Source organism: Mixophyes fleayi, chromosome 4, assembly GCF_038048845.1.
Source record: "Mixophyes fleayi isolate aMixFle1 chromosome 4, aMixFle1.hap1, whole genome shotgun sequence".
Classification (NCBI taxonomy): domain Eukaryota; kingdom Metazoa; phylum Chordata; class Amphibia; order Anura; family Limnodynastidae; genus Mixophyes; species Mixophyes fleayi.
In genome coordinates this window covers 23,149,479-23,221,567 of record NC_134405.1, presented here as the reverse complement: position 1 = coordinate 23,221,567, position 72,089 = coordinate 23,149,479, and the positions used below count along the sequence as shown (strand labels likewise).

Below are 72,089 nucleotides of genomic sequence, written 5' to 3'. Positions count from 1 at the left end.
TATGTTGATTCGTTAAAAAAAAAAATCAATAAATTCATAGAGTGTATCAAAGTATTTCATTTTGGTTAATGTAATTGATGAAAGAAATCTTCAATACAGCATTTGCCCTATACGCATATCCTAGAAATTAAGATTATGAGGTTGTAGATTTATTAATAAATAATAAATACTTTTTAATAAAATAATTTATTTTTTGTTGTCTACATAAATGTGCTTCATTGTAAATATATAAACAACATCAAATGAAATAGTTTCCATAGCACAGGAATTGCCCAATATTACCAAGTACATATTTATTGCTGCATCTCTTACATGCTGATGAGCAAGACTTAACTACAGTGAATGGTGCGCCATGGCACGGAATATTTTTTAACAACAGCCTCAAATAATGACAAATATTTTTAGCAAAATTACAGGTATATCAAAACACAGCAATCATTCTGCACATGTCTGTCAGCAAGGCTTCAATGCTGATTGAAATAAGGGTGGTGAGGATCCTACTCCTGAGACCATATAATCTATTGGGAATTGGGCACAGTTGAAGAGGAAGTGTGACTCAGGGTGGAGTGTTTAGGACAATCTGGTATCTGTGCCTGGTGGGAAGGGTGCGGAGATAGTTGGTTAGTTTTTGGTGAATGAGATGACTCATATATGGAAGTCAGAAGTGTTTTTTTTTAGAGAGGAGTAGCGTAGGTCAGAAGCATATCAGAGAGGGGTAGATGGAGAACATTTGGAGATGAGGCATATTATATAGGAAGGGGAGGTGTTTGAGGTGGTGTTCAGTGCTTTATAGGTCAGGGTGAAGATTTTTAATTGGATTCTGAAGAGTTTGCAGGGCAAGTGGGCCTGATTTATTAAGGATCTTAACTTGAGAAACTTCTTATTTCAGTCACCTGGACAAAACCATGTTACAATGCAAGGGGTGCAAATTAGTATTCTGTTTTGCACATAAGTTAAATACTGTCTGTTTTTTCATGTAGCACACAAATGTCAACTTTAAACTTCAGTGTACAAATAAGCTATCAAGTATTTGTGTGCTACATGAAAAAACAGTCAGTATTTAACTTATGTGCAAAACAGAATGCTAATTTGCACCCTTGCATTGTAACATGGTTTTGTCCAGGAGACTGAAATAAGAAGTTCTCAAGTTAAGATCCTTAATGAATCAGGCCCAGTGTTCAGATTTACACAATGGAGCAGCGGATCTACCAAATGGGAAGACCAACTAGAAGCGGTTGCAGTAGTTGAGGTGTGAGATTACATGGAAGGGGATTAGAATGTTAGATGCATCATGAGCAACATAATCAACTCTAACATTACATTTCAATAACTTGATTTGAGACTTTTATGGTAAAAAATATTTATAATGATGATAAACCAACCAATGTTTTGAGTTATAAACTAAAATGACAAGCAAATCAGAAATGCTTACTAAAATTTTCAGGACAAATTGGAAAAGCGGAAGACATCCTGTAACAAAGAGTCTGACTAGTCTTTCACACAGCCATTTAAACCATTTATACAGATGGGCTAATGGAAAATCAACGATACCTGTGTCTGGTCTTCAGATACAGTGTAAAAAGAGTGCTGAAATAAAAGATGGGCACCTCCAATAGATAAAGCTGTTTCATAAAGAAAAATGATCCTGTTGTGAATTTACAATGTCATTTATCAAAGCATGAAAAATCTCTGCTTTTCCACAGTAGGAAAAACTTGTCGGTCCGCTGGTATGAGACTGAAGGAATATAGGATGCAGTCTCTTATCAATGGAATATTAGGATTATTAAAATAAATCAGTAAATCAGTAAATAATAAACAGTTAATCAGTAAAATAAACACTTACAATTTTGGTAGTAAAATACAACAATCAATATTCACAACTGTCCATAATGAGCTTTAGCTGGTCAGCCCGGCTGTAGTGTTCCTTTCATGCTTGTCTGATGTTAATGTCATGATACCTCAAACAATGAAACACTGTGGGTAAAATTCAGTTACAATCTAAGTGACCTGGACATTCTTTTACAGTACGAAATGAAGGGGAACATGAGAATGAGTGATTTAAGCAAATTTTAACACAATCATTGCTGCAGTGACTCTGAATAGCTTTTTCACGCACTAACCATAATTCATGCACATGTCATTGAATCACCCCCTATAACTGAAATTAAATGAAGAAGGTTTTAATCCAAAGGGCAATTAGTGTGTGCAGAAATGGAAGTTGCTCTATCTGAGCTGTGGGGGAGTGCTGGCGCTGTATTGCTATTTCAAGGCTTCTGGTGTACCTCTTGGTAAGTTAGCTCTCAATTTAAAAACACATATATGTATGGCCCAAATATATGGGACTCTCACTGTTTAGAGTTAGGACCACCCTATTAGCGAAAGCGCCATGGAGTGGCGGGTGGCAACCAACAAATACTCACTCCTATACCAAAATAGGGAATGGGTGGGTGGGTAAATTCTCCAGACTGTAAGAGGAAGTTGAAACCTTTTCCTATATGTTATAAGCCTCTCTGAAAGGCTAAGCCCTCCCCTTCCGTCCTTCCCGATTGGATGACTCAGTTCCACTACTACCCATATAAGTTAGCTCCTACTATGCCTGAACTTTTTCATCTGCCTGCCCCCGCAGCGTTTATATCACCTAGGGCTAATTCCATCCCTCTGTTATATTTATAATAAAAAATCTGCTCTATCAATATATATTAACTAGCTAAAGTACCCGGTGCTGCCTGTGTTTAAATCTTCAAATTATTCAGCTATTAATGAGTTGGATGTAACTGTCAACATTATAAAAATAATTAGCAGCTTAGTAGCTCTTCCAACACACCCATTAGATGGCTGCTCAGTGTTGTTTTTGTTTTTATATTTAAAGTTATCCACATCCATTCAGTGGAAGGCCCAGAACAGACTCCCTGGGTCAAAGATCTGGCCAGTTTACACCAACAGGAGGTCTGACCAGGACCCTAGCCCCTTTAAATCCTGGCCAGGAACCATCTGGATCACCTTGCGTTGGATTCATCCCAATTGCTGCAGGTGTGTTGGAGATTACAAAGAAATAAATAAATACACAAACAAACAAACAACTTTCTTCTTTTTTATATATATAAAGAGATATTATATATAGATATGTATGTTAGATCCATCATGTGCACCTTGAATTGTTGTCTTGGCTTTAGGTCTCCAGTGGATTTGTAAAGTTGAATCATGGCAAAAGTCAATTTGATTAAGCTTTTTGATTTGCTCCTAGATCTAGAACAATAGTGTGTCACTTCGGGCACAGATAACATAACTCTGTCTCATATTTAAAGAGTTAGATCTATATTTACATCCCCCCTTCAAAAGAGTACACATTCCTATGGCCATTGTGAGGATACCACCCTTAGCTGTGTTGGCAGTTACCCACTGTGGGATTCAACTCACTTGGATAGACCAGAGTATATAAAAAATAAGGCTTTGTTACAATAGCACAACACCACAAGACATTCTTTAGATACATGGTAAATGGTAGCATGTATCCTCCAGCAGCCTTTTGCTATCAGCACTCCAAAATATTAATCTCAGGGCTAGATTTACTAAGCTGCGGGTTTGAAAAAGTGGGGATGTTGCCTATAGCAACCAATAAGATTCTAGCTGTCATTTTGTATAAGGTACTAAATAAATGAAAGCTAGAATCTGATTGGTTGCTATAGGCAACATCCCCACTTTTTCAAACCCGCAGCTTAGTAAATCTAGCCCTCAGTCTCTTTCAGAGTCTATTCCTAGCACAATATTTCCACTACTGATTAGCTAGACAGTTACCATGTTGCCCAGCCTGGGTTACTGGCTCACACAGTCCATGTCCTGATAGAGTTTCCTTCAGCGGCACTACAATGCCTGCCCAGAGTCCTTTTCGCTGATGTCTTGTACACCAGGATCCTCCAAGCTAGAATGCCTCTCTTGGCATTCTGCTTTCCCTTTATTCTTGGCTGTATACACAGGGAGTAGAGTCAAATGTCTTAATTCTCCCCATTACAGTAGTAGTCTATCAGTGGATACTTTAACTATTAGACATACTGTCTCCGTTACCTTGATTATACAATGGAATGGCTTGACTCAATTAGCTATTTGGCTGAATACACTAAACAAAGGGTCACAATAGAACATCAAGGAATGACACTTCACGCTTGCGTGAAACAACAAGGCATTTGACACATTGTATCTGCAGCATTACACAATCTGAATCTGTGATACATTTTGATACAATAACATTTATATTGATACATGTTAATACATTTCCCAAAGCTATTTCAGTCAGTATATTACTGTGGATTCACACTGCATACCATCTAGAAGGTCTAACCTAATTACCTCTCAGATTATCTGTTGGCCTAGCTAATTAATTTGGGCTGCCAGCTAGTTAACTCAGACATTGTTCTGATTGCAAACCAAATCTAAGATGTACCTCATGACAATGGTTATTTGAGACAACTAGTAATTACATTATGTAACACAAGCAAAATTACTTCTGCTGTCCTGTTATTTTCACACAATATGGCAATATTCTTAATATTTCTAATACATATAATATTGCAGGTAATAGCAAGGCCAAAATTTACCTAATAACATGAAATAATAATACACCGATGCTCTGGTGTATATACTTAGATTGGGCCAATGATTAAAAAGTACATTAAACCGTGAGAAACGGGTGATGAATAAATAGTTCTCAGTCCAGTAGCTCCCCGTTTCTTGACAGCCATGAAGACCAATAGGATTACCAGAATGAGGTCTAGTGCTAACCAGAGCCGTGGAATTCCTCTCATCTTTCTCTACTAAAGTTAACAGCCCTGATTGAACTACTTTTCCAAAACTTGACAAAAAAATTAACACTTTAACTGCCCAAGTTGCTTTATACAGTGGAAAGCAGGCAGACGGAAAATGGGAGGGTCACCACCTTACAGATATAAAATGGAACTAGAGTGAGGGAGTAAAAAAAAAGGATGGGAAAGGAGAATATCTAAAATAGTACACCATTCGTGGGAGCTAATCTGTCAAATAGGGATGAGACCGGGATATAAAACAAAAAACAATAAAACATAACAAAAATAGCAGTGTTATGGAACACCTTGGAGCACCTATATCATGTTTTCATTCTATCCAATTCATTTCCTCCCCTGTGCAAACCGCCTTCTCTGACTCAGATGAGGTCAACTTCATCTGTGAATCTATTCTATGGTGGAGATCTAAGTCTACTCTTACAAACTGTGGTGTGTGGTGAGTCCAAAGCTAATTTTGCTCTGAAAGGCAGACATTTTGCTCTTTGAAAATTATCTCCTCTGTGTGTTGTCATTGGTTAGAGTAGTAAAGACTCTCTGTTACTGTACACAGTGATGGCATCCAGTTTGTGTTAGACTATAACTTCAAGATAGCTACTCAGCTCACAAGTATGTGGGTACAGTAGTTATACATTGTGTATGCCAGCAGTAAGTACAGGTTAATGGTATGAGGTAAGTAGACTGTTAACATAATAATTTCATGGAATTGCTCATTTAAGATTTGAAATAGTTTATGTAGATGGTGACAGAGACTCAGGTCATCCCTACAGCCTGGGTGCTCTTTTTTACTGGTAGACGGGTCACACATTTAGTTTTCAATATTACATGAGAACTGTAAGTAGTATATGATCTATTTTTATAATAATTGTGAGTCTTTTGATTTTTATTTTATTAAATGTAATAATAAAAATTTATGTGTAGTCATAATGATTCCACCCACAGCTGGGAAGTCACATCTGCACAATTATGTAATTTTTTTCCCTAAACTATAACGTCCACAAATCTCATTTGTAACCAGACCGCTGAGAATGCTCCACAATTAACTCATTGTGATAAGGGAATGTTACTATGAATACCCAGAGCAAACAGCAATCTATTTATTAACTCAGATCATTACATATAATTATAGTTATCTCTATAAAGTTGGGTGATAGCAGTGAGTAAGAATATAGAGAGACTTGAGGTGATGTAAGTATATGACACCTATTATATTCATCTATACACACATCACTGTTACTATACATCCATCACACATATCATCTATACACACATCACTGTCACTATATATCCATCACACATATCATCTATACACACATCACTTTCACTATACATCCATCACACATATCATCTATACACACCTCACTGTTACTATACATCCATCACACATATCATCTATACACACATCACTGTCACTATATATCCATCACACATATCATCTATACACACATCACTTTCACTATACATCCATCACACATATCATCTATACACACCTCACTGTCACTATACATCCAACACACATATCATCTATACACACATCAATTTCACTATACATCCATCACACATATCATCTATACACACATCACTGTCACTATACATCCATCACACATATCATCTATACACATCACTGTCACTATACATCCATCACACATATCATCTATACACACATCACTGTCACTATATATCCATCACACATATCATCTATACACACATCACCGTCACTATACATCCATCACACATATCATCTATACACATCACTGTCACTATACATCCATCACACATATCATCTATACACACATCACTGTCACTATATATCCATCACACATATCATCTATACACACATCACTGTCACTATACATCCATCACACATATCATCTATACACACATCACTGTCACTATATATCCATCACACATATCATCTATACACATCACTGTCACTATACATCCATCACACATATCATCTATACACACATCACTGTTACTATACATCCATCACACATATCATCTAAACACACATCACTGTCACTATACATCTATCACACATATCATCTATACACACATCACTGTCACTATATATCCATCACACATATCATCTATACACATCACTGTCACTATATATCCATCACACATATCATCTATACACACATCACTGTCACTATACATCCATCAGAGATATCATCTATACACATCACTGTCACTATACATCCATCACACATATCATCTATACACACATCAATGTCACTATACATCCATCACACATATCATCTATACACACATCACTGCCACTATATATCCATCACACATATCATCTATACACATCACTGTCACTATACATCCATCACACACACACATATCATCTATACACACATCACTGTCACTATACATCTATCACACATATTATCTATATACACACATCACTGTCACTATACATCCATCACACATATCATCTATATACACATTACTGTCACTATATATCCATCACACATATCATCTATATACACATCACTGTCATTATACATCCATCACACATATCATCTATACACACATCACTGTCACTATACATCCATCACACATATCATCTATACACATCACTGTCACTATATATCCATCACACATATCATCTATACACACATCACTGTCACTATACATCTATCACACATATTATCTATACACACACATCACTGTCACTATACATCCATCACACGTATCATCTATATACACATCACTGTCACTATACATCCATCACACATATCATCTATATACACATCACTGTCACTATACATCCATCACACATATCATCTATACACATCACTGTTACTATACATCCGTCACACATATCATCTATATACACATCACTGTCACTATACATCCATCACACATATCATCTATATACACATCACTGTCACTATACATCCATCACACATATCATCTATACACATCACTGTCACTATACATCCATCACACATATCATCTATACACATCACTGTCACTATACATCCATCACACATATCATCTATACACATCACTGTCACTATATATCCATCACACAGATCATCTATACACACATCACTGTCACTATACATCCATCACACATATCATCTATACACACATCACTGTCACTATACATCCATCACACATATCATCTATATACACATCACTGTCACTATACATCCATCACACATATCATCTATATACACATCACTGTCACTATACATCCATCACACATATCATCTATATACACATCACTGTCACTATACATCCATCACACATATCATCTATACACATCACTGTATCTATACATCCATCACACATATCATCTATACACACATCACTGTCACTATACATTCATCACACATATCATCTATACACACATCACTCTCACTATACATCCATCACACATATCATCTATACACACATCACTGTCACTATATATCCATCACACATATCATTTATACACACATCACTGTCACTATACATCCATCACACATATCATCTATACACATCACTGTCACTATATATCCATCACACATATCATCTATACACACATCACTGTCACTATATATCCATCACACATATCATCTATACACACATCACTGTCACTATACATCTATCACACATATCATCTATACACACATCACTGTCACTATACATCTATCACACATATCATCTATACACATCACTGTCACTATACATCCATCACACATATCATCTATACACCTCACTGTTACTATACATCCATCACACATATCATCTAAACACCTCACTGTTACTATACATCCATCACACATATCATCTATACACCTCACTGTCACTATACATCCATCACACATATCATCTATACACACATCACTGTCACTATATATCCATTACACATATCATCTATACACACATCACTGTCACTATGCATCTATCACACATATCATCTATACACACATCACTGTCACTATATATCCATCACACATATCATCTATACACACATCACTGTCACTATACATCTATCACACATATCATCTATACACATCACTGTCACTATACATCCATCACACATATCATCTATACACACATCACTGTCACTATACATCCATCACACATATCATCTATACACATCACTGTCACTATACATCCATCACACATATCATCTATACACATCACTGTCACTATATATCCATCACACATATCATCTATACACACATCACTGTCACTATACATCTATCACACATATTATCTATACACACACATCACTGTCACTATACATCCATCACACGTATCATCTATATACACATCACTGTCACTATACATCCATCACACATATCATCTATATACACATCACTGTCACTATACATCCATCACACATATCATCTATACACATCACTGTTACTATACATCCGTCACACATATCATCTATATACACATCACTGTCACTATACATCCATCACACATATCATCTATATACACATCACTGTCACTATACATCCATCACACATATCATCTATACACATCACTGTCACTATACATCCATCACACATATCATCTATACACATCACTGTCACTATACATCCATCACACATATCATCTATACACATCACTGTCACTATATATCCATCACACAGATCATCTATACACACATCACTGTCACTATACATCCATCACACATATCATCTATACACACATCACTGTCACTATACATCCATCACACATATCATCTATATACACATCACTGTCACTATACATCCATCACACATATCATCTATATACACATCACTGTCACTATACATCCATCACACATATCATCTATATACACATCACTGTCACTATACATCCATCACACATATCATCTATACACATCACTGTATCTATACATCCATCACACATATCATCTATACACACATCACTGTCACTATACATTCATCACACATATCATCTATACACACATCACTGTCACTATACATCCATCACACATATCATCTATATACACATCACTGTCACTATATATCCATCACACATATCATCTATACACACATCACTGTCACTATACATCCATCACACATATCATCTATACACACATCACTGTCACTATACATCCATCACACATATCATCTATACACACATCACTGTCACTATACATCCATCACACATATCATCTATACACACATCACTGTCACTATATATCCATCACACATATCATCTATACACATCACTGTCACTATACATCCATCACACATATCATCTATACACACATCACTGTTACTATACATCCATCACACATATCATCTAAACACACATCACTGTCACTATACATCTATCACACATATCATCTATACACACATCACTGTCACTATATATCCATCACACATATCATCTATACACATCACTGTCACTATATATCCATCACACATATCATCTATACACACATCACTGTCACTATACATCCATCAGAGATATCATCTATACACATCACTGTCACTATACATCCATCACACATATCATCTATACACACATCACTGTCACTATACATCCATCACACATATCATCTATACACACATCACTGCCACTATATATCCATCACACATATCATCTATACACATCACTGTCACTATACATCCATCACACACACACATATCATCTATACACACATCACTGTCACTATACATCTATCACACATATTATCTATATACACACATCACTGTCACTATACATCCATCACACATATCATCTATATACACATTACTGTCACTATATATCCATCACACATATCATCTATATACACATCACTGTCATTATACATCCATCACACATATCATCTATACACACATCACTGTCACTATACATCCATCACACATATCATCTATACACATCACTGTCACTATATATCCATCACACATATCATCTATACACACATCACTGTCACTATACATCTATCACACATATTATCTATACACACACATCACTGTCACTATACATCCATCACACGTATCATCTATATACACATCACTGTCACTATACATCCATCACACATATCATCTATATACACATCACTGTCACTATACATCCATCACACATATCATCTATACACATCACTGTTACTATACATCCGTCACACATATCATCTATATACACATCACTGTCACTATACATCCATCACACATATCATCTATATACACATCACTGTCACTATACATCCATCACACATATCATCTATACACATCACTGTCACTATACATCCATCACACATATCATCTATACACATCACTGTCACTATACATCCATCACACATATCATCTATACACATCACTGTCACTATATATCCATCACACAGATCATCTATACACACATCACTGTCACTATACATCCATCACACATATCATCTATACACACATCACTGTCACTATACATCCATCACACATATCATCTATATACACATTACTGTCACTATATATCCATCACACATATCATCTATATACACATCACTGTCATTATACATCCATCACACATATCATCTATACACACATCACTGTCACTATACATCCATCACACATATCATCTATACACACATCACTGTCACTATATATCCATCACACATATCATCTATACACACATCACTGTCACTATACATCTATCACACATATTATCTATACACACACATAACTGTCACTATACATCCATCACACGTATCATCTATATACACATCACTGTCACTATACATCCATCACACATATCATCTATATACACATCACTGTCACTATACATCCATCACACATATCATCTATACACATCACTGTCACTATACATCCATCACACATATCATCTATACACATCACTGTCACTATACATCCATCACACATATCATCTATACACATCACTGTCACTATATATCCATCACACAGATCATCTATACACACATCACTGTCACTATACATCCATCACACATATCATCTATACACACATCACTGTCACTATACATCCATCACACATATCATCTATATACACATCACTGTCACTATACATCCATCACACATATCATCTATATACACATCACTGTCACTATACATCCATCACACATATCATCTATATACACATCACTGTCACTATACATCCATCACACATATCATCTATACACATCACTGTATCTATACATCCATCACACATATCATCTATACACACATCACTGTCACTATACATTCATCACACATATCATCTATACACACATCACTCTCACTATACATCCATCACACATATCATCTATACACACATCACTGTCACTATATATCCATCACACATATCATTTATACACACATCACTGTCACTATACATCCATCACACATATCATCTATACACATCACTGTCACTATATATCCATCACACATATCATCTATACACACATCACTGTCACTATATATCCATCACACATATCATCTATACACACATCACTGTCACTATACATCTATCACACATATCATCTATACACACATCACTGTCACTATACATCTATCACACATATCATCTATACACATCACTGTCACTATACATCCATCACACATATCATCTATACACCTCACTGTTACTATACATCCATCACACATATCATCTATACACCTCACTGTTACTATACATCCATCACACATATCATCTATACACCTCACTGTCACTATACATCCATCACACATATCATCTATACACACATCACTGTCACTATATATCCATTACACATATCATCTATACACACATCACTGTCACTATGCATCTATCACACATATCATCTATACACACATCACTGTCACTATATATCCATCACACATATCATCTATACACACATCACTGTCACTATACATCTATCACACATATCATCTATACACATCACTGTCACTATACATCCATCACACATATCATCTATACACACATCACTGTCACTATACATCCATCACACATATCATCTATACACATCACTGTCACTATACATCCATCACACATATCATCTATACACATCACTGTCACTATATATCCATCACACATATCATCTATACACACATCACTGTCACTATACATCTATCACACATATTATCTATACACACACATCACTGTCACTATACATCCATCACACGTATCATCTATATACACATCACTGTCACTGTACATCCATCACACATATCATCTATATACACATCACTGTCACTATACATCCATCACACATATCATCTATACACATCACTGTTACTATACATCCGTCACACATATCATCTATATACACATCACTGTCACTATACATCCATCACACATATCATCTATATACACATCACTGTCACTATACATCCATCACACATATCATCTATACACATCACTGTCACTATACATCCATCACACATATCATCTATACACATCACTGTCACTATACATCCATCACACATATCATCTATACACATCACTGTCACTATATATCCATCACACAGATCATCTATACACACATCACTGTCACTATACATCCATCACACATATCATCTATACACACATCACTGTCACTATACATCCATCACACATATCATCTATATACACATCACTGTCACTATACATCCATCACACATATCATCTATATACACATCACTGTCACTATACATCCATCACACATATCATCTATATACACATCACTGTCACTATACATCCATCACACATATCATCTATACACATCACTGTATCTATACATCCATCACACATATCATCTATACACACATCACTGTCACTATACATTCATCACACATATCATCTATACACACATCACTGTCACTATACATCCATCACACATATCATCTATATACACATCACTGTCACTATATATCCATCACACATATCATCTATACACACATCACTGTCACTATACATCCATCACACATATCATCTATACACACATCACTGTCACTATACATCCATCACACATATCATCTATACACACATCACTGTCACTATACATCCATCACACATATCATCTATACACACATCACTGTCACTATATATCCATCACACATATCATCTATACACACATCACTGTCACTATACATCCATCACACATATCATCTATACACACATCACTGTCACTATATATCCATCACACATATCATCTATACACATCACTGTCACTATACATCCATCACACATATCATCTATACACACATCACTGTTACTATACATCCATCACACATATCATCTAAACACACATCACTGTCACTATACATCTATCACACATATCATCTATACACACATCACTGTCACTATATATCCATCACACATATCATCTATACACATCACTGTCACTATATATCCATCACACATATCATCTATACACACATCACTGTCACTATACATCCATCACAGATATCATCTATACACATCACTGTCACTATACATCCATCACACATATCATCTATACACACATCACTGTCACTATACATCCATCACACATATCATCTATACACACATCACTGCCACTATATATCCATCACACATATCATCTATACACATCACTGTCACTATACATCCATCACACACACACATATCATCTATACACACATCACTGTCACTATACATCTATCACACATATTATCTATATACACACATCACTGTCACTATACATCCATCACACATATCATCTATATACACATTACTGTCACTATATATCCATCACACATATCATCTATATACACATCACTGTCATTATACATCCATCACACATATCATCTATACACACATCACTGTCACTATACATCCATCACACATATCATCTATACACATCACTGTCACTATATATCCATCACACATATCATCTATACACACATCACTGTCACTATACATCTATCACACATATTATCTATACACACACATCACTGTCACTATACATCCATCACACATATCATCTATATACACATCACTGTCACTATACATCCATCACACATATCATCTATATACACATCACTGTCACTATACATCCATCACACATATCATCTATACACATCACTGTCACTATACATCCATCACACATATCATCTATACACATCACTGTCACTATACATCCATCACACATATCATCTATACACATCACTGTCACTATATATCCATCACACAGATCATCTATACACACATCACTGTCACTATACATCCATCACACATATCATCTATACACACATCACTGTCACTATACATCCATCACACATATCATCTATATACACATCACTGTCACTATACATCCATCACACATATCATCTATATACACATCACTGTCACTATACATCCATCACACATATCATCTATATACACATCACTGTCACTATACATCCATCACACATATCATCTATACACATCACTGTATCTATACATCCATCACACATATCATCTATACACACATCACTGTCACTATACATTCATCACACATATCATCTATACACACATCACTGTCACTATACATCCATCACACATATCATCTATATACACATCACTGTCACTATATATCCATCACACATATCATCTATACACACATCACTGTCACTATACATCCATCACACATATCATCTATACACACATCACTGTCACTATACATCCATCACACATATCATCTATACACACATCACTGTCACTATACATCCATCACACATATCATCTATACACACATCACTCTCACTATACATCCATCACACATATCATCTATACACACATCACTGTCACTATATATCCATCACACATATCATTTATACACACATCACTGTCACTATACATCCATCACACATATCATCTATACACATCACTGTCACTATATATCCATCACACATATCATCTATACACACATCACTGTCACTATATATCCATCACACATATCATCTATACACACATCACTGTCACTATACATCTATCACACATATCATCTATACACACATCACTGTCACTATACATCTATCACACATATCATCTATACACATCACTGTCACTATACATCCATCACACATATCATCTATACACCTCACTGTTACTATACATCCATCACACATATCATCTATAAACCTCACTGTTACTATACATCCATCACACATATCATCTATACACCTCACTGTCACTATACATCCATCACACATATCATCTATACACACATCACTGTCACTATATATCCATTACACATATCATCTATACACACATCACTGTCACTATGCATCTATCACACATATCATCTATACACACATCACTGTCACTATATATCCATCACACATATCATCTATACACACATCACTGTCACTATACATCTATCACACATATCATCTATACACATCACTGTCACTATACATCCATCACACATATCATCTATACACACATCACTGTCACTATACATCCATCACACATATCATCTATACACATCACTGTCACTATACATCCATCACACATATCATCTATACACATCACTGTCACTATATATCCATCACACATATCATCTATACACACATCACTGTCACTATATATCCATCACACATATCATTTATACACACATCACTGTCACTATACATCCATCACACATATCATCTATACACATCACTGTCACTATATATCCATCACACATATCATCTATACACACATCACTGTCACTATATATCCATCACACATATCATCTATACACACATCACTGTCACTATACATCTATCACACATATCATCTATACACACATCACTGTCACTATACATCTATCACACATATCATCTATACACATCACTGTCACTATACATCCATCACACATATCATCTATACACCTCACTGTTACTATACATCCATCACACATATCATCTATACACCTCACTGTTACTATACATCCATCACACATATCATCTATACACCTCACTGTCACTATACATCCATCACACATATCATCTATACACACATCACTGTCACTATATATCCATTACACATATCATCTATACACACATCACTGTCACTATGCATCTATCACACATATCATCTATACACACATCACTGTCACTATATATCCATCACACATATCATCTATACACACATCACTGTCACTATACATCTATCACACATATCATCTATACACATCACTGTCACTATACATCCATCACACATATCATCTATACACACATCACTGTCACTATACATCCATCACACATATCATCTATACACATCACTGTCACTATACATCCATCACACATATCATCTATACACATCACTGTCACTATATATCCATCACACATATCATCTATACACACATCACTGTCACTATACATCTATCACACATATTATCTATACACACACATCACTGTCACTATACATCCATCACACGTATCATCTATATACACATCACTGTCACTATACATCCATCACACATATCATCTATATACACATCACTGTCACTATACATCCATCACACATATCATCTATACACATCACTGTTACTATACATCCGTCACACATATCATCTATATACACATCACTGTCACTATACATCCATCACACATATCATCTATATACACATCACTGTCACTATACATCCATCACACATATCATCTATACACATCACTGTCACTATACATCCATCACACATATCATCTATACACATCACTGTCACTATACATCCATCACACATATCATCTATACACATCACTGTCACTATATATCCATCACACAGATCATCTATACACACATCACTGTCACTATACATCCATCACACATATCATCTATACACACATCACTGTCACTATACATCCATCACACATATCATCTATATACACATCACTGTCACTATACATCCATCACACATATCATCTATATACACATCACTGTCACTATACATCCATCACACATATCATCTATATACACATCACTGTCACTATACATCCATCACACATATCATCTATACACATCACTGTATCTAAACATCCATCACACATATCATCTATACACACATCACTGTCACTATACATTCATCACACATATCATCTATACACACATCACTGTCACTATACATCCATCACACATATCATCTATATACACATCACTGTCACTATATATCCATCACACATATCATCTATACACACATCACTGTCACTATACATCCATCACACATATCATCTATACACACATCACTGTCACTATACATCCATCACACATATCATCTATACACACATCACTGTCACTATACATCCATCACACATATCATCTATACACACATCACTCTCACTATACATCCATCACACATATCATCTATACACACATCACTGTCACTATATATCCATCACACATATCATTTATACACACATCACTGTCACTATACATCCATCACACATATCATCTATACACATCACTGTCACTATATATCCATCACACATATCATCTATACACACATCACTGTCACTATATATCCATCACACATATCATCTATACACACATCACTGTCACTATACATCTATCACACATATCATCTATACACACATCACTGTCACTATACATCTATCACACATATCATCTATACACATCACTGTCACTATACATCCATCACACATATCATCTATACACCTCACTGTTACTATACATCCATCACACATATCATCTATACACCTCACTGTTACTGTACATCCATCACACATATCATCTATACACACATCACTGTCACTATACATCCATCACACATATCATCTATACACACATCACTGTCCCTATACATCCATCACACATATCATCTATATACACCTCGCCATCACTATACATCCATCACACATATCATCTATATACATATCACTGTCACTATACATCCATCACACATATCATCTATACACACATCATTGTCACTATACATCCATCACACATATCATCTATACACATCACTGTCACTATACATCCATCACACATATCATCTATACACACATCACTGTCACTATACATCCATCACACATATCATCTATACACATCACTGTCACTATATATCCATCACACATATCATCAATACACCTCACTGTCACTATACATCCATTACACATATCTTCTATACACACATCACTGTCACTATACATCCAACACACATATCATCTATACACATCACTGTCACTATACATCCATCACACATATCATCTATATACACATCACTGTCACTATACATCCAACACACATATCATCTATACACATCACTGTCACTATATATCCATCACACATATCATCTATACACACCTCACTGTCACTATACATCCATCACACATATCATCTATATACACATCACTGTCACTATACATCCAACACACATATCATCTATACACATCACTGTCAGTATACATCCATCACACATATCATCTATACACACATCACTGTCACTATACATCCATCACACATATCATCTATACACATCACTGTCACTATATATCCATCACACATATCATCAATACACCTCACTGTCACTATACATCCATTACACATATCTTCTATACACACATCACTGTCACTATACATCCATCACACATATCATCTATACACACTTCACTGTCACTATACATCCATCACACATATCTTCTATACACACATCACTGTCACTATACATCCATCACACATATCATCTATACACACATCACTGTTACTATACATCCATCACACATATCATCTATACACACATCACTGTTACTATACATCCATCACACATATCATCTATACACACATCACTGTCACTATACATCCATCACACATATCATCTATACACACATCACTGTTACTATACATCCATCACACAAATCATCTATACACACATCACTGTTACTATACATCCATCACACATATCATCTATACACACATCACTGTCACTATACATCCAACACACATATCATCTATACACATCACTGTCACTATACATCCATCACACATATCATCTTTATACACATCACTGTCACTATACATCCAACACACATATCATCTATACACACATCACTGTCACTATATATCCATCTCACATATCATCTAAATACACCTCGCCATCACTATACATCCATCACACATATCATCTATATACACATCACTGTCACTATACATCCATCACACATATCATCTATACACACATCACTGTCACTATACATCCATCACACATATCATCTATATACACATCACTGTCACTATATATCCATCACACATATCATCTATATACACCTCGCCATCACTATACATCCATCACACATATCATCTATACACACATCACTGTCACTATATATCCATCACACATATCATCTATATACATCACTCTCACTATACATCCATCACACATATCATCTATATACACCTCACTGTCACTATACATCCATCACACATATCATGTATATACACATCACTGTCACTATACATCCATCACACATATCATCTATACACACATCACTGTCACTATACATCCATCACACATATCATCTATACACACATCACTGTCCCTATACATCCATCACACATATCATCTATACACACCTCACTGTCACTATACATCCATCACACATATCATCTATACACACATCACTGTCACTATACATCCATCACACATATCATCTATACACACATCACTGTCACTATACATCCATCACACATATCATCAATACACCTTTCACCGTCACTATACATCCCATCACTATACATACTATTCCGACACAACCGCTTCACCCCCCAAAACCCCCCAAAAGTTTTAAAAAGTGATGCTTATATTTATAGACTTACCTTTAAAGCGACTCTGCAGATCACCGATGGACCCGAGTGCTGACCGCAAGTCATTTCGCTTGTAGAAGTGTCCGGCAATGCAGTTTCCTATCAGCGCGACTTGTATTCATCTGAATTTAAAGTGGCAATGACGGGTTAAGTATTTGAACACTTATCCTGCGGAGGCCCTGCATTGCCACTTTAAATTTAAATGAATACATGTTGCGTTTACAGTAAACTGTGCAGTGAGTGTCGGATTTTTCGAAACTGAAAAACCGTACCCAACCCATCTATCCATTACACACCCTCTTCCGCACACATCACAGTCATTCCACCTCCATTATACTCCTCTCTCTCTCTCGTTCATTGCCATCCATACACACATTATTGTAAATAAACCTCTTTCATTTACCTTATGCTCGTCTATAAACACATCACTGTCACTGCTTACCTTTCTGAGGAAAGTGCCTTGATGTACAGTAACACGGTAAGGTGTTTGGTGTGTGCATTAAACGTCAAAGAACTGATACGTGAGTAAGATACATTCATTTGTCTATCTATTTAACATCAAGCCACATATGTGGTAATTTGGAGACATTACTGATATAATTATTGCATTGTCCTCTCTGAGTGTAAAGCTAATTCAGAAACAGAACTGAACTTTTATATAATCTATTTGTCTCAGTCTTTTAAGTCTCGGTCTTAGAGAGATCATTTCTAAAGTGATTATAATATATCATATGTTATATGTTTGTGGTTACAAACAATATATATTTTAAGTTGTATCAATAAATGTGTATTGTATAATTGTAAAGGAGTTGCGAACACTGCATTTTATTCAGAGTATCAGTACATATTCGCAGCTCTTTAGCGCAGTCCTCCTATCATTTTATTTTATTTAGCGTCACATTTTTTATGTGTGAGGTTTAGCACAAAACTCTGAGGACAGAAGCTTAGTATCTGTTAGTATTGACTCATATTTATATGGGAGAACTAGCGCCTCAGGGAGTTTTCTAACACCCACTTTTTGGCATTGCAGTTAATCTGATGTTGATGCTGTTACACCATAGATGGGTCTATTTATTAATCATTATTTTACTGTACATTCCCCGCAACTCTAAGTATCCTTCAAATCTATTAATAGTGCATAGTAGCAGATATCTGCTGCTTTGCATTTTTCTTTTGAAATACAGAGCAGTGACCAGAGATGTCTATGGGGACTGCTCTGTACCGCTATTTAAGAAGTAACGAAAACCCTTTTACACATACGGTAATGTACGCCAGCTCAGGACGGTGTACATTACCGTATGTGTCATTTTTTAGGTCTGCTCTATGTGGAGAACATTGCAGTAGAGGGATCTACGGATCCCTCATCGCATGTTACTGCTCTCCCCTCCGGTCAATATCGCACAGGTGGCTACCTTGCGATGGTGACCATAGAAAACATAGGAGACAGGTCTTGGCAGGTTCAGCAGGCTTTCATGACTGCTTTTCCTGTTGAAGTTTTTTTAATAAATGCACATGATCTTTCAATCCTTATCTTTGCGATAAGAATTGAAAGGGTTCATGATAATATTGCTATCATTAATAAATAGGGGCCAGAATAAGGTGGCTAGTTTCTTTTATCTTCCTTCTATCACTGTCACTGCACCTCCATCAAACACTCTCTACACTCTCTACACTCCTACACATCTCTATACCACTACACCTCCAGCATACATCCCCATCCCTACACATCTCTACACAACTACACCTCCAGCACACATCCCCATCCCTACACATCTCTATACCACTACACCTCCAGCACACATCCCCATCCCTACACATCTCTATATTACTACACCTCCAGCACACATCCCCATCCCTACATATCTCTATACCACTACACCTCGAGCACACATCCCCATCCCTACACATCTCTATACCACTACACCTCGAGAACACATACCCATCCCTACACATCTCTATACCACTACACCTCCAGCACACATCCCCATCCCTACACATCTCTATACTACTACACCTCCAGCACACATCCCCATCCCTACACATCTCTATACTACTACATCTCCAGCACACATCCCCATCCCTACACATCTCTATACCACTACACCTCGAGCACACATCCCCATCCCTACACATCTCTATACCACTACACCTCGAGCACACATCCCCATCCCTACACATCTCTATACCACTACACCTCCAGCACACATCCCCATCCCTACACATCTCTATACCACTACACCTCCAGCACACATCCCCATCCCTACACATCTCTATACCACTACACCTCCAGCACACATCCCCATCCCTACACATCTCTATACCACTACACCTCCAGCACACATCCCCATCCACATATAGAACATGAACAGTGATGCATATTTTCTGTTTACAGATTATCTACTGGCTAATTCCCACAACATGAACTATAGAAATACCGGGTGTTTCAATGTCATCATGTTTCACCTCATTTTAATTGTCTGCTCCATGGATCAGAGATGCAGACTGTCACCTCTGTCAGTGCTGGAGGGGATAACACAACCTGGAGACATCATGATAGGAGTCTTATTAGGAATTCATGTTGACAAAATCTACCAAAAACTGACATTCAATGTGAGACCACCCAAGACCCTGTGTACAATGTAAGTAAATCTTATGATATAACTGATGTTCTTTTAGTGTCTGATATATATCTGACACTGTATATAAGCTGTAGTTCAGTTACTTAGTCCTGTACTAATACAAATGGCATCTGTAAGCAGTAGGTGCTCTCCTACACTTACCTTTCACTAAAATACAGTAATACTCCTGCATCCAGATATATCAGTGTTTCTGGTCATATGAATTATGTAGCTGATCTTCTGCTTCTACAGCACTTTGAATTTAGCTGTTTAAATACCACATTATCCTAACAAGGGTTAATATCACTACACCCACAACATTATATTTCAATGTCTGTTCATCATGGATTCGTGAAAAGTGAAGCTTCACTCTGTGCGCTCCAGTCTATAAGTCTTCCTGACTGATCTACATACACAGTGCTACGTACACACTGATCTCTCTAGGTGCACAGATTTGTCTGTTTACACAGACCTCTTTCACCTTTTATAGTTTAACAACTTAGCAGGTAATTGAAAGGTATATTGTAGTGTAATACCTTAGTTTTTAATTTGCATTTTTTCAAATTGTGACAGTTTTGTCATTAAGTTCAGGAAGACATTCAAACACCTTTAATTCAGCATTGTGGCTTAGTGGTTAGCACATCTGCCTCATAGCACTGGGGTAATGAGTTTGATTACTGACCATGGCCTTATCTGTGTGGAGTTTCTATGTTCTCCCTGTGTTTGCGTGGGTTTCCGCCCACAATCCAAAAACATTCTAGTAGGTTAATTGGCTGCTATTAAATTGACCCTAGTCTCTGTCGGTGTGTAAGTTAGGGAATTTAGACTGTAAGCTCCGATGGGGCAGGGACTGATGTGAGTGAGCTCTCTGTACAGCGCTGCGGAAATAGTGGCGCTATATAAATAAATGATGATGATACAAAGATAATTGGTTCAAATTATAGTGCAATGTCTTATACCAAATGCATCTGTTAGTAAACTCTTAAACATTATTTTTGCATTTAAACAAATATTGCAATATATGGTTGTAATATGTTCTAAATAAATAATAAATAATAATAAAAATTAAGTAAAACATTTTCCAGTCTATTTTTTCAGTTTAATAAATACTGCTATAGGAGGTATAGAATTACAGATATTATGGTTATATTTGCTGAAAAGCTTGAAAATCAAATTTTAAAGAGAGTCACTTATCTCGATTCTCTTTCTCTCTCCACAATATTAGCTACTATTAGTTTTGATTTCATAATTTGACCATGTGAATTGTACTCTCTTATACAGTGTTGAGGACAACTTCAAGATCTAGTATTGTGCTACCTTCATTGGATTACTATGATATGGAGGGATTGGATGGCTATAGCAAAAATATGACATTTTACCAAATCATACATATTGCCTTGGGACCCTCAGATCCTGGTCTATCTGAAGAAAAAAATGTCTTTTAGAACATCATTGGCAGATTTAAAAAAATTTCTTCAAGGCCATAACCTTTCCAATGTTTTGGAATCTTATACATAATAACAAGAGAGGAGAAGGCTATGTCAACAAATTAATGGTGCAGACTGAATTGAGAAAAGATTAATCCATAACCACTAGGTATTTTTAGGGGTACATGGTAATTTAGTTGTACACAGTTGTCGAAGTGGAAATTTAAAAGTGGTGGTAAGGAAATTTAGTAGTGACGGTATGACAAATGTAAAGGAATGTAAGTGAATGGAATTTAATAGTCTTACAATGAAGGCAGTAGGAGAAGTTGTGGTATGGCATACCACCGTATACACCCCAACGTCGACCCCTGGATGTACATCTACAGCACTCAGATTCTCTTAAATGTCATAAAAATAATATACTTAGGAAGTAATTTGGCTGATGGTATCCAAACTTTATAGCATACCCGAAAGTCAAAAGTGCCTTGATGTTCTTCTCTGATTCGTTACATGATGTACACTTAATTTTTTGTGTACACACTGAGAAAGCCAAACACTTATTCTTCACCCCATACAGCTTACATTGCAGAATATAGACTGGACAGAACAAATTCAAGGTTACATCACTCTTGGGACCACTTTTTACTCCTCTACAGCGTCGGACTGGTCTACCGGTGGAACTGGGCGATATTACGGTAGGCCCCAACGCTGGTTAGCCACGCCCCCGCACGGGTCCGTTGTTCGGGTGGCAGCCAGGTCAGGTGACACTGTCATTGAAGTGCAGAGAGCACAGATGCGACTGCGGCTCTCTGCACATGCGTCGTACAGACAGTCATTGGTAGATGAGTCGCATGATTCATCGTGGAAGAAGACCCGCCCACGTTGGAGATGTCCTGCTGCCCAGAGGAGCTACACGAAGAATGCAGGAGCAGCAGGAGCCATTGCTGATAAGGTTAGTAAAATGCGCAGCATTGCAGCAGCGAGCAGCCTGTCATTTTGGGGGAGATGGCTATGAGAGATGAGGGGCAATAAGGGCATGAGAGAGGGGCAATAAGGGCATGAGAGAGGTGCAATAAGGCCATGAGACATGAGGCATAAGAGCATGTGAACTGCCATGGCAGAGTGTGAAGGGGGGCCAGGTCAGCATGGCAAAGTGTGATGAGGGCCAGGTCAGCATGGCAGAGTGTGATGGGGGGCCAGGTCAGCATGGCAAAGTGTGATGAGGGCCAGGTCAGCATGGCAGAGTGTGATGGGGGGCCAGGTCAGCATGGCAGAGTGTGATCGGGGGCCAGGTCAGCATGGCAGAGTGTGATTGGGGGCCAGGTCAGCATGGCACAGTGTGAAGGGGGGCCAGGTCAGCATGGCACAGTGTGAAGGGGGGCCAGGTCAGCATGGCACAGTGTGATGGGGGGCCAGGGCAGCATGGCACAGTGTGAAGGGGGGCCAAAGCAGCATGGCACAGGGTGATGAAAGGGGGCAAGGAGAAGGGGGTAGCAAAAGCAGCATGGTAGGCGCAGTGTGATCATAAGGATGCACAGCATGGTGATTAAGGGGCACAGTAGTGTGTGTAACGGCACAGCGGTCTTGTGGCAATGTAATGTGTGTGTGGTAGGTGGTGGCTAAGTATTAATTGTGGGCCCTATTGATTTAACACTGGGGCTGGTTGAAATTTTCTAAATGCACCCATTATTTTTTCCAAATAGGTAACATTCCAGGATCCAGACAAGCCGCAACTAAAGAAACCAGCAGCCGCAGTCTAGTGCAGGCTTGGCTAACCTGTGGCACTCCAAGTGTTGTGAAACTACAAGTCCCAGCATACCCTTCCAGCAATAAGCTGCTATATATTGGCAAAGCATGCTAGGCCTTGTAGTTTCACAACACCTGGAGTGCCACAGGTTAGCTAAGCCTGGTCTAGTGGGACAATCCCGATTTTTGGTGACTGTTCTGCCCAATCTAAGGGGCAGGTCAATACTGTGTACCATTTATACACACACTGCATTCTTTATATACTACACTATGGTGCTAGCTGTCCTTTGTGGACTGACCACGCCCCCTCTAATGTCTGGTTTCGCCTCTATTATGGCTGGCCACACCCTTTCTGGTGGGCCCCTAGCGTTGCAGTCCCCCGGTGAGCCCTTCATGCCCCAGTCCGACAATGCTCCTCTAGATAATGTATTTGTATTTGTATAATGTATTTGCACCAAAATTCTTTAAAAAAGGGTTTCAAACATATAGGTACTGATTCATCTTCAAATGCAACCTGCACGCAAGTTAAGTTTTTAAAGCACGGAACTTGAATGTACGTGTGCCTGTATGCAAATTCAAGTGAATGTCAAAATATGTTTTCATTTGACTCTGGGTATAAGCACACTCTGCATAAACAGTACTTGTCGTATTTTAACAGACAGGACAGACTGCAGGATATGCACAGGGGTGGGCAGGCCCGGGCCGCTCGGTCAGACCGCTATTAGGGCCAGGGGTAGGCCGGCCAGCCGCCCACCGGGGTGTAATATAGCACATTTTCACCGGCTGATGACATCAGATGCGGCCGCGCCAGCGCACAGGCGGCCGCATCACATGACAGGCGATGCGGCCGCATCATCAATGACGCGGCCGCATCCCGTTTCATGCGATGTGGCCGCCTGTGTGCCCCCCGGGCTTCCCTCTCCCAGCCCGCACCTGGATATGCACATGCATATGTGCAATATCAAGTTCCGTCAGCACGCATGCAAAACAAATACGTTATTTATTTATTTATTGAACACATAAATCAGGATGTTCTTAATGCTTACTGTGCATAGAATCTGTTTTTATATTTACATATACTTTAGAAGCACATAACTTTAATCAGCAGCATCTGCATTGGCACACCTGTGGCACGCCCTTAATGTACTAATGTGGGATTATTTAAATGACCTGGTGCAGAGGGCACATTAAGGTAGGCATTGCATCCTTTACCTATGGAGACACAGCATTTTTCTCCCTGCAATAGGACCTGATTATTCCTTTTGTTTAGAGGTGGTGTTAATCAAACCTTGTCCATGGGATGTATTTTGCACCTTTCAGTTGCACTTTGGCAGATTTTTAGGTGCACTTTGGTCAACATAATAAACACATTCAAAAACATAATTAAACATAATAAACATGCTAAATGTAATAAAGACATCCTGATATCTGCTCACTCTCATGAATAAGTAAAGCCATAAATAAGGATAAGATGAGCTAAAATTAAAGAAAAAATAGAAAACTTGGAAATTATTAGCTGGATTGTCCAAAATTAAAAGTAGGATAGACTTTATGGTGACAATTTTACTGTGTGAAAACTGCACATTTTATAGGGAATCGAAAACCCATCAAAAATACTGTAGATGTTTTCAAGGACTAGGAGGTCAAACTATTTAATGTAATACAAGTGAAAATTAAGGTACAAAAGAAAATGCCTCATTTAATCTTTTTATCTATCCTAAAGGTTCAGTTTGGTCTACTACCTACAGCTTCAGACCCTGATACACACCCTTGAAGAGATCAACAAGGATCCCAATATTCTCTCAAATATAACATTAGGGTTCCAGATGTACGACACATGTAATATGCCACATTATGAACTACAAGGAGCTTTACAATTCCTAACTGAGACCACCACATTCAGCTCCAACAGCTGGTGTAATACTAGACCATCTTTCAGTGCAGTTATTGGATCCACAGTTTCTGCAAACTCAATCATCTTGGCTCATGTTTTGGGGGTTCTCAGATACCCACAGGTAAAAAGTTAATTATTTTTAGTAACCATCAGATGATCTCTATTGTCATAAATATATCATGAATAACCATATACACAACAAGTAAATAAGCTCACTAGTATACAGAAATATTTTCCGTGCAGTGAAATTATACTTGTGTTTGAGAGACACTTTATAAATGAATCAATAGTTTTGCGCTCTTGTGCTATATTAACCTTCTAAGTTGCAAAGCTAAAAGGAGCAGCATACAAAAACAATAGAGGACATTTAAGGTGCGCTCACCTTGTTTCATATAAAATAATAACGTAATACTTGGTTATTAAAATCTCTGGCCTTTCTTTCTGGACATCTTTATAGATGTGATTTTGAATTGTAGTCAATAATTTTATGGACAGATGGTCATTCTCATCTCATAGCTATTGGTATCCAAAGCTGCTCCACTTAAAAAATATTCATAAAGGGCAATTGCATCAAGAACTGAAAATTAAATTTTGGATGAAAAAACTTAAGAGCAACTTGGTGCTAAGAGGTACACACCTGCTGTAGCAACATACACGTCTTCACTTCTTCTACATACAAACTGATGTAAGATCTGAAGATACTGGGTTTATCTGGCCCAATTCTACCCACTTCACGCTGGCTGGCCACACAAGAGTACCTTACTATGCCAGGGAAGCTTACAAAGTATCTTCTAGGGTTCTCATAGTCACTCAGGCAAATGCATTTAGAAAAGTACAGCAATACATTTATTGTAATACACACAATCGCTAGAATATTATATACAAACAGTAAATAAATGCCAGGCATTTTTACCACATTATGTGTCCCTTACCCTACTAGCTTAAGGAGGTACGTTACCTGGCTGTCCTGAATTGCAGAATCCAAAACCAATGGATCTCTCTCAGCTGCATATGCAGTCCACTGGTAGAGAATGGCAGCTCAACACCAGTCACCTTGCACCTTCCAAGAATTAATCCACAGAATGAACATTCCCTCCTCCCCTTGAGTGGTTCCTTAATTCCAAGGTGTCAAAGTTGAATAATTGGATGAAATAAACTATATTGATTGATAATTGTTATGACGCAATCGCACGATAGATAACGCACACATACACTTACACAATTATTTGTAAATAGTTCACCTTAAAATAGTTGCAACACAGTTGTTTATAATCAAATGTAATAGAGTTTACAGTTAAATATAATAATGATAAAAGCACTTTAAAAGTATCTAAGGCTCAGGATTTAGCAAATATATCATGTTTAATGTCATTTTAATCTGCACATTACTATCTCTCATCCTATAATTTCGGCTTTGCGATCGCTTCCTGTAATCAATAGTTATAAAAGATAAAAGATTGAATGATCAAAATGGCATTGTGTTTTATGTTGTTTAGAACTGGCTTGGGTCAGTTTCCTTGAGCAGCACATGTTTTCAGCTGTTGGGGAAGGTGATCCCCTCTTCCCAGAGAAATCCTTTAAACTGACCTAAGACCTGATTTACATTAGACTGTCCTGAACCCTGAACCAATGGAAACATGTTCTAAACTGAAACCGGATACTATCAAGCTTTTTTTTATCAGCCAAAGCTCTCTCTTTCGCTCTCTGTCTCTGAACGTGGCTACATGTGAGCATGGCTGTGTTCCATTGTCCTCAGGGGAGCTCTATAAGGAAAATGTGATGTATTCAGTGTTTTATACTTTCCTGATTTAATGTTACATCTTTGATAGGTATCATGTATCGGCTATATTATACTGTATTGTACTTATTTATTGAACTGCTAAACAAATTGCTTTTGCTAAATAAATTGCTTGTGCTTTGGAAACACAATACAATCGCTTGGGCAATGCTTATTTGAAAATTATAGAATTACTTTAATAAAGGTCAGATTTCCACAGTGATTTCCTCTCCCTGGGCAAAACCTTATCCCTCTCCCTCTTGAACATTAGTGGGCGCTGGATCAGGGAGTTAGAGGGGGAGTGGAGATAAGCTGTCCTTCCACAGTTGCTCTCCTGCTGTGCCCCTTGACCGAATGTGTTGGTCAGTCCTGTGGAGGACAATGGATTCTAATTAGCCTTCCCCACCTCTAGATATAGGATAGCAATCAGCCACTCACATGTGTCCTGGAACTTGATCCTTACCGATAACCTACCTGGCTTCACTTTAAGAACATTGAATAACAGCTTCACTGCAATATGAACAATGAACAATAAACATCATTCATATTTACAATGAATTTCAATGTCCCCTTATCCACATGTAATTAGGCAATGCATATGTACTCTGGTGAGCTGAGGAACAAAAACAGGGCTGTAGAAAGTACATGTTCTTATATTCCACATTTTGTGATAAATGAGTCACAAAAGATATATTGTGATTTAATGTTCCCTAAATACTGCAGGCTCCTCTTCAATGTTTAAATAGTATAAATTGGTAAAAGCTTTGAGGAACAAGCAAAAACGAAATAAAACCACTATATATACATATATATATATATATATATATATATATATATATATATATATATACAGTATTGTGCATGGGATTTAGGAAGAGAATGCTGCACATTAAGAATGCTTTCAAAAATAGAGTTGTTAATAGTATTTCTTTTATCAATTAACAAGATGCAAAGTGAGAGGACAGAAGAGAACTCTTAGCCAAGAGAGCAGTACAATAATGAGTGTCTGCAGGCAACAGAGGTGAAGCATGGTGGAGGTTACTTGCAAGTTTTGGGACTGCAGTTCAACAAATGGAGTTGGGGATTTGGTCAGGATTAATGGTTACCTCAATGGTGAGACATACAGGCAGGTTCTTATCCATCTTGCAATACTATCAGGGAGGCGTGTCATTTGCTCCAACTTTATTCTGCAGCAGGACAACAACCTCAAAACTTACAGCCAATGTCAAGAATTATCTCCGGCATAAAGAAGAACAATGAGTCCTGGAAGTGATGATATGGCCCCCACAGAGCCCTAATCTCAACATTATCGAATCTCTCTGGGATTACATGAAGAGACAGAAGGATTTGATCAAGCCTACATCCACGGAAGATCTTTGGTTAGTTCTCCAAGATGTTTGGAACAACCTCCCTGCCAAATTCCTTAAAAAACTGTGTGCAATTGTACTTTGAAGAGTTGATGCATTGATGCTGTTTTGAAGGCAAACTGTGGTCATAGCAAATATTGATGTTATTTAAATGTTCATTTGTTCATTCACTTTGCATTTTGCGAATGGATAAAAATAAGCCATTATCTTTTTTAAAGCATTCTCACTAATAGAATATTAAGAGAAATTTAAGTGTTCACATCATAAGTTTATTGTCATTGAATGAATTATTTAATATCACTGTTCTTACTTTCAGATCAGTCCAGTTTCAAGTGTTTCTTTACTAAGTAACCAGAAAATGTTTCCATCATTCTTCAGGACTGTTTTAAGTGATAAATTTCAATCTTTGGGACTGGCTCAGCTTGTTTTGAGCTTTGGCTGGACCTGGATTGGTCTCGTGGCTACAGACAATGATTATGGTCTTCTAGGAATTCAGCCAATAAAAGAAGAGATAATCAAGGCTGGAGCATGTGTAGCTTTTACTGAATACATTCGTCTGGGTCAACCAAATCGCAATGCTCCACAGATAGTCAATGCTATTAAGGAATCATCAGCTAAGGTTGTTGTTGTATTCTGCTTTGAAACTGATTTTTACCCTATTGCGAATGAAATGTTAAAACAAAATATCACAGGGAGGATATTTATTGCAAATGCAGGTTGGTCCAGGTCCATTTTATTATCGACAAGAAAATATTTTCAAATCTTATTTGGTACTCTTGGTTTAGCTAGTGAAGATTATGTGGTCCCAGGATTAAGTCAGTTCCTCAGCAAGATACATCCCTCTGAGTCTATGGGGGAGAACTGGTTGAACTTGTATTGGGAGAAAGTTTTCAGTTGCAAATTTCTTTATGGCAAAAACCTTACTGGTTCTTTGGAGACCCCAGTAAAAGAATGCACAGGAGAAGAAAGTTTAGATGATGTTAGGAGCAGCTCCACCTACATCAGCAGCTTAAAATATTGTTATTTTATATATTTGTCTGTAAATGCTTTGGCTAAAGCTTTGGAAGACCTGAAAAGCTGCAAGGAGGGTGAAGGGCCATTTTCTCATGGAACCTGTGCAGACATTTGGAAATTCAAACCATGGCAGGTAATATAATGGCAAAATTTAGGAGTAGAAAATGATTACGGGTCTTATTTAAGAAGATCTAAGCCATAGGGAAAGTATTGTTTCTGCAAAGATTAGGTATTTTTAAGTAAAACAGTAATTTAAGACAAGTCTAAAGCAGGAGAAAACAAAGACATCTCCTGCATTAGGCAAAGTAATGCACAATAGAGCAGTCCCCATAATACTCAATAGGGACTGCATTATGGGCAATTTTATTATGCTTCGACCATGACCCCAATGGCTAATGCCATCTGAAGATCCTATGGAAAGAGATTCAAAGGAAAGGGATCTTCACGCCCCTCTCAGGCAACACTGCTGTTTTCCCCTGTGCTGATTAACCAAATGGAAACTACGCATGAAAAGAGTCATCACCAGGACAGCCCACTATCAGATGCTCTGTCCCAACATGACTTTGTAGTAAATTGTCCCTAAAAAGTCATCTGTCATCATTGCAATGACACATTATACATAACGGGGCAAAAATATTAAAATTCTTAAATAGGCCCTAAGTCTTATATAAATACTGTATGTACATGTACTATTTATGTTTGTCAGGTGCATAGTTTTATAAAAATGAAACAGATTGAGCTAATTTAATTCTATCAAATGTTCTTAAAAAAGAAATCCTTGTGCATCATTTACTTGAAACAAAGAAAATGTGAAACCCCTCGTGCCTTTGTTTCTATGGCAATGTGTTTGTGCACTTTATGTTGACTTCTTGTTTTGATTACTATTACTATCAACAAAATGATCTTCTTCTTCTCTCCCTCTTCACAGCTCACACACTATGTTAGGAAAGCCATATTCACAATTACAGCCTATAGTATTGTGAACTGGCAACTGAGTCCGGAAGGGACTGTTAAGCAAATTTGCATCGGCAATTATAGTACTATAGCAACTCCTGATCAAGCTATGAACATCAACTCAAGTCTGTTGCTGTGGCCTATGGGAGGTCAACAGGTGAGACGTCAAATGAAACTCCTATCCATGTTTCCAAAATAATTCTTCATTACAAGTTGATCTATTAATATTCTTTGTGAATGGCTCTGAATGTAAGCAACTTAAGCAGAAAAAGGTAAAGGGGCATAGTTTGAAGATAATGGCTTTGTTACATATATATATATATATATATATATATATATATAGAACAGAAGAGGTTTGTTTGTTTGCTTGCTGTAGGTGAACATCTTCGACACCCATTCACCGATTCGGATTAAATAAACGTGAGGTGGTCCAGTTGGATCCTGGCCAGATTTTAAGGGATTTAGGGATCCAGTTGGGTATCTTGCTGGTCAGAAATTTGACCACGGAGCTTGTTCTGCACCTCCAGTGGATAAATTTGGATGAAAATTTCAAAAGACTTTTAACATTGAATCCCAGAAGATATATTAGGGGATGTAGGTCTCAGTTAAACATCTCATTGGTGTGTGCTGGCCAAATATTTGACCTGGTGAGCCTGTTCTGGGCCCTCCACTGGATAGATTTAGTTTGTTTGCACTCAGACACCCTTGCACTGATTGGGATGAAGCCAACACGAGGTGGTCTAGTTGGATGCTGGTCAGGTTTTAAGTGGGTTAGGTACTGGTTGGACCTCCTGTTGGTATATGCTGGGCAGAATTTTGACCTAGAAACCTGTTCTGAGTCAACTCCTGGATGGATTTGGCCCAGAACAGGGTCCCCGAGTCAAAGTTCTGCATAGGACCCTAACCCCCTCAAAAACCTGCCCAGGATCCAACTAAACTACCTCACATTGGTTTCATCCCAATCTGTGCACGGGTGACTGAATGTATAACCGGACAGAAAAACAAACCAAATCTATCAAGTGGAAGGCCGAGAACAGGCACTCCGGGTCAAAGTTTTGGCCCCTCATACACCAATGGGAGATCCGACCGGAACCTTAAACCCCTAGTATGTCTTCTGGGATCCAATGTTACCAGTCTGTGAAATTTTTGTCAAAATTCCTACATTGGAAGGCTCAGAACAGGTTCCCAGGGTCAAAGTTCTGCAGAGCATACAACAACGGGAAGTCTGCGGGACCCTAAACCACCTAAAACCTGGTCAAGATCTAACTGGAACAGCTCACATTGGTTTCATCCCAATCAATGCAAGGGAGTCCGAATGCATAACAGGACAGACAAACAAACCAAATCCATCCAGTTGAACACACAGAACAGACTCCCCAGGTCAAAGTTCTGGCCAGCATACACCAACAGGAGGTTTGACTGAGACCTAACCTCCTGGTATGTCTTCTGGAATTCAATGTTACCACTCTGTGAAGTTTTCGCCCAATTCCATCCAGTGAAAGGCTCAGAAAAGGCTCCCTGGGTCAACATTCTGCCAAACATACTTCAATGGGAGGTCCGACTAGGATACTTAACCCCCTTAAAAACCGCATAAACGGACAGACAAAACAACAAAATCCATCCAGTAGAAGGCCCAGAACAGGCTCCATGGATCAAAGTTCTGCCCAGTGACCACCGACAGGAGGTCTGACTGAGACCTCCTAGTATGTCTTCTGGGGTCCAATGTTAAAAGTCATTTGACATTTTTGGCCAAATCAATCTAGTGAATGGCTCAGAACAGGCTCTCACGTTGGTTTCATTCAAATCGGTGCAAGGGTTTCAAGGATATTCGCCTGCAAACAAGCAAACTTCTTCTTTTCTATATATATATCGATATATATATATTTGCGTGTATATATATATATATATATATATATATATATATATATATTTGTGTATATATATATATATATATATATATAGCTTTTTTGTTTGTTTGTTAGTGAATATCTTCGACAACCCTGAAACCAAGGTGGTCCTGTTGGATACTGTCCAGGTTTTAAGGGGGTTAAAGGTTACGGTTAGTGTACACTGGGAAGAACTTTGACCCAGGAAGCCTGTTCTGGGCCTTCCACTGGAAGGATTTGGATGACATCTTATATTTAAAATTCATTGATCGGTTTGTTTGTTTATTTCTCCAGCTATGCAATCGAACACCCCTGTACTGATTTGGATGAATTCTATGCAAGTTGGTCAAGTTGAGTTCTGGCCAGCTTTTAGGGGGTTAGGGTCCCAGATGGACCTCTCATTGGTGTATCCTGGGCAGAAATTTGTCCCGGGGAGCCTGTTCTGAGCCTTCCACTGGATCGATTTGAATGAAAACTTCACAGACTAGTAACATTAGATCCCAGAAGATATACTAGGGGGCTGAGGTCCCGATTAGACCTCCCATTGGTGTACGCTGGCCAGAATTTTACCCGGGAAGCCTGTTTTTGTGCTTTTCACTGGATGGATTTTATTTGTTGCTCAGAGGGGTTATGCATTCGGACACCGCTGCACCGACTGGACTGAAGCCAATGTGAGCTGGTCCAGTTGGATCCTGACCAGGTTTTAGGGAGGTTATGTTCTCGGTCAGACCTCCCGCTAGGAGCCTGTTCTGAGCCTTCCACTGGATGACACGAGGCAGCCACCTCAATGGTGTGTTGGAAGAGCTGCTAAATTTTTTTTAAATGTTGACAGTTACATTCAACACAACTTTGGGTAGTTCAACTAGTAAATTTATACAAAGATAAATGTTTTATAATTTAAGCTATAATAATGTCTGAGAAATCAATATGCACATATAAGATAACAGTTATATCATGAATAATCTGTACATGTCAAATCTGTGAAAGACCAATATATTTCAGTTCTTTTCTGTGATATTATCATTACAAGAAGTTTGTTACATATCAAACTTGCATTTACAAAATCCTCTAATATATGTCATATGAGTGACACTTATCATATAGTTTTCACTCTGTTCAGATATTTCCCAGTTTTCCCTCCTATATTAGGTAATTTGCACTAGATGTTATATAAAAGAGGGAACAATACCTCAGCCATCAGGCAGCTGATAATGATCTCATTGTAATATACTAACTCCAATTTATTGTCTTGTGACTTTTTGAATGAAAGAGTCACAGCTGTTTTTGGGATAATTAACCATCACTCCTTACAGAGAAATAAAGGAATAGTAAAAGACGTTTGTATAGATGAAAGTGTAGTGTTAGCAATTGTTAGTCCTTGATCATAGTAATAAATAATGCAAAAAAATCACCTCTAAAAATGAGAATACAATTGACACTCCTTAAATAAGATTGTTTGATTGAAAAGTTTAACTGTGGGGAGGGAAATACTAGAGAAGTCTTATTGTTATCAATGATATAGTGTGAATAGTAAAATCATAACCCCAAAAAGTATGACTCAATTCAAAAGTCAGTATATAAACAAAGGCTAATAAATATGAGCCAAATATATAATGAAATAATAACAAATTTTAAATAAATAAAAATCTAGCACCAACATTGATGACAGCATAGTAATGTGAAATAACATTAGGGAAATATAAAAACATGTATACATTTAATGTTACGAAATAAATTGTGATACAATTGTTGTATTCTTAGTTTATAAGTGAATGAGTCACAATAATAGTATAGGAACGAGGCTGGAGTTCCTCTAGCCAGTCAGAGAACTCAGGTCTATTTACATGGAGTAAAAGGTTGTTCCCTACCTGTAAAATGGGGAACACTTCCGTAAATATCTTCTCCACTCCCACACATATCATTTTGAAAAACTCTAGCAGTGAATCACACTTGAATGTAGTGAAGTAGAGAAACACATATTGAGGTGCAAAACGCAGATATCCAAATACACAGTATATGGAATCTCATACAGATGTATACAGCACATACAGAGGTACATATATAGATATGAGACCTATTGCAGATACACATATACTGTGTATAGTATCACTGCCATACAGATATACACATATTAATAAACCATCTTAATTCATATAAATATACATTAGCTCAGAAAATCGATGTACATGAAAAGGGAGTCAGGGACAGTGAGACATAAAACCATCTTTCAATACTCTTTATACAATCATTGAGTTCGCTGCTCTATTAGGAGACATGTGGGTGTGAAAGGGTTGATTAAAGCAAAACCACTTGATCTTTCAAAAATAACAAATATCTACAGAATTATATCTCACATTCACTACTACCAAGGTTAAATTCGGTAAACATTATCCACAATCAGACGTAGTCAGTACACATTGAGGCAATATATAATAAGCAAGGGTCCAAGGGTTAATCTAATAAGCATAGTTCACAATACGCCTGGGTCAGGACACAGAGAGGCATTATATCATAAGCAAGCTTCCAAGGGTTAATCTAATAAGTGTAGTCATATAGTCAAAGATGGTTAGTACACAGGTCATCAGAAGCAAGCATTTTAACTGGGAGCAAAGAGAAAGGAACTGGAAAAAACAATTACCTAGCAAATGCTTTAGTGAGGAGGAGTCCCCTTTATATTACCGGCCAGTTGCTGCTTGTCAGAGGGCTGTTAGAGAAGTACAGCAGTCTATACATGCACAGAATGCCAGCAGCACTCTATTTCTCTTGAATGTCAGAAAACAGCTGCAAAGCACCAAGAACAGGACATATGGGCAAGCTGTGAGAATAGGCTTGACTGAACAAGAAAGCTATGACATGCCCAGGAATATGGAGGGCATACCTCTTTCACTGTTACTGTCACTGGTGACACATAGGAAACATGATTATGTTATATTGATTTCTTGGAAAGATACATTATCACTACAACTTACTAGTATCTATTAATGACATATCTCAAAGTATTGTTAGAATTTATTTCTGGCTCCAACTAATCTACTTTTTAGCCAAAGCATCTGTGGTTTGTGCAATTAAATTTAGATGACTGGTAATCTGTGACCTTAGGTATCCAGAAATAAACAATCTAAGCTAGATACAAAAATAGGCATCTGAAGCACAGTTCAATAACTTAAACAATTGTTTAAATATGCTCAGTAAATTGCCTTATTATCTATAGCAACTCATATCTTTTGGAGGGATCAGGCCCATTAATATATAATTTTCCTAATTATCCTGTTTATTATGGAATAATTAAATTTTTTTATGCTTGATAGTAAATGTAGTGTATTGTTGTATCTGTCTATTGCATAGTACACATGCCAGCCCTGATGGACCAATTCAATCCATTGGGTCCTGTGTGCAATCTTGTCTGCTAGGATATTATGTCCATCTCTGTCTCATTTAATACAAATATACAGTTCTTGGGTGATTCAAGTAGAGTGTGGTGGATGCTCTTAAAATGCACAGCAATATTAAGAGACCACATATAATCCTCAAATGTTATTATTATATAAAATGTTGTTGTGTTACTCTGGTGCATAAATGAATGAGAATATAACTAGAATGTTTAGTGATATCATCACTATCATTAATAGTGATAACATTAGAATAAATATATAACATATTATCCCCAGGTCCCTCGCTCGGTCTGCAGTGAGAGTTGTCCTCCAGGATTTAGAAAGGCTGCTAGACAAGGACAACCTGTCTGCTGCTTTGACTGTGTCCAATGTCTACAAGGAGAGATATCTAACCAGACAGGCAAGTCATCCATTGAAAGTGGTCGAAGTGGGGGTTTATATGGTACTATGCCCTACTACCACTTCACATTCTACCTTCATTGTAAAACTATCAATATCTCTTCACTTACAATTCCATAGAATTTGTCATACCGCCACTTCTAAATTCCCATACCGCCAATTCCCACTTCAACCGCTGCCCTGAGGTAGTCAAGACATTGGAAGTGAAATGTAAATCTGGAGGTAACAGAGGAAGATCTATGTTAAAAATTATGTAAATGTTTTTATCAAAATTGTATTAGCTACACAAGGATCCCCTCCAGAGTCCTTGTACAACATTCCAAATAATGTGAAACACAATTAATCACAAATTTGTGACCATGTTCTAGTTTGTATCATGACTTCCATACAACCTAATAATATCAGGGCTTATAGACCCCTCAGCCCTGCAGCTGATTACCATTTGTACACTGCAAATTTGAGGATTGCTTATGTATCTGGGAGTACGGCATTAGATATAAGCAGTATCCTAAAATTACTATGACGATCCTTAGAATATGACATTTTAAATAGATTGTTTTGATATTTTGGTGTTAACTTTACATTATGATGCACACATAAATATTGACTATTTTACCAGCAAAAGACATAAGCAGGCAAACAATGTCTACAAAACAGGGCCGGACTGGGACTAAAAATCAGCCCTGGCATTTAAAGTACACAGGCCCACCTCATTTCAAGCATGAAAGAAACTGTGTGCCCCGGCGCCAAAAGGGGCGTGACCACATTGTGTTGTGGGTGTGGCCAACATGGGGCATTGATACATACATTATAATAAAACATTACATTTATCATGCCCTCCCAGCCACATCACGCCATCCCCAGCCCACTGTACTTATCTATGCTTCTGGTGCTGCTGACATCCATAAGGGTAGGAACTTCCTGCAGAGTGAGCAGGGAAGCTCTTTGTCTCACGAGATTACCAAATCTTGTGATACTTAGAGCTCCTTGGCTTGCTCTGCAGGCTGTGTCCTGTACGGGAACTGAGAGCAGCTATCAGTTCCCTTCCCCTAACCAGGGCTGGATTAAGTCTCAGGGGGCCCGGGGTATTTAAGACAGCAGGGCCCCTATTATGAGACATGGTTATCATTTTAGACAAATACACAGGCAATACTGTGTGCACTACTGTTAGAAGCACACAGCTCTGCCTTCACAAGCAGTATGTTTTAAAGCGGGACATGCCTCCCAACTGTCCTTTCAGTCGGACCAAATCCTGACTAAGAGAGACAGTCATCCAAATTCAAGACTGCCTCACCAGATTCAGGACAGTTGGCAGACTGTCCTGCTCTCTCCTAACTGTCTTGGTCACTTTCACCACTTGTAGCAGCTGGTTTCTTTAGCTCAGTTCTTTCTTGTCTTGATCCTGGAATATTGAATGGCCTATTTTGAAAAAAATGGGGTACATGATATTTAGATAACTTCAACCAGCCCCGGTGTTAAAACAATAGCACTCACATTTTATAATTAGGCCTCCCTCCAGTCCCCCACAAAAATAATATTCACATTTAATAAGTATACATATTTCCCTCCAACCAGCCCCAACATTAAATTAACAAATATATCCATTTACTCAAAACATATTTTCCTCCCTCCAAACAGTCCCAGCAATAAATTAAATAGCATTAAAATTTTATAAATATAGCCATTATCCACAATCATCCACAACAATAAATAATTCATATTCACATTAAATAAATAGCCCTTTTCCCCAAAATCAGCCCTATATTCAATTGATAGCCCTAATCCACCCAGCATGAAATTAAAGATTCCTTCACCTCACCTTAAAAAATAAACTCCCACCTACACTCCACTATTAAATAGCCTACCTCCCACACTATATCAAGATCCTCCCTTCCCTCACATATTACAATAAAATACTGCGCCCACACGCACACAATATGAACATGGCCCCAAATACACACAGAATATTATACATATATATATATTTATAGATTATATATATATATATATATATATATATATAGGTCCAGATTCCACATAATGTACTGATACACACACACTTCCCAGCCAGACACACAGCCCCCCCAGAGAGACACAGTTTCCCAAGAGAGAAAGACACAGCCCCCCCAGTGGAACACAGCCCCCCCAAGTCAGTGAAACATAGCCACCCCCCCAGTCAGTGAAACACAGCCCCAGTCTCCACCCCCCAGTCAGTGAAACACAGCCACAGCCCCCCTTAGTCAGTGAACACAGCCCCCCTAGTCATTGAAACACAGCCCCCCAAGTCAGTGTAACACAGCCCCAGCCTGCACCCCCAGTCATTGAAACGCAGCCACAGCGCCCCCCCCCAGCCAGTGAAACAAAGTTCCAGCCTGAACCCTCAGTCAGTGAAACACAGCCACAGCGCCCCCCCAGTCAGTGAAACACAGCCACAGCGCCCCCCCAGTCAGTGAAATACAGCCACAGCGCCCCCCCAGTCAGAGAAACACAGCCACAGCGCCCCCCCAGTCAGTCAAATACAGCCACAGCCGCCCCCAGTCAGTAAAAAACACAGCCACAGCGCCCCCCCAGTCAGTGAAACACAGCCACAGTGCCCCCCCAGTCAGTGAAACACAGCCACAGCCCCCTTAGTGAGACACACTTACCTCGTTACCTCGCTGCTCATCGGACAAAGATTCAATGTGATATTCGGCCGATGTCAGTAATCACATGGGATGCACACCATGTGACAGGTGCTGTCCCATGTGATTAAAATCACATGGCCGCACATCACATTGAAACTTCATCCGCCGAGCAGCACGCAGTGAGCTGCGCTGCTCGGGCGGGCATGTTGCCCCGCTGGATCGGCCAAACTACCCATCTGGCATTTGCCAGAAGTGCCCGATGGCCAGTCCGGCCCTGTCTGTTAAACTGTTCATTACTGGTACAAATCATCTGAAAGAAGAATGCCCTAGATAGCATGTGATTGCAGTTGACGTCCTCTAAGTGAAATGACTCTTTTTGGTGGTTTATACAAAATACACTAATTTATTTATTTATGTAGTGGTCTTACCAGTCTGAATAACATAAAGATGGTTGAGTTTTAAGGAAGCAAATTATGTCATACTGCTCATGACAGCACTGAGAAAGTGCAACAAGTCAATTAATGTTTGTTCCACTTACTCACATCTAGAGTGTATATTGTTGCATTTGTGTATCCTATAGTTGCTCCACCTATAGCACTGGTTACTTCTCACAATATCAATAGATTACAGTGCTGGGCGCTCATCAGATGATTGACCTAATAAACTAGATTCCTAATATTCTGACTAAATATACTTCAAAAATGAATGTAAAAGGTTAAAACATTTATTTAAAATACGAAAAAAGATATGAATCATGTAATACCATGAATAAATAAATAAATAAATTCAAATGGAATTAATGGATCCACTTAAATAACAGTATATTCTTAACAACAAAGCACAAAATTGCAAATCTAATTACATGGATAAATGGCAGATAAAGGGCAATTAATAATCCAAGGATTGTATGGATAAAAAAGTCAATCTCATCAATAAATGAAATCTAACAATAGATCACACATGAATCGCAATTCTAATCATACAGATTGATGGCCCATGCTGTTGAAGATATGTTCCATGTAAATAACAATTCTCGTGAAGGTTGTAGGCTTCTGAATTAAACAGTCTTGTCACGCTTAACAATCAACAAAATTGATGAATGAATCAGCCCACTGGTTGTATAGTTCCGTGTCTTATGGTACTATAATACTTGCGATTTGATGTCAAGAGTATGAGGTCCAAATCTTGTCAAGTAATCCAGTATATTGTCCCAATTGTAAAAGCAGCCTGGTCCCAAATGGAAAGGGATAGGATACAGCAACGAGTGATCACGCCGCTGCTGTTAGCGACTGATGGTGCGTTCCACTGTGGAACGCAGACGCACTTCCGGTATTGACGTCACTTCTGGTTAGTGCTATTGGCCAATAGAATAGTAATGGGTGGAGACCCAATGCGTTTCCATCTGCTACGGACTTTCTCAAGGGCTATTGTGAACGTCTGTGGACCCATGGTTTAAATGTGCTGAGATTGAACCAGATAGGTTGCCAGGTTTTCCATGTCCCAGTCTTTGTGTATCCATGTTAATCTGCTAATGGCTGAATTCTACAGATCATTTGTGGCAAACAAATACAGTATGTTCGTTCTTTTGCTAATTACATTAATCAACATAGTGTTCTTATTCTAATTATGTTGTATGAATTCCCAAGATTCATGCATCAATGAACAATGTACACAAATATGACATAACTTACAGTTGTCTTAAATTGCCTGATCGCAAAGATAATAATATAAAAATATAAACATTGGAATGCATAGCAAATATTTTCAAAAATGGAATCAGAGTCTATTTCCAATATCATAAGGGAATAATATCTATAGATGGAGAGGACAAGGTGTTAAAATAACATATTGGTATTATATGATCCTTTTAAACTTAATGGTATGCATTTTGTCATATTTGAGAGCACAGTCTAATCATAGTGGCTCATAATGGAAGTTGTCATAGATAGTTGTCCGCCCACTGTGGAGATAGGGGAGAATCTCCATTTCTTGGAAACAAGTGTGGTATTAAAATAATTAATTATAAAGACATTAAAAGGATCCCATGTTAATTAAACTATAATTAGAATTCCTATTGTGATTACACTTCATCCTTGTCTGGGCATAGTACAGATTGCAATGGTGAGCGTGAGTGATGGAAAAAGAACCTACAGCACCGGGTATTCATAGGTAGTCTCCTATCCCATTACTTACCTGGCCCTCTCTGCTTGGCTTCCAAGGTCAGCTGGGATTGGGCATAACCAGAGAGGTATGGCTGTAGGTTCAAATATCCTACCACCCGTTCATACTATGCTCACTGCACACTTGCCCATATGCCCAAGTGAAATACTGAAGTATAGCTGGCATATATGCATTAATCACAGAGAAAGATCGAATTCGATATTGAGACCTTTGGGTTCCCAAGTCTTCAGGTAATAAATGGCCTTGGTTGCCTCTTTATTTAAATATTTTATCAAATTCCCTTCTCTCCAATTCTTGTTAATTTTCTTAATTCCAATGAATGACATCCCTTCATACTGGCAATTATGTGTGTCTTTAAAATGTTTAGACACATGATGGTTTTCAAACCCAATAGCTATGTTCCTCAGATGTTCTCTAATCCTTTCTTTTAACAGTCTAATGGTCCTACCTACATATTGTTTACCACAATCACATTGTAGTAGGTAGATGACGTTCCTGCTGTTACAAGTAATGAATTCCTTGATCTGGTATATTTGGCCACTAACCTCAGAATGGTACTCTGTAATCGGCCTGGTGCTCCTGCACCTTAATCTTGTGCAGTTTGAGCAATGTCAACAATAATAAAAATCCTTTTTTAGTGTTATGTAACCAATTGCCAATCTTGTTAGGTTCTTCTTTGGGAATATAGCTAGAAGTTAGTTTTTGTTTGAAGTCAGGGGCTTTTCTAAAGGACATGCAGGGTTTTGATGGTAATATAGAGCCCAGTATGTCATCCTGTTGCAGAATATACAATGCTTTTGAATGATACGTCTAATTTTATCTGATTCCTGTGAGTAGTTTGAAACAAAGAATATCCTATCGTTGTTTAGTGTGGTGGATCGTGTGGATTCTTCCTTACCAATGTTATTTTTATATTTAAGTAACTGGCTCCTATCAGTATCTTGAAGTTTATTAAAGGCTTGGCCAACTATATGAGGATCATAATTCTTGTCAAGAAATTGTTGCTGCATTTCTTTACCTTGTTGAATAAAGTCCTCTATTTCTGTGCAATTACGTCTCACACGAGTGAACTGGCTAAATGGTATACTGCGTAGCCAGTTCGGGTGGTGACTGCTGTTCGCCAGAATAAAAATGTTAACATCAACCGCTTTCCGGTATGTTTTAGTCATCATTTTGTTCTCTTTGATAAAGATCTCAAGATCTAAAAATTGTATAGAGGATTGACTATAATTGGCCACAAAATTCAACCCGAACTCATCATTGTTAATATACCCAAGAAATTGAAGTAGGGCTTGTTCTGTACCTTTCCAAATGACCACAATGTCGTCAATGTACCGCCTCCATAGTACCAGGTTCGCACTCCAGCTATGTTGGGACCAGATAAATCTGTTCTCCCAATAACTCATATAGAGATTCGCATAGCTGGGTGCAAACCTGGTACCCATTGCTGTTCCTTGTATTTGCAAATAATAATCCCCTTCATACCAAAAATAATTATGGGTCAAAATGAACTCAATAATAGATAGAATGAACTCAACCTGGTGATGAGTAAGACTAGGATCCGATTCCAAAAAGAATCTGGTGCTAGCTAGTCCTAACTTATACCTGATAATCGTGTAAAGCGATGATACATTGCATGTGACAAACCAATACTTGTTATCCCACGTGATGTTCTCGAGGAGTTGTAGGATATGTGTAGTGTCCTGCAAATAGGCTTCTTGTGTTTTCACATACGGTTGCAGGAACATATCGACATAATGAGACAAATTGGCTGTTAAAGAACCGATTCCAGATATTATAGGTCTCCCGGGTGGTTTAGTCAAATTCTTGTGGATTTTTGGGAGATAATAAATAACAGGGATAATGGGATTTTTGTTGTGAATGTAATTGAACTCATTGAGGGTAATGATGCCCCTGTCTAAACCTTGCTTCAAAATGTCCTTAAGATTCATGGAAAAAACTGCTGTTGGGTCAGTGTCTAACCGTTGATATGTTGCGGTGTCTGACAACAACCGGGTCAGTTCTGCTACATAATCAGCCCGATCTAAAAGGACAATCCCTCCTCCCTTATCAGCTGGTTTGATGACCACTGTATCTAGATCTTGTAAGTCTTTTAGGGCTTTGCATTCTTCGTTAGTAAGATTCATGTGTGTATGAGTCTTCTTTTTATTTATTTTATCTAGATCCAATAGGACTAGTGTTTCAAATGTTGTAATTTCTTTACTCTTAAATTGCTTCGGATAAAATGTAGAAGGTGGTTTTAAACTTGTGTGCTTATACGGATCGGTATTTTGCCTCATTGATGCTTCTATTGGAGATTTAGCATAATATCTCTTGAGGGTCAATTTTCTGACATATTTATGAATGTCTACAAAGTTTCAAACTTATTCAGTCTATTAGTGGGGGCAAACTTGAAGCCTTTATTTAAACCGCTAGTTTCATGCGATGTAAGTATATGGCTACTAAGGTTGAAAATTCCTACCGGGGAATCAGTCGCTAACAGCAGCAGCGTGATCACCCGCTGCTGTATCCTCTCCCTTTCCATTTGGGACCAGGCTGCTTTTACAATTGGTACAATATACTGGATTACTTGACAAGATTTGGACCTCATACTCTTGACATCAAATCGCAAGTATTATACTACCATAAGACACGGAGTCACACTTTGTTTTACTGATAGGTTACCTTAGATAAACAAGTGCACGGAACTATACAACCAGTGGGCTGATTCATTCATCAATTTTGTTGATTGTTAAGCGTGACAAGACTGTTTAATTCAGAAGCCTACAACCTTCACGAGAATTGTTATTTACATGGAACATATCTTCAACAGCATGGGCCATCAATCTGTATGATTAGAATTGCGATTCATGTGTGATCTATTGTTAGATTTCATTTATTGATGAGATTGACTTTTTTATCCATACAATCCTTGGATTATTAATTGCCCTTTATCTGCCATTTATCCATGTAATTAGATTTGCAATTTTGTGCTTTGTTGTTAAGAATATACTGTTATTTAAGTGGATCCATTAATTCCATTTGAATTTATTTATTTATTTATTCATGGTATTACATGATTCATATCTTTTTTCGTATTTTAAATAAATGTTTTAACCTTTTACATTCATTTTTGAAGTATATTTAGTCAGAATATTAGGAATCTAGTTTATTAGGTCAATCATCTGATGAGCGCCCAGCACTGTAATCTATTGATATTTTATTAAAGGGAGGGATACCCTTAGCAGGTGCAGCTCTCGTGAACCCTGGGTGGAGAGCGCGATTCCATATTGTAATACTTCTCACAATATACATATACTATACAAGTTAACCCGTGCATGATACTCATGCATTCTAGTCAAATCAAGCTACTTAAGGTCTTAAAAAGGTCCTTGTCATGCATTTGGACCTAGCCCAGGCCTCCTCAGGGGAAGAGCGTTAGTTCCCAAAGCAAGCGGCCTTTTTAATGTGTGTTCATGAGGTAAAATTACCTCACGAAAATGAGTTTGACCCCTCAACTCGTAAATTTAGCCTTTACTACCCCTCCCATGGGGGGAAGGGGGGATGATGGAAGTTAACTGACTTGACTATTCTAATTTTTTTGTCAAATAATGTCAGTATACCAAATTTCAGGTCAATTGGATGAGCCCTTTCTGAGAAAATAGTTTTTTCCACACACATACTAACGCACGCCTCTACACATGTGTGTTCATAAGGTAAAATTACCTCACGAAAATTAGTTTGAGCCCTACCAAATTTCAGCCCTTTTTGAATTTTTTTCCCCACACACACTAAGAATTTAGTAGGTCAGTGTATAACTCTGCCCAGCAGGTGGCGCTGCAACTTGGTTTTTTTTTCCACACACAGACGCCACTAAGCATTTATATATTAGATAATGAAGAGATAAACAACACTTTCAAAACTGTTCAATGGATTATTTGCCTCACTCCACATTTGGCTGAATGACTGAATGGTTATCAACTCAGATTTAGTCATAGGGTATAAAATCAGTGAAATGCTAAATGATGAATGCAGTACGGTACAGCATTCCGTTTGGTACAAAGCAGTAGTGCACAAAGAAGATGGTATAGCTGCCACAGAACAGCTTCTTCCACTAAGAAACTTGATTAATACAACATTTCACCATAGCTTTGTTCATCTATAATACTGTACAGACAAGAAGCAGGAGACTCTCAGTGACATTAATTTGTGCACAACACAACAGATCTTCAAAAATTGCTGTTTTCTGGCCATGTACAGATTTAATGGGATCAACAATTGATATGTGGGACAAGATGGCGTGTTTCAAATATATTGTGTGTAGGATGATGAGCAGATGCGTTTTCACTTCAGAGATACCTGCCATTTCTTATGACTAATTGTCTTAGGACAATTATACACCAATTTATGCTCAGATTCTCAAACAAAAAATAATAATTTTGCAGCCCAAGATTTTAAAATGCCATTGTTTTCCATATCTTCTCTATATTCTTTATTCTTAGCTACCACTGCCCAGTTGTCAATCTTAATGAAGTGTAATCATCCCCTTAAAATACATTAGTTTAGGGGTGTGCCCTAGTAGCAGATAATATGTATGATGTGGTCAAGTCTGGAGGGTCTAATATGGCAGAGGGAAGGTAAAGATGTAGCAGGAACATATCTCTAAGTCTGCACTTAGCCTGTTCAGATTTATAATTTCAATTAAACACAATCTGGATAAATTTGTTTGACTAAAGGAATCAAATTCAATTTCTACATAGAGCAAAAACTTTAAATGTGAACATTAAAACATTGTGTAATGAAAATTGTATACATTATAGTTTCAGTAGGTGCTGGAAGTCATTATTATTATCTCAGATCAACTGTTTCCTTTCAACATCATTCAACACATTAATGACATGTAGATGTGTAATGGTACCATATATGTTCTATCTTCCAGATTCAATTACCTGCATAAGGTGTCCTTGGGATCAGTGGCCAAATCCTGAGAGATCTAGGTGTCTCCCAAAATCCATGGAGTTTCTTTCTTATGATGATGCATTGGGGAAAACTTTAACTACAATCAGCATAATATCCTCACTTATTCCTGCTCTTATTTTGAGACTTTTCATCTTGTACAGACAAACACCTATAGTGAAAGCCACTAATTACTCTCTAAGTTGTCTTCTATTGATGTCACTGTGTCTCTGTTTTTTGTGCTCTTTAGTATTTATAGGTTACCCCCACCACCAGAAATGTCTCCTACGTCAGGTACTATTTGGCCTGGCCTTCACTTTGTGTGTCTCAAGCATTTTGGCAAAGACTATCATGGTGGTGTTTGCTTTTATGGCCACTAGACCAGGCAGCAATCTGAGGAAATGGACCTCACCCCAAGTGTCCTACATGATAATTTTTACCTGTTTCCTTCTACAATTCATCTTGTGCATCACTTGGTTGTCTGTAGCTTCTCCATTCCCACAATATAACACTAAAACTAACCCTGAAATCTTCATTGTTGAGTGTAATGAGGGATCACCTATTGCCTTCTGGACCATGCTAAGTTATCTGTTTCTTCTGGCCACCATTAGTTTCATTGTAGCATTTCTGGCTCGAAAACTTCCTGACAGGTTTAATGAGGCTCAGTTTATTACTTTCAGCATGTTGGCCTTCCTTAGTGTCTGGGTGTCTTTTATCCCAGCCTCCCTCAGTGCTCAGGGAAAATACACTGTGGCAATGGAAATATTTGCCATTTTGGCATCCAGTTGGGCTCTGGTGATCTGCATGTTTCTTCCCAAATGTTTCATTATATTGTTCAGACCAGATAAGAACCACCGACAGCTCATAATTAAAAATAAAGAATAAGATCAACAACTCTAAAAAGAATAAAGCTCAATACATATTTAATAAATAGCAACATATAAAATTTGGCAAATTATACATAGAAGATAGATATATATATATATATATATATATATATATATATATATATATATATATATAATATTTAACAATGTAATATATTTAATTTATGACTTATTCTCTGGATATGTTGAATTTATCCCAAGAATGTTTAGTAATGATTTTTTTTCTTTATTGTAGATCAGAAAAAAAAGAAAGGTTTACGTTGGAAATAATCATAGATGACTTCTAGTATAGTTTTGTATATCGTTCCTAAAATGTTCATAGAGAGGGTCAACATTATAGTAAAGAAGAAAAAGAAAATGCAGCATCAGTGTTATGGCAACCAGTGTGGCAAAAGATCATAGAACAGGTAGAAGAGGTCTTCACCTTTAGCAGCCGCCTTTCCCGTAGAGACTGGTTATACTCACAGGTACTCGGATGCCCACAGGTCTTATGCTCAGAGTAGTATGAGTTTATGCTCACACGGCAGCGCACAGGTACGGGAGGTAGAACACAGAGTAGTGGCAGGCCAGAGATCTGCAGACTGGACAGAGCACCGGAGAAAATGTCAAGTACCAGCAGGGTCAGGGTCATCAGCAATGGTTCCGAATCGGGGTACAGCCAAAGGTCAGGGTCAGAGGCAATGGTTTAGAATCCGGATACAGGCAAAAGGTCGGGGTCCCAGGCAGTGGTTCAGAATCTGGGTACAGGCAAAATGTCAGATTCACAGGCAGTGGTTTCGGAATCCGGGTACAGGCAAAGGGTCATACACAGGTAAATCAATCCAAGGTTTCAATACCAAACAAGAACAGGAGCAGGCAGCAGTACTGGGACAGAACACTATAACCGGCAGTGAGGCTCAGTCCTCACTGCCTTAAATACTGCAAGGGACCAATCAGACCAAGGCCCAGCAAGATGCTGCTTAATTAATTACTGGCATGCATCCAGTAACATAGAATGGAGACCTCACTGATCCGCCCCCTAATCAGCCCTAAATGGCTGAATGAAAAACTGACCTGCGCGCACACCGATGCATCTCGGTTGTTGCCCAGGCAACCGGGACACAAGAATCGGAAGTGACGCCACGGTCGTCATGGAGACGGCCGGGATGTTACGAGTAGCCCCTAAAGAGTCGCGGCGGCCACGGCACCGCGGCCACTGCTGACAATCAGGTAAAATAAATGGAAGATGATAATTACACACAGTGATAACCACCAGAGATCTCTATAATATGGATACGTGGGTAATATAGGTACAGTGATTGGTACCTAGGGATATACTCTTAGTACATAAACCATAAAAGACAAAAAGCATATCAAGATATAGCATATTATCCTTAAAAAACTAATTTATTACACATAAAACAATTAAAAAACAAAAGTTACATACTGCAAAAAAATTGACTGATATTGCATCTATTCTTTTTCTTCTATACTAACATCCGGAGACACTTTGTTGAAGTATTATTGGATTTGTCTACTTTAAACATTTTAGAAACTGTACAAAAAAGTAGTTGAAAAACAAGTTTCCTCTGGCGTGTACTATTCTATAGACTGGAACAGATATATGTTTATAATCAGTCGTGACCTTCATTTTGTGTCAATTTGCTGTATACGGAGAGCGCCAGAATCATACTATATCTTTTCTGTTTTCATGTATTGTAAGGTGGAGTGGCACCTAATAGTATAATAAGGAAGCAGTCCGTGGGAGCGCTTGTAAGACTTTGTTTTTAATTAACCCACTCCACACAGACTAATGAGGCCTTTGAAGAGTCTTACCTGGAGGCATGCACATATATCTAGATGACGTCTGCAGTTTTCTTGGATCCCTTCTATGTATAGTTACAATCTTATAGCTTACCAGATGGATGACAGTGACGGTTTACGGTATTAGGGATAATATGCTGCAGGTTGCCTACTGGTCATGTTCATTAGACTTGAGACTTGTTTTACAAATAGTGGATGGCCCCAAAGGCTGCATCTGTTTAGTTATTATATAATTATTATAATTATTGACATTAATTTGTACCACAGAACTGGACAGTGGGGAAAACAGAACTTACAAACAACTGGATCATGGAAGACAAAATTGGTCCAGATAGATCAAAACAAAGACTAAGGAGGGCCCTGTATATTAAGAGCTTACAATATAATTGGGAAAGGGCACCGCTGTGACAAAAGGAGGGAGTATGGCTCAGAGTGAGAGATGGGGACAGTTGTAATAGTGTACTAAAGGGAGAAGCATAGGCCAGACATGGGTAAGCTCTAATAAAGAGATGGGATTTCCGAGAGTGTTTAAAGATTGGAAGGTACTAGGAGAACCTGTACTTATCACAATATAGATGCACACTCCAGAACTAGGATTGTGTGTGCTGCTCGGGATCTAGAGCAATCATATGTTCTCTATATAAATCACAATGAATACAAAATGTCCCAGTGCACAACACTATGCCTTAAAAATAATACAAACATACAAATGATATAATCTAAATAAGAATCTAGTGTTTATTAAAATATGTTAATATGTCAGAGATAGGAATACCTCATATAATACAGGGATTTCCTCATACAGAATAATGGGTTCTTCACCTGCAGAGGTCTCTCTTACAGGGCCCGGCTGCCCTAGGCTATTTCAGCCGTAGCACCCCCACCCCCCCTCCAGCCACCACACCTGCCCCCTTTGGCCACCTCAACTGCCCCCTTTAGCTAACTCACCTGCCCATCTGCCGCCCCTCCCCCCGAGACATTAGAACGGACTTACCTGTTGTGAAGTCCTCTCTTCAGCACTGTGTATGACAGGCAGTCTGGCAGCGATCGCTGCTAGCTGCCTGTCGGTGTGGCCGCGGGTGCTTCTTACTCTGGTCACGTGAGATGTGGAAGTCCTGATCTCACGTGACCAGAGTAAGAAGCGCCCACGGCCACACTGACAGGCAGCTAGCAGCGATCGCTGCCTGTCATGTGATAGTGACAGTCGGGGCCGCTCCTTTAGACCAGGGGCGGACCCGATGACTCCGCTTGTCACATTTAGGGGGAAAAAAAAAACATCTCGGTGACGCTGCGCCCCCCTGGCTCCAGCGCCCCAGGCTGCAGCCTGGTCAGCCTATTGGCTGATCAGGCCCTGCTCTTATGTGAACATTTCTCCACCTCGTAGTGAATCTAAAAGTGAAAATAAAAAAATGACCGTAACCAATGTAAAAAACTATATTTATGGCATTAGAACGGCACTGTCTATGTTTAAATTAAGAATTACCTAGGCTTTACTTTAGCTATTCCTCTATCTTTCCAAGCTTGTAGGGTTAACACTTTCTGTGTGCTTCTAATCCAGATATGCTCTAAAGAGAATTGTCTTAAATCAATATCACAATCTAGCAGTCCACTTTACCTCCTAGAAATATCTAACAATGTGACTCCAACAGTTGCATGTGATATATTAACACTAGCATTGATGTTGCAGCCTAATAAGTTCACATAAATCCTACCAGCAGGGCTGTCATCAGAAATTGTAGGGACCTCTCCTCCACGACAACTGCCCTCCACCCACACCTGGATAGCTTATGGTTTTGGGGCAAATTTAAAAATGCCCAACCTCCTGTCAACTCACGCTATAGCACCCCCTCACCGTCCACTACAGGGTATTAAGCGGTAGGTAAAAACAAACTCACTCTTAATTTAAAATCAAACCTCCCCCCTCTAACAAACACCAATGTTTATTTTCCAGAGCTTCACCATGGGAACATATTAAGGTTAAAACCTTTTTACATCTTTCTTTCTTTTTACGTTGGAGAACAACAATTCTCTTATATTTTAAAATTACATATAAAATTACACGGCAAATGTGGGAGGTCCGACGAGTTTGTTTACTACTGTGAAAATAGAACCAGTGTATATTTATGCAGGACAGTTGTATCCCCAGTATTCCCTTTCATATTTACATGGTTTGTGAACATGGAACCACTGACTTTAGTGTGTTTTTAATGAGCTCAATCCACATACTTTAACATCCTGATAAATGAAAGATTGGATGATAGATTTCTTTTGTGTCTGAGTTGAACTGAGCGTATAAAGCATGTAATTAACTTGCATAAAGAAATATGCATAATTACTCCATAACATTTGTTGTTTAACAGTTAGGCTCCGTCCGTTTTTTGCTTTTTTTTAATTAGAAAAATGCCTAGTTTACTCTTCTATAAGCGATACATACATAGTACAGGACATACAACCTGCACACAGATAAAGGGTTTGAGCAAGGATTAGAACTCATGACTCCATTGATGGAAGGTGGATTAGCTAACTACAAAGCTAACATTCTTTTTGAAAAACCAGTAACAAGCTCAACAATACAGCATGCGTGCTACAGCTGAAAGTGCTAGTTAATAGCACTCCTAATTTTAGAAACAAAATATATGGCAATTATGAATCTCGCAGGTAGCTTAGTGGTTAGTACTTTGGTCTTACAAAATTGGCGCAAATAGGTCAAATACCAAGCATGGCCATACCATCTGTGTGCAGATTGGGGACTTTATTCATTAATGAAAGAGACACCACAGGCACTTGCCTCTAACCAGTTTTTTGTTTTTTTTACTGTTGTACCCGCTCGACCTCAATGACAATCTGCCCTCATATTGAACATGTATCTACCACTCCACTGCAATTTTATTAAGGCAAGTTGCTTATTTCATGGCTGACAATGTTAATGTTTGAACTTTCATAAAGTGTCAAGGCCCACAGTTCACATGTACATTATTATGTGCATGCTGACATTTATTACTAGGAATGGACTAAGAGGGTGGGGAGGAGGGGTGGATTTGGAGGGGACAGGCTCCTTGAAGTTAAATGCAACATTGCCTGGATACCTTGTTTTATGTGTATCTACGGCTTACAGGTTATGTTATGTACTCATCTTTACCCAACCAGAACGCTGAACACAGTTGACTTGCATGGTGGTTCGTGTCGCTTGCACTTCTGCCTTGCAGCTCTCAGGTCATGAGTTCAATTCCCAACCATGGACTGATCTGTGTGGAGCTTGGATGTTCTCTTCAATGTTTGCATGGCTTTACTCGTCACTTTAGTTTACCTTTGACTACCACTACAATGGCACATGATTTTGGGAAGTAGTTCATATTGTATGCCATTTGCCATAAACCTTCCTTAAGCAATCTGGCCCCCAGGCCACATTATGTGTATGCTATTACTACGGATGTCTTACCTCTTGGAGGGGTGGATTGTTGTGGGAGGGTACACGTTCCTTTTTGGGAAATGCAAAGCTTTTTTTCATCAGCTACTGCTTGTGCTTGTATGTTATGTAACCATCTCCTGGTCTTGCAAAATACTGTAGCCAACACTAAGTCTGCATGGTGGCTTAGTATCTAGCACCTCTGCCTACCTGTGCTGGTGTCATGAGTTTAATTTCTGGCCACTGCCTTATGTGTATAGAGTTCGTGTTCTTCCCATGTTAGTGTGGATTTCCTAGGGCTATATAAATATTGCAACGATGGAGTAGTAACCAAACTATCTACCTTAAATGTTATTATTGATTGAATTTAATATCCATTTTTTACTGTCCTTATACCCACATGTTATATTGTGCAATTGTAATATATTAATAAAGACAAACCACAGTTTTGTTTTTAGCTAACCTTATAAAAAACAGAACTATTTACATAAACAAAAAAAAAATGAGTCATACAGATTTGGCTTTGGATTTTTTTTGTATATTTTTTTATGTTTTGTACATATTTTTGTATTTTTCCACTCATTTGTGGCAACAATGGGGGAATAATATACTGAAAAGTTGACAAGCCTATCGGGTCCTGTGACGCGATGGGTCTGACAGCCATCATTTTCCCCATCTGTCATTTTAAACACTTAGAATGAAAGTTGCTTGTGCTTAGGTGAACATTGGGTTGCATTAATTTATTAACCTCATTTGTTACATAATCTAAGTGTGTATAAAAACCTATGAGATGGACTTAAGTTGACCATATTATTCTTAAATAAAGCCAGGTGGGTTACATGTATTCATCTGAACATTATATCGGATTACAACATGGTGGATGTACTGTTTCCTGACTAAGGCATCCCCCCCCTCTTACAGACAGGAAGCTGAGATTAGCTGGAGCCCCTCTGACATCACAAATGACTGGAAGGGGTTAAAACAGGGAGGCTCTCTTACTTAACCAGGAATAAGTCAATCAGCAACTGGTTGGAGCAGCTATTGTTTCCCCTGGATCTGTTTCAGACTCCTAGTCTCCAAAACAGCAGGAGGGAAAGCCATGAGGGAAGGACAGCTCTCCACTCCCATCTCCACCCCCCTAATACCTGCCAGCCAATCCCAGTATCTGTGACCTGTGGATAACCCTGCAGGGAGGGATTCCACACATGGGAAATGTTGTCCCTTTAAGAAGGCCTGCAGGAGAGATTTCTGGGTGTGGGATTTTTGCTTCTAGAAGCTACTGGCGTTGGAGTTTTGACTGCTGCCCGTGTGCTGAGGAGGAATTTACCTGGAAGTATTGTGGCTATTGGATTACAAGCTTTTCCTGGACTTGCAGACTTGTCTGCTCTGCCTGGCTTATTCTATTAATCACGGACATCATCCTTCCCCTATAACTTGGACTGGTAAAGAAAACCTATTTTCGTTATAAACAATTTGGGGTTATTGAACACTGGGGTGTTACTGGGTGATGGTTGAAGTTTGGTGAACACTGGGTGTTGTTTGAATTATGGTTTGATATATATATAAGCTATTGTTTGCAGTTAGCTGTAATAAAGATACCGTTGTATCCACACCTTTTCTTTGCCTGTGTGATCCTGAACCCCTTGATACCAGGACTTTCTTCTGGGTTCCTACCCTAACATCCTGGTATCATCACAAATGGTGGCAAGCAGTGGGATCACACAGTCCTGATGTTCAGGTAGAGTGCAGGGGGTTGTATCGTGATACACCCAAGGCTCTGCAAAGTAAAGGTGCAATAGCTTACCAACACCACCTTCAATTTATAACTCAGTAGTTAACCAGTTGCTATAATGTCCAGATTGCCAAAGACAGTTGCAAGTGCCAAAAGCAAGAGGCAAGGGAAGATGCTGCCTAAAGCCCAATTTGATAAGGGGAGGCAAACCCCGCCAGTGGAGAACGGAAGATGGAACCGTGTCTCAAGGAGGGGGAAATCACAGTGAGGTGACCCCTGGAAGTAAAATGGATGTGAGCTCTGGAAAGAGGAGAGCAGATCACAGCCCATTGTTGCAAAAGTTCCCAAAGGAAGGGATGATACAGTCCAGTACAACCAGGAGAAAGGTGTACTGGGATGAAGGACTGTGGGAGTGTCTGCAGGATGGGGATATGGATGTGTTGCACCACCCCACCACAATGCAGCACATTTTTGATTATTGGGATGAGGAGTGCCCAAAGATTATTACATGGAAAGGAGCCAGTCTACAGGAGAAATTGGAGAACCTGTTGGATTTGTTCCTAATGTTGAAAGAGGAAGCAAGTGCTTGGAAATTTCGGGATGAACCAGGATGGGATGATTTTACAAATGAAGTTATTTGTACTATGCAGGATCTGGCCAGGGGAAAACCTAGTTACAACCATAATCAGCAGTACCTGTATGATATGTGCTTGGCAACCAAGATAGATGGAAGCAAGGACCAAAATAGGCTGCTGGAACCTAGAGAGATGTTTGAGGAGCCCCCCACAAATTTAATCCTTGAATCATCCCCATTAGAGGATTACACAGACCCACTGGAAACAATGAGCATGGAGGAATTGATTGTAGAATGTCAGATTAGAGGTGTACCGTACCTGTACTGCACGCATAAGGATATCCTCCAACGTCTTTTAAAGGATCAGGAGAATCCCAGCAATGCCTTTAGTGTCTATAGGAAATGGATACTGACTTTAGGTCCCCACATACCCCTTTGGGAACAAATGCAATGTCTGCAACAGAGTTTTGAAGAAGCAGAGGACCAGGTATTGCTACAAGGACTCACTGACACTGAAATGTGGCAGGATCAGTGTTATCGAATAAATACTGAGAAACGCCAATTACAATCTCTTTTGTCACATACTAAAAAAGGTGTTTCTCAGTCTGGTAATCAGGGGGAGGCCAACCAAAGAACAGAAACATTGAGGGGTATTAGTCCAAAGCCACACGAGAATTTGTGCTACCTGTTTCCTTTTGCTGATTTAGAGGACAGTGATTTTATGCTGCGTGATCAATGGTACTCCCAAGACAGCACCCTTGGGACAAGCACTTATCGAGAAATGTTTTTGCCCTCCAGTTTAAGGAAGAGTATCATAACCTACAACTGCTCTTCTGCTCCCGCTGACCACCGTAACCAACAGGGGGAGGTCAATCCCACCGGATTATACACAGCTGCCCAAGCTACCATCTTGGGGGAGGCTGGAGAAGAACTGTTTGGTGAGGATGTTGTACCTCTGAGTAATCAGAAAGGACTAGGAGAGATCCTCCTATTTGGTGACTTGGATGGAAAAGAACTACCATGTAAGTACCAGTACCATGTAGCATCTTGTGATAATCTGTCAGAGCTACTGGCACCTGAGACTGTGTATGAGTCAGCCCAGAATTGCAGAAAAGGCCAGTTATTCACCCCTGTTGTGTCTGAAAACGTGTTACCCATTGAAGTAATGCAGGATAGCACATGTGTGCTCTCCAATGCAAATGATGTGCAGCTGTACCCGTGTCTGACAGAAAAGAAAGATAAGCCTGCTCAACATATGATCTCAGCAGAAATCATTATTACAGATTATATGACAGAATTAAAAGGAGAGGAAAAAGGAATTGTTATGCCAGGGGTCAAAAGGGAGAACACAAAGAGTGACAATCAGTTAGTCCCTACAACAAAGGACAATGGGAAGGAAATAGAAGTGATAATTGGAAGTGGCCCTGTTAAGGATTCTGGAGAGTCACATTCCTCTCCTTTAGAAGACCTCACAGTTCTGAAAATTACCCTGAGTGGAACAGAATGGGGTGTCCTTACAGGAACTGTGCAAAAGGTGTCTGAACATGATCAGGGAACTGGACTCCTGGATTACCACCCAGGAGATTTTCCTTCTCCAGGAAAGCACATTAACAGAACTGTAAGTACTTCTTCAAAGATAATTAACACTGCTGACATACAAGGGAAGGCTGAAGAGGTAAATGGAGAAAACAGTAATATGCTTGGCTTAGTACTTCTGAAACATCAATTGAGCCCTATTAATCTCCAAACTACAGACTCGCAGGAGATCAGAATGTCACAGGCTAAAAATAAAAGTGGCAAAAAGCCACCCAGGAAAAGTTCTGTTAAAACCTGCTTATCCTGTCCTTTGTCCAGTAAACAGAAAGGAAGCAGGAAAAAGAAGTGGGGATCCCAGCTGTTACAAGTCAATTTAGCTGGACACTCCAGGTTATTACCCTTGTGCAACCCAATCATGGAAAATGACTCCAGTGACCCAATACAGGAGTTTGCTGGAAGTACCTGGGATAACAAGGATGCAGTTACAGATCCAACATCTTCATTGGATATCGTGGATCCTCAAACTGAACCTACTCTTTTGCAGCTTTCACTTATGGAAGTGGGGGAGGAGGGAGATACTCACTACCCTGATGCGCCAGAGGCGAAGGTGTTAGTGCCCACTGTGGAGATTGATGTGGGGGAGGGGGGAACTTTGCAAAAAGATGGATACATGCAGCTGGATGGGAATAAAGCGGTAAACTCCAAGTGGTATTATCAAACTTATTTGGATGCTTTAATATTCTGCCTATTCTATGTGGGTGGGAGATTGCATCACCCAGGGAGGAAGACTGAACTAAAATTATGGGAGAGTGCGAGAACTTTGAGAGATTGTGGATTGTTAAATAAACGCCCACCAGATCCAGGGATATGTCCACCCCAGGAGATTGGTCAAAATGGACAATGGACAGAGGCACCCCAAAACCCACCTGGCCGAGGCATCCCTCCTGGTCCCGCTAAAGAGACCAGTCCCTCTGCCCCGATTTAAGAAGGGGGAGGTATATGTGACGCGATGGGTCTGACAGCCATCATTTTCCCCATCTGTCATTTTAAACACTTAGAATGAAAGTTGCTTGTGCTTAGGTGAACATTGGGTTGCATTAATTTATTAACCTCATTTGTTACATAATCTAAGTGTGTATAAAAACCTATGAGATGGACTTAAGTTGACCATATTATTCTTAAATAAAGCCAGGTGGGTTACATGTATTCATCTGAACATTATATCGGATTACAACATGGTGGATGTACTGTTTCCTGACTAAGGCATCCCCCCCCTCTTACAGACAGGAAGCTGAGATTAGCTGGAGCCCCTCTGACATCACAAATGACTGGAAGGGGTTAAAACAGGGAGGCTCTCTTACTTAACCAGGAATAAGTCAATCAGCAACTGGTTGGAGCAGCTATTGTTTCCCCTGGATCTGTTTCAGACTCCTAGTCTCCAAAACAGCAGGAGGGAAAGCCATGAGGGAAGGACAGCTCTCCACTCCCATCTCCACCCCCCTAATACCTGCCAGCCAATCCCAGTATCTGTGACCTGTGGATAACCCTGCAGGGAGGGATTCCACACATGGGAAATGTTGTCCCTTTAAGAAGGCCTGCAGGAGAGATTTCTGGGTGTGGGATTTTTGCTTCTAGAAGCTACTGGCGTTGGAGTTTTGACTGCTGCCCGTGTGCTGAGGAGGAATTTACCTGGAAGTATTGTGGCTATTGGATTACAAGCTTTTCCTGGACTTGCAGACTTGTCTGCTCTGCCTGGCTTATTCTATTAATCACGGACATCATCCTTCCCCTATAACTTGGACTGGTAAAGAAAACCTATTTTCGTTATAAACAATTTGGGGTTATTGAACACTGGGGTGTTACTGGGTGATGGTTGAAGTTTGGTGAACACTGGGTGTTGTTTGAATTATGGTTTGATATATATATAAGCTATTGTTTGCAGTTAGCTGTAATAAAGATACCGTTGTATCCACACCTTTTCTTTGCCTGTGTGATCCTGAACCCCTTGATACCAGGACTTTCTTCTGGGTTCCTACCCTAACATCCTGGTATCATCACAGGTCCCTATGCTCGTGGGACACCCAGGCAACTGCCCAACGTGCCCATGTGTTAAGATGGCTCTGGTCCGTGGATAGTGTTTTTCAAAAAAGACCAAAAACATTTTAGTCCCATTATGATTGAAACCTGTGACATTTATGTCCACTTTAATTGAAAATGTGTGAGCAGGGATTTATTAGCAGGATAATGGACATCTCAATGTTATCAAATTATGTAAAGCCTTTAACGCAAATATTTACTATCTCCCAAGGCCTCACAAACTGGGGGCACCAGGAGAAAGAGGTGGTGCCTCTTCTTTGCTACTGGGCAAACAGCTGGCCCTCGGGATCCGCCTTCACCTCCAACTCACCATAGGCGTAGGCCTCGGACTGGGCCTGGGACTCTGCCTCCAACTCGTCCTCCGACTCGCCCACTGCCTCGGCCTCGTCTTGGGCATCACCCTCAGCCTTGGCTTCACCCTCAGGCTCAGCTGCTTGCTGCTGCGGTTACTGTTCCCGCTCCTCCTGGCGGCGTTCCAGATGTCTTCGGTCTGTTTGAAACACCCCACAAAAAACAAAACAAAAAAAGGGTTTTGTTCAAAGATTCACCTGCTTTATAGATGTAGTACGATAATCATGTGATCAGACATTGTGAAACTTATCATTGCCACCACAGACAAATATTAAATACTCCAAAAATCCAGACACAAACCACTTCACATGGCCTTTAAAAAATGATTGCTTTAGCCTTAGGGATGTGGACTATCTCACAGTGGCCTAGTGGTTAGCACTTACAGCACTGGGGTCATGAGTTTGAATCCCAAACCTGCTTTAATGTTCTGGAGTTTGTCCCTAGATCATTTAGGAAAGTAAATGTTCAGCAACAAACATTAGGAGACAGGAGCCAAAGCAGGTTGGTTGCATTGGAAGGGGTATGACCTTTCTAGTGTGGAGGAAGATTGCAGTGGTAGGCCAGGTCATGTGATTTGGGTTAACATATTTTGTAATTGTACAACCGTCTGCCGCCGATTGTATCTTATCCTTGTGTATCTGCGGACCCGTAGATAAGCCTGCAGCTTCACCTCGTTGCTTATGTACCTTCCCGAGGGCATGCTGTCCATTCCCTCGGTCACCACCCGCAACTCCCCTCTAGAGAACACTGCTGATCTTATTTTGTCTCTCCACAAAACTACTCTTTAGTATTCCGCATTCTTATTGGTTCTCTTAGCACGTACGCTCATTTTTCAGGCAGATCTTTCCTACACCTCAGTGTGAAATGGCTACCTGTCCATCCAAAAACATGGCGTCCGTCGCAGATGAGACGAGTACTCTCTGCTCGGCCATGTGAAATATTGAATCGATAGACCAGGTGTACAGTACAGGCATTTAAACCCACCTGCCCTCTTCCTTCACTCCTGCTCATTTTACAATTTGCAGGCCAGGATCTTGCATATTGTGAAAAGGAGAGGTGATCTAGTATTAATGTGTGCTAGGGCAGACACTCTAGGAGGACATTGGGATACTAGGTAAATCTTAAACCGTATAGGGTTATTTTGGTCCTTGAGGTATTATTATTATTTATTATTATCTTTGACTTATAAGGTGCCACAAAGGGTCCGCAGCGCCGTACATTACATATACAGAAAACAGAACCAAGACACAACATGATACACAAATATATACAAACACAGGTGCATGGGTAAAACAAATCAGATTATATCTGACAGATAGTGAAAGGGATGGTAGAAATCAGCAGGAAGAAGGCCGAAGCTTAATAAAACAGGTAAAACAGGGCTAGCGAAGCAGGCCAAGAGGTACAGAGGGTGAAGGAACAGTAGAAGGAGCACACAAGGAAAGAGGGCCCTGCTCATTAGAACTAACAACCTAAAGGGAAGGGGGAGACACAAAAAAGGCTGGTACTAACTAGGGGAGAGAGCCAGGACAAGAGAGTTAGGAGGACTGATAGACTTGAATAAAGAAATGAGTCTTAAGGGCACGCTTGAAGCCTTTGAGAGTAGATGCTAACCTGATGGAATGTGGAAGATCGTTCCACAGCAGGGGAGCAGCCCAGGCAAAGTCCTGAAGACGAGAGTGAGAGGAGGTGATCAGTGAAGTAGTGAGGCGGCGGTCAGAGGCAGAGCGGAGGGGGCGGGTAGGAGTGTAGGTAGAGATGAGATTGGAGATGTAGGGAGGGGAAGATTGACTAAGAGCTTTAAAGGTGAGGGGGAGGAGTTTAAATTTAATTCTGTAGGGTATGGGGAGCCAATGTAGTGACTGTTGGAGGGAGACAGCAGAGATACGGCGGCGGGAGAGAAAAATGAGGCGGGCAGCAGCATTGAGGATAGACTTATGAGGATCAAGGTGAGAATCAGGTAGGCCAGAGAGAAGAAGGTTACAGTAGTCAAGGCGAGAGATAATAAGTGAGTGAACAAGGGTTTTCGTGGCTTCCGTGGTGAGAAAGGGACATATCTTAGAAATATTCCGAAGGTGGAAGTAACCGGATTTAGAGAGGGACAGAATGTGAGGCGTAAATGAGAGGGAGGAATCAAGGATGACCCCAAGGCATCGGACTTGGGGGACAGAAACAAGGGTAGTGTTATTAACAGAAATAGGGAGGGGGGGAGGTGGGAGAGTCCTGGCAGGGGGGAAGACTATAAGCTCGGTCTTGGAAATATTGAGTTTAAGGAAGCGTGGGGACATCCAAGATGAGATGGCCGAGAGACAGGAAGAGACACGGGACAGAAGGGAAGGGGAGAGGTCAGGGGATGAAAGATAGATTTGGGTATCATCAGCATAGAGGTGGTACTGGAGGTCAAAGGAGTGGATGAGGACACCAAGGGAGGAGGTGTTGAGGGAGAAAAGCAGGGGGCCAAGAACGGAGCCTTGAGGAACACCAATGGGTAGGGGAAGAGGGGGTGATGTAGAATCATGAGTAGAGACTGAGAAGGAGCGGTTGGTGAGGTAAGAGGAAAACCAGGAGATGACAGTGTTACATAGGCCTAAAGATTTGAGAGTTTGCAAAAGAAGTGCGTGGTCAACGGTATCGAAGGCAGCAGAGAGGTCAAGAGGGATAAGAAGGGAGTAGTGCCTATTGGATTTAGCGAGGAGAAGGTCATTAGTGACCTTAGTGAGGGCAGTTTCAGTGGAGTTAAGGGGGCGAAAACCAGATTGGAGCGGGTCAAGTAGTGAGTGAGAGGAAAGAAAGGAGGTGAGACGGTTGTAGAAAACCCGTTCAAGGAGTTTGGAGGCAAAAGGGAGGAGCGAAATAGGGCGGTAATTAGAGAGAGAGGCGGGATCAAGGGACGGTTTCTTGACTATGGGGGAGACAAGAGAATGTTTAAAAGAGGAGGGAAAGATTCCAGAGGAGAGGGAAAGGTTGAGGATGTGTGCAAGATGGGAGCAGGCTTCGGGAGAGAGGGAGCGGAGGAGGTGGGGAGGAGGGGATTGGGTCCTGTGTGCAAGTGAAGGGGGGAGAGGAAGAGAGAAGGGTAGGGACTTCATCTGCAGTTACCGAAGTGAAGGAAGAGAAGGAGGGTAAGCTAGCTGGAGGGGAGGGGAGAAAGGAGATAGCAGCAGCAGAGGAGGGTAAGAAGGGGGACAGAATGGGCATGGAGGGGGGAGAGGGTGGGGTAAGAAGGGACTGCTGGGAGATGTCATGACGTATAGACTCAATCTTGGAGGAGAAGTGGGTAGCAAAGTCAACAGCAGAGAGTGTGGTGGGGAGTGGGAGAGGGGGAGGGGAGAGGAGGGAGTTGAAGGTGGCAAAAAGCCGACGGGGGTTGGAGGATTGGGAAGAAATGAGAGCTTTGAAGAAAGATTGTTTAGAGAGGGAAAGGGCCGAACTATAAGAGGCAAGCATGAACTTGAAGTGGAGGAAGTCAGCATGAGTGCGTGACTTTCTCCAAAGCCGTTCTGCACTGCGGGAGCATTTTTGAAGATAGTGGGTAAGTTTAGTGTGCCACGGTTGTGGCGGGGACCGACGAAGCTTGACGGTGACAGCTGGGGCAACAGAGTCAAGTGCAGCGGTAAGAGTGCGATTGTAGAAGGAGACAGCCTTATCGGGGGAAGAAAGAGTGGTGATGGGGGAGATGAGCGAGCCCAGGGAGGAGGAGAAACTGGTAGGATCAACTGTGTCAAGATTACGCCTGGTGAGAGTAACCTTGGGGGCCGGGGACGATGAGAGGGGTGGAGAGATGCTAAAAGAGAGGAGATGGTGGTCTGAGAGAGGAAAAGGTGAATTAATGAGGTCAGAGACAGTACCGAGGTAACTTGGATTTTAAATCAGTTATCAAAATGTAGTAGGGTAATGGCTTTTCCAACTCAAACTGTACAAATGTTTGGTGAGTGCTTTGCATGGACGTCATTTGGATTAGAATATATGTCTTTAATTTTGGACATGCAATTTTTATACTCTACACCGAGTTGTAACATGGTTGTGCACACTTAACATTATCCCTCTTGGTAGTGCTTTCCTTTATAACATCCTGTAGGTCACAGGATGGCCATGCAGACATGCAATATTTCTTGCCTAGTATCTATTCAGGCACACAAAACTCTGAATATTGAATGGATATCATTATAAATGCACCTTGGTGTAAACCACTATGTTTGGGGTGTGGTTTTCCATCTCCCTACAGATTGTGTGCCAGTGTTTAGTATTTACTGCTTGCTTGCCATTCTGGAGGATGGTCACTCTCCTGTGTGAGGATAACAAAATTGTTGCCTCAGAGTGCTATCATGTGTAACACTTTGAAAGTATTTGAGATAGCTTACATTTAGACACATGTTAAAGCAGGCATTGGTCTTACTTAGGCCAAAAGTGGGCCAACATATTAATTACACACGCACTTACAGATGCTACTTGCAGATATTCCCAGCCTGATTGTGGCTTAATTCTAAGGTTTGGTTCTTTCCGGGGCCCTTAGCAATGTGAATGCTATTGCAAAGCAATGATAAATTCTGACACCCAGATCCAATATGAACATTTGAGTTTACAGCCATACTACTTGTACCACAGATTCGGAAGGTCACAAAAAAAACCACAATATGACAGGTGTGTGCAGGCTAACAATCTGTGTCTTCCCACACAATTTACTAGGCTACAAAGTGTGTATCTGTGTGTGGCTAGAATCGAACATTGCATGACTGGACCAATACATAATATAGATGATGTGCAACATATCACAAATAGCTTAGGAAGCTGGGCAACAGTGCAAAGGGAGGATAGTGTCATTGCTTTTCTGCTGTCCAAAAGGGAATTTCAAATTAATGTGGAGACGGACTTCAAAAGATGGTGAACTTGCGTCTGACACAAAGGCATTGAGCTGGATTGATTGTGTGGGCTTCGTGGTTGCCATTTGTCTGTGGCCACGATTCCAAATAAAGTGGCATTTGTGTAGGAAGTCTATTTTGGGCCTGTTGGCTTGAACAGGTCCTAGCCTAGGAAGTGTTGTGGCCAATGCTTCCAACATTTAAGGAACACACTTTTACAGAGGTGTTTTCTAAATCTCTAAGTTCAAATACCATGTTGAACGTGCACAATACAAAATCCTAACATGTGGTCCAACCAAAGAGACCAGACATACTAAAGACACAAATATCTCTAATGGTAGAAAGGCAAAAACCACTACATAGAGTGTGATTTCAGGGAAAGGCCTGTATGTGGCTAAGGGCCAAATAACCAAACATGCCTACAATATATTGGACAAGTAGACAAGTACCTAAACGAGCCCCAAAGAACTATGTATGGATTGTCGTGTACGACAAGAGGAAGAACAACAGTTTAGTAATCAGCAGATACTTTGAGACTGTTTGCTGACACTATTGCAGGGTCAAATATATTGTTAACAGACAGGATTCAATAGTTGCAGCAGAATACATAGCAAATAAGACAGTGTTCTATGTGCAAAAGTACCTTGGATGAAGAGCTGACAATCTGGGCAAAGTGAAGAACCACGGAGTAATAATTCAATGTGTAGTGAGACACGAAATGTAGAACTCCCAAAGGCACACCAGCTTGGGCTGTTGAATGTAAGACAAATAATTACTTCAGCAATATAAGCTCACATAGAACTTTAAAGAATGTACTTAGTTTATGCCTTGGTGCACATGAAGATGGCCACTGTAATGTAACCTGAAAAGTGTCTTGTAAGGTTCAACACAGTACTCTCTAATACTGGCTTGTGGGTTTTACCTATATCTTGGTTTAGGAGTGTGGTTTGTGCTGATTTTGGCTGGAAAGTACCCCCCAAAAAAATCAGCTAATAACAAATTGCCTAATGTGGCCTAGCCAGAACAACAAATCTACCCCATAAATCAAATGGTTTTTAAGAGCAATATTGTATTCAGCACCCACACTTTACTTTTACTTGTTATTGATCAGAACACTATAGATACTTACATTCATCCGCTGCCTTCACCATGGGCAAATCCTCCAAAACGTTGTGACATCTGTTCAATATTAAAGTATAACATTTCTAAACAAAATAAGCCTTGTGAGACCTCAATAGAAAGTGATATTGGAAGGGAGAATGTGGCTATAGTACAGGAGCAGTAAGAGGTAGCAAGTGACCCAGAAGAGACTTTTGTCTAGATGGACAATGGAGTGAAGGATGTGTAGGATAAGAGGATGTTAATCAGTGTTCAAAGCAGCAGAGAGTTACAGGTGAATGAGTATCTCAAAAACACATTCTAAATATTTATTTTTAGACAATTACAGTAAGCAAATGAAACGTGAAAACAAACTGAATACCAACTCCTTGGTAAGCTAAAAATTCTAAACACATGCATGTTGGTTTCAAATCATTGCTGAGAAGTGTTGCAAGCCAGGTCATGCTGGAACCCATAATCATACTTGCCAACTCTCCCAAAATGTCCGGGAGACTCCCGCATTTTGCGAGAGTCTCCCGGACTCCCGGGCGAGTGCGGCAATCTCCCGAATTCTGCCCACTTCACTAGGAAGTGCCCCACTTCCTAGTGAAGTGGGCAGAATTAGATCCCAAACGCCGCGATTCCCGGTGAATCTCGGCGTTTAGCCCCGCCCCCCGCTGTCAAATGACGCGATTTGCGTCATTACGTCGCGGGGGCAGGGCCAAAATGACGCGATTTCGGCGCCCTGCCCCCTGTACGCCCACCTGCTACAGAGAGTCTCCCGGACACAAACTTAAAAAAGTTGGTAAGTATGCCCATAATGCCTGTCTTCTTTCTGTTTAAAATATAAGAAAAATGCTATCAACCTTTGGTCATTTTTTTTTTTTAAAAAATATTAGTTGCCTGTGTTCTTTGTACACACCTGTAATTTAAAGCATTAAAATCTACAATATGTTGTCTTAACTGTAACACGGGTCCCAAAATTACATGAAAGGAATAACATAACTAGATGCTTACAAGCTGCAAAAGGCAAAACTTGCATGTCTTGATCCTTCTGCATGAAATGAACATTGTCAATCCTCCTTGATTACTGAATATTTTTCAGGTGAGCCAGACATGTTCCAGCTAAGGCATGGAAGTACATAAAGGAATGCCTTTAGTTTGCCCTATTTAAAACCAAACTGCCAATCAAGCCTCATCATTATTGTTCAAACTGCTATAGCTATAAAAGGCACATCTGATAGTCTCAGCAGGGCCAGAGGCAGCCCTTACAGCAGCATTTCAATCAGAATTTTAAGGTACACTTTTGTTTAAGTCCAAACTATCTAGTGCCTACATTTGTATATGTTTATAAAAATGAAACTGGCCTTTACTTTCATCACTATACAATAGTTTTTTCGGAATGACAGATATTTCTAAAACTGTGAAAATAGGCATATTTGAAAGCATATTTACCTTGCAAATAAATGTTGAATCTGAGGTATCCTGGCTCCACACCTTCAGGAGGGCTGGGGATCTGTTGAATAAACATGCACCATGGCAGTTTTTCCAAAACCACATAAGATTTCTATTAATAGGTATAAGATTGAAAAGCTTCACAACACCACACCCAAAGAAATCCCAAAAATTGGGTTACAATTCAATAGACAAATAACACACATTAAAATGCACATTACATATGAAAAGAGAGATGCACTGTTATTGTGTAAACTGAAACATCTTACAAACATTTAAAGAGCCTATAAAAAAGTATCCTAAAATATAACTCAATACAAATAAAAGGCCACTATTCAAATCCTCAGCAGAAAAAAAACCCACTAACTATAGAGCATACTTGCCAAATAAATTAAAAATTAATTTCAGGGAGAAATTAAAAACCATTGTGGGCGTGACCGGCGCCGTCCACTGGGCGTGACCGTCTCCGCCCACTGGGTGTGACCGGCCCCACCCACTGGGTGTGACCAGTTCAACCTGTAGTAGTTTGATCAGCATGTAATCATAATGTGTTTGTATATAGGTGACAAAGTAATGACTTGCTAATTTCTAAAGAAAAAGATTTTTAATATATGCCATATAGTTGTACATCATGTTCATATTATTCCACAGTAATGCCCCCAGTTCCTATACAACACAAAATGTGCAGCAGTTCAGTGTTGTGTAGATGTGCTGTATTGATAGCCGCTCGATGTGCCACAATGCAGGGCGCTGCACGCCGAGAGTTGCCAACCCCTGGACTTAAGTGTCTTCCACCATTGGTACAGCTTACAAAGTAAATTGTATGTATACATTGTAATATGTGCAAAATAAAAATGTTAACTCTTACCTTCTCCTGGTTGGCTGGTAAGGCCCAGATGTACTGATATCTGACGCAGAATGCTGTCCAAGAGCAAATGCAGAATCTCTAAAGGAGAGGAATAAATATTAGATTTCAGAACAGAGCAAAAAATTAAATATCACTCACTTGTTACACAGTGACATGGGGTGCAGCAGCAATCTCACAGGGGTGCCACAGCCAAGGGAAGTGGTATGCAAGGCGGGGGACTACTTAGTAATTATTTAGGCTATGGGATGTTTAGAAAAATCATCATCATCATTTATTTATATAGCGCCACTAATTCCGCAGCGCTGTACAGAGAACTCACTCACATCAGTCCCTGCCCCATTGGAGATTACAATATAAATTCCCTAACATACACACAGACTAGGGTTAATTTTGTTAGCAGCCAATTAACCTACTAGTATGCTTTTGGAGTGTGGGAGGAAACCCACGCAAACACGGGGAGAACATACAAACTCTTCACAGATAAGGCCATGGTTGGGAATTGAACTCATGATAGATATGACTGGGGAAGGGGGTTATACGTCCAAAAAGGCTGTGTCCCCATATCACCCACGGCTCTACATATATATATATATATATATATACATATATATATATATATATATATATATATATATATATATAAATATATATATATATATATATTAATTTCATTATCCCTAGTGAGGTTTAATTAAATGAAAAAAAATTATATATATATATATATATATATATATATATACATATATTCTACATATATTCTACATATGTCTTCACTACAAAAGGATCAAAATGTCTATGCTCTTATTTAACTAATTTCGTTAAAAGCAGTTTTTGGGTTAACTTTTATTATACTTACAACTAGGGATGTGCACCGGCGACTTTTGAGGTCTCGTGTTTTGTGTTTTGGATCCGGATTTTCTCGATGTTTTGGGATCTGATTTGTTTCGCAAAACACCTGCCGAAAGGTTTTGGTTCGGATTTAAGGTTTTGGATTCTGATTTTTTTTGAAAAAAGCATAAAAAGTTAAAAAATCAAGTTTTTGGGCTTATTTTCACTCCTACGCTATTATTGACCTCAATAACATTCAATAACAAGCATTTCCACTAATTTACCGTGTATTCTGAACACCTCACAATACAGTTATTAGTCCAAAACGTTGCAACGAGGTATCTTTCTGGACTGCGTAGTGGAGTGGTCCCCACAATATAATAAGAAAACCATCAACTGGTCTTAATCGCACCAAAACATGTACCTGGACTGCGTAGAGGAGTGGGTCACCACAATATATATAATAAGAAAACCATCAACTGGTATGAATCGCACCGAATAATGTACCTGGACTGCGTAGAGGAGTGGGTCACCACAATATAAATTAAAAACCCTGAACTTGTATGATTCGCACCAATAATGTACCTGGACTGCGTAGAGGAGTGGGTCACCACAATATAAATTAAAAACCCTGAACTTGTATGATTCACACCAATAATGTACCTGGACTGCGTAGAGGAGTGGGTCACCACAATATAAATTAAAAACCCTGAACTTGTATGATTCGCACCAATAATGTACCTGGACTGCGTAGAGGAGTGGGTCACCACAATATATATAATAAGAAAACCATCAACTGGTATGAATCGCACCTAATAATGTACCTGGACTGCGTAGAGGAGTGGGTCACCACAATATAAATTAAAAACCCTGAACTTGTATGATTCGCACCAATAATGTACCTGGACTGCGTAGAGGAGTGGGTCACCACAATATATATAATAAGAAAACCATCAACTGGTATGAATCGCACCTAATAATGTACCTGGACTGCGTAGAGGAGTGGGTCACCACAATATAAATTAAAAACCCTGAACTTGTATGATTCGCACCAATAATGTACCTGGACTGCGTAGAGGAGTGGGTCACCACAATATAAATTAAAAACCCTGAACTTGTATGATTCGCACCAATAATGTACCTGGACTGCGTAGAGGAGTGGGTCACCACAATATATATAATAAGAAAACCATCAACTGGTATGAATCGCACCGAATAATGTACCTGGACTGCGTAGAGGAGTGGGTCACCACAATATAAATTAAAAACCCTGAACTTGTATGATTCGCACCAATAATGTACCTGGACTGCGTAGAGGAGTGGGTCACCACAATATAAATTAAAAACCCTGAACTTGTATGATTCGCACCAATAATGTACCTGGACTGCGTAGAGGAGTGGGTCACCACAATATAAATTAAAAACCCTGAACTTGTATGATTCACACCAATAATGTACCTGGACTGCGTAGAGGAGTGGGTCACCACAATATAAATTAAAAACCCTGAACTTGTATGATTCGCACCAATAATGTACCTGGACTGCGTAGAGGAGTGGGTCACCACAATATATATAATAAGAAAACCATCAATTGGTATGAATCGCACCTAATAATGTACCTGGACTGCGTAGAGGAGTGGGTCACCACAATATAAATTAAAAACCCTGAACTTGTATGATTCGCACCAATAATGTACCTGGACTGCGTAGAGGAGTGGGTCACCACAATATATATAATAAGAAAACCATCAACTGGTATGAATCGCACCTAATAATGTACCTGGACTGCGTAGAGGAGTGGGTCACCACAATATAAATTAAAAACCCTGAACTTGTATGATTCGCACCAATAATGT

At 39.3% G+C, this 72,089-nt stretch overlaps 1 protein-coding gene and 1 pseudogene across 1 annotated transcript; one reads left to right on the top strand and one right to left on the bottom strand.

Annotated features, from left to right (window-relative positions):
* Positions 1–25,469: 25,469 nt before the first annotated feature.
* Positions 25,470–49,624, top strand: LOC142150562 (extracellular calcium-sensing receptor-like). Its single transcript, XM_075205761.1, has 6 exons — positions 25,470–25,501; positions 28,019–28,310; positions 31,650–32,480; positions 33,276–33,458; positions 38,856–38,979; positions 48,723–49,624. Exons 1-6 carry the CDS (start codon positions 25,470–25,472, stop codon positions 49,622–49,624), a joined length of 2,364 nt encoding a protein of 787 aa, XP_075061862.1.
* Positions 43,747–43,864, bottom strand: LOC142154953 (5S ribosomal RNA; annotated as a pseudogene).
* Positions 49,625–72,089: the final 22,465 nt, after the last annotated feature.

Bases quoted from the DNA above. Each gene is read 5' to 3' on its own strand.
- LOC142150562 (XM_075205761.1), top strand. From the start codon at position 25,470: ATGCAGGAGCAGCAGGAGCCATTGCTGATAAG. The intron at 25,502-28,018 runs GTTAGTAAAATG...TCTATCCTAAAG, and splicing joins CAGGAGCCATTGCTGATAAG to GTTCAGTTTGGTCTACTACC. The intron at 32,481-33,275 runs GTAATATAATGG...CCCTCTTCACAG, and splicing joins GGAAATTCAAACCATGGCAG to CTCACACACTATGTTAGGAA.